Genomic DNA, 72,089 nt, shown 5'->3' with positions numbered 1-72,089 from the left:
TACACTGGATAAAGAAAGTAAACCAAACTAGGAGTTAATCACCTAAATTGTAATTTCACTGAAGGAATGCTCTCTTTTAAAAATGGACTTTGATTTTAAAATCCATGTAATTATGAGCACAGCTGGTCTTTCCTGGTGGCTCAGATGGTAAAGAATCTGCCTGCAATATGGGGCACCTGGGTTCGATCCCTGGGTTGGGAAGATTCCTTGGAGGAGGGCAAGGCAGCCCACTCCAGTATTCTTACCTGGAGAATCCCAGGGACAGAGGAGCCTGGTGGGCTGCAGTCCATGGTAGTGCAAAGAGTCGGACATGAAGAGCAACTAAGTACACGAGAACAGCTACAGTAATATTTACAATCATAGGGTTTCATAGGGGTAAACACAGTTTGCATCTTGTAAAACTACATTTTAAACATTACACCTTTTGTATGTCAATTACATCTCAGTAAGTCTGCAAAAAGTATCCATGTAAGTGTTTATGTAGTTATACTAATGCAGGAGACTGCATAGTGGACACATAGTATTATTTGAAATAATGTTTCAGAGAGGTTAGTATCAGTGTTTTAATCAAGCCTTTGATTCCATTTGTTCACATATCCTGTCTTTCAGAAGTAGAACTTATTGAAGCAGCTTCATGAAGAATGGACAATAATGTTAAATGATTAGCCAAATTAGGGACAATAGTAATGATAAAAATAAATAATGAATGAATGAAAATAAACTTATAATAAAATATATGAACAATGAAAATAAAATTATAGCTGCAATTTCTGTAAATCTGTAAATACTGCCAAACTTCCTGGCTAAACTTGGGAGAAAATGCTAGGCAGAAATCAAAGACTGTAGACTATAGGAGATAATCTTTCTGCTAAAAGTCGATATATCTAATAGCAAGCATGGCCTTTTATTTAAGTTTTACTCTACATAATCCTGGTCTCCAAATATATTGACTTTTTTACAGTTGTAGGAAGAAAAGCTTCTCTTAAGTTAAGGAAATTTAATTTGTTACCTTCAACGATTTCTGTTGAAGAGAATATGTAAATTCTTAGACTGCCTCTCTGGTGAATTAATTTCTGCAATTTCTTTTATATAAACTCAGGAAGAACAGACCAGAAAAAAGTATGTCTGACTTAAGTGTCATTCTAACAGGAAAGGATATTAGGTTCAAAAGAACCCTCTTTGCCAGTGCTCCCCACCCTTGTGAATTTTTAAATATCCTAAGCCAAACACCGGATAGCCTGGTATAACTAAGTGAGGACATATGTGTAAACAGTTAATAAGTCTGTTTGAAGTTTGGGATTCAACAGGATATAAAAAGGAAGCAGGAGAAAGAATGAGCGCACCAGGTTAAGAAAAAAAAATTTTGTTTTGATTTTATGCATATAAAAAATAATATACAGATAAAAATAATAACACACATAAAAGTAAAAATAATACATAGTTCATGATTTCAGGTTTTTTTCAAGCACGGAAGTGTGTATTTTGTTCTAAACAGTTTGCAAAGGCCTTCAGGCCACACTTTGCCTAACTGGGGTGAAATCGCAGTGAGACCTCACCTGCTGGGGGAGGCTAGTGCATGCTGAGTCACAGAGAGCATCGGCAATGCCAAGGCTTAATGGCCTTCATGCCTCACGTGCCCTGGCGTTCTGGCAGATTTATGGCCCTGCTGATGCAAAGGGAGGGTCTTTCAGGAGGCAATAAATATAGATTGGCCCCTCCTTAAATCATCCAAGAGGATTAACATCAAATTAAACTTTTAACAGCAAATTCTTTTAGTCTATAAAAATGGTTGATTGTGCAAATGGTCTTATTTAAAAAAATTATCACACTATTTAATCTTTGCATATGTAAAGACAAAAGAATCAGGGTTGACTATAATTTTATGTGACTCAAACACTAGCTTAAAAGCATTACAGTTTTCTGTTCTCATGAAATGGGCTCCTCTCCCCACCAAATAGCACTTTTCCTTGAATCACATGTAATGGGCAAGGTAGACATGGAGATGGCACACATCTAATAAATTTTAAAATAATTTTGGATGGTGACTACTCTAAGGAGAATAATATACCCCAATTATACTCCCCAAAGAATTAGTTTTTAACTTGGCTTCCTGTTGGTAGCTATCAATAATAAAAATAAAATAATCCATCTCTGCAACACTTGAGGTGGTGGGTTACCCCAGCTTTTGTTGCCTCTTGTCATACTCTTGGCAACTTGATTCCACCACGGATGAAATGTGAGAGAAAATTTAAGTCAAGTAATTTTTCAATCAGAATGAAACTTGGAAAAAAAAAATAAATAAAATAAAATAAAATAAAAAAAAGAATGAAACTTGGTGGACAAGTAATCCTGTAATTAATGTGTCATGTATTTGTTGTTAGCAAAAGAATCCGTAAGCTGGGGTGAAGGAAGCACTGACTCTGGACTGCCCTACCCTACCTTGTTCAGCTACCCTTTCTTGCCTAGTAATTGCACAACGTGGGGAAATTTGCTCAGCTTTTCTGAATATCTGTTTCTTTTTAAAATCTGTATAATATGGAGAATAACATTTATTACAAAAGTGTTGCAAGAATCAAGGTAGATAATGTTTTTAAAGCACAACCCCTGGTACATAAGAGAAAGATCTCCTTACTGTTCAAGGGACTCTCAAGAGTCTTCTCCAGCACCACAATTCAAAAGCATCAGTTCTTTGACGCTCAGCTTTCTTTATGGTCCAACTGCCACATCCTGGGTTTCCTGGGTGGCTCAGATGGTAAAGCATCTGCCTGCAATACGGGAGACCTGGGTTCGATCCCTGGGTTGGGAAGATCCCCTGGAGAAGGGAAAGGCTACCCACTCCAGTATTCTTGCCTGGGAAATTCCATGGACAGAGGAGCCTGGTAGGCTACAGTCCATGGGATCACAAAGAGTCGGACACGACTGAGTGACTTCACCCATTCACATCCGTACATGACTACAGGAAAAATCACGTGCTTAGTCATTCAGTTGTGTCCAGTTCTTTTCAATTCCGTGGACCATTGCCTGTCAGGCTCCTCCATCCATGGGTTTCTCCAGGCAAAGACACTGGAGTGGATTGCCATTTCCTTCTCCAAGAAGAACCATAGCTTTGACTCTATGGATCTTTGTCTGCAAAGTGGTACCTCTGCTTTTTAACATGCTGTCTAGTTTTGTGACAGCTTTTCTTGCAAGGAGCAAGCATCTTTTAATTTCATGGCTGCAGTCACCATCTGCACTGATTTTGGAGCCCAAGAAAATAAAACTTGTCACTGCTTCCATTGTTTCCCTATCTATTTGCCATGAAATGATGGGAGTGGATTCCATGATCTTAGTTTTCTGAATGTTGAGTTTTAAGCCAGCTTTTTCACTCTGCTCTTTCACTTTCATCAAGAGACTCTTTAGTTCTTCTTCATTTTCTGCCATGAGAGTAGTGTCATCTGCATATCTGAGGTTGTTGAAGGAGAAGGCCTACCCAGAATCTTTCCCCAGCTGCTGCGATGTGCTTGAAATTCCATTCCAATTCATTACCCCTTTATTGTGGTTCTTAACTTTTGTTATGCCAAAAGTCCCTTTGAAGCATTAATGGATTCTGTGAGCTAACATCCTAGAAAAAAAAAATGCACCAGTGTACATTCTTACAAAATGTTGTCTATGGTTTCAGGGCATTTAGAGGAAAGAATTTCCTTTATTTTAAAGATTTCGTAGCTATCAAACATAAGACTAAGATTCTCTGTTTAATCACATCAAAACTAAAGTAATAAAGGTAACCTAAGGCTGTGCAGAGCTATGCATTCAATGTTTTGGGGTGGTCACCAAAAGGATTTATATCGCTCAGCAGGTATTTATCTCTGCTCTTTTTTACGGACCACTAGACACCACAGTACCAACGATCCTCTGTTCTCTAGCAGAAAAGGTTGTCTTTTTCTTCTTCTTCTCCTTCATTTCCGTTCGTGCTTCAGTCGTGTCCTACTCTTTGTGACCCCATGGGCTGCAGCCAGTCAGACTCCTCTGTCCATGGGATTCTCCAGGCAAGAATACTGGACTGGGGTGCCATTTCCTCCTCCAATGGATCTTCCTGACCCAGGGATGGAACCCACGTCTCCTGCATTGCTGGTGGATTTTTTACCTCTCAGTCACCAGGGAAATCCCTAACTTTTGTACCTGATTTTATGTGTATTTTAAGAGGGAGTATTCTTGTTTTATTTAATGTGAAAATCAGAATTGAATATTAGATTTCTAAAATTTTCAGACTAAATTTTTATACTACTTTTCTCTCATATTTTTTCTTATTAAAAAAGGAACAAACAATAGAAGCAACTTCTATTAGCAACTGAGAGAGTAATATGTTTCTTACATCATTTTCAATAGGTGATTTATCACATGTAGCCTATATACATGATACTACTTAAATGTTTTGCTGCTATATTGACTATTTAGCTACAGTTTAGATCATTGCCTGAATGCTCCTTACAACTATGGTCCAGAAGTATAATTTAGAGATACTAATACATTAATGTGATATTACTGGTATATGTATTTATATGTGTGTACATATAGACCTTTAGTATATAAAGCTACTAGGGCTTCCCTAGTAACTCGGTTGGTTAAAAATCTGCCTGCAATGTAGGAGATCTGGGTTCGATCCTGGGGTCTGGAAGTTCCTCTGGAGAAAGAAATGGCAACCCACTCCAGTACTCTTGCCTGGAGAATTCCAAGGAAAGAGGAGCCTGGTGGGCTACAGTCCATGGAATCGAAAAAGTCAGACACAACTAACTTTCACTTTCACTTTAGTATATATAATATAAGGGTGAGCTTACTCAACCATTTGCACACATAAATTATCTTGGAAAGTGATGTATGTGTCTACATGGAAAATCACTCCTCAGATTAAAACATTATTTTCTATGTCTCAAAATATTTCATTTTATGCCTAGATGATAACTCATTTTCTCTCTTCCCTTCAGCAAAAATGCTACAACATTATTTATCAAAGGAACAAATATGAAAGAGAAGACATTGCTCTGAAAACAGGATGGATAGATCCCCTAGCTAACTACAACTTGAGGTACAGTTTCCTAAAGTTCAAACTCCTGAAAAAGGAAATGAAAGACTCAACTCTTGAGAAAGTTTCAATGAGAGCTTTGATCTCAATTATAGGATCCTAATGGAAAGTGCATGTTCACATTCATGACTCATAAGGGGGCATGAAGTGTTCAATAAAATGCTGAGAAAAGAGTCATGGATGGCTTTGTATGATTAGTTTGAAAGAATTATCTATTTTTTTAAACAACTGAGAAGATTGTCAAGATTGATATGCCACAGGAGATTAAAACAAATGTTACTAGCCATGTGTGTATTACGGAGGAACAATATGGTGGGGTCCTTACCTGGAACGCTGGGGTCAGTCTAGGTCCCTCTCTACCTCTGGGCAGTGACTAGTGGTGTAACCCTGCAAATCCATTTCATCTCTCTGGACCTCAGCTTGCCTACTCATAAAATGAATTGGATAAATCGGATCATCTCGGAAATAATTTTTGTCTACCCTGTCTTGTTCCTTAGTTCCTCTTAACTAAGAAATACTCACACTCCAGTAAGCATACGCAAAATCTTCACCTTGACAGAGATAATTTTTAAATGAATACTAAGAATTAGATAATAATCATAGGCGTGTTCATTCAATGATGGGACATAGTTAAAAAAGGCACACACAAAAATCAAATTCCAATTAACTTTTAGTATATTAGTACTACAAAATTGTAGACATCTAGGAGTAATCTTATAAGACTAAAATTTTCTAATTAACATTTTCATGTTCTTTGCCTGTTGAATGTTTTATTAAACTTAGTGAAGAAATGGTTTCATATTCTCAGGGCAAATATTCTTGAGGTAATGTAAAACTGTCTCCTGAGAATCTAGAGGAGTAAACAGATTAGAAAGGGAGAGGGAGAAAGAAAGAGCAAGATAAGGCCCAGTGTGGCAAATGTTACCTCCTATTCATGCTGGAGGGCGGCCTGCTTAAATCAGGCAGGGGGAAATGCCAGCTAGCCCATGAGTAAGCCAATAGCTCCAGCTGCTGAGATATTTTCATTGCTGGGTTCAAATGCTGTGAGAGGTGTTCAGACTACAGCTGTCTCTTTTTTTTCACCAGAGAATCTCCCCCCGCCCCACCCCCTTAGGAAACATATGCCATGGCCAGACCATCTGAGAATGAATATTCTTCTTATTCCTACTCCAGTCTGCTTTTTTTTCTCCTAGCTCCTTTCCTGTTCCTTGCAGCCCATGAGGAAAAGGCAGGCTGAGTGGGAGGTGAGGGAAACACTCCTTCCAGCGTGGCCCCTTGAGTCATCACCCCGCTGATCAGCTCCTCCCAGCTGCAGAGGGCTGAGTCAGTTCTCACTTCATCATTCAGAGCCCCTGCAGTCTGATGCAAGGAAGGTGCCCCGCCACCTCCTCTGGACGTTTCCCTATTTGGGGCTATTCGATAACCACAGTAATACTTTTTTCACGTATGGATATCAATTGGGATGTTACTTAGTAAATACTTGTCTTTAAATGGCTCATTATTTATTTGAATGATTTTTAAATGACATTTTAGTAACCACTTTAATTTAGCAAAAACAAGAGTTAAACATAAAAATACACACAATAAAAGCAATACAGTATTATTTAATTCCCACTCAGTACTGTTGCCTCCTGTAATTACAGTCTGATCTGCCCTCTCTGTTAACAAAGACGATTGCTAAGGTGATAAGGTCTTCTTTACTTGAATTGAGACATCTTCCCTTGACATAATCAGAAGGAATGGAAGATAGTTAAGAAAGAATTGTCTCATTTTATGATTCAGGGTTATTTAATGCCTTGTGGATAATTCATCAGTAATCTTTCCATACAAAGCAGAACTAAAAGTAAAACGGAAATAGGGTATTTTTTGATGATATCCAAATAAAAATAAAGACCATTTATTCTATAAAGACTCACGAATTTCAGACAGACATACTTGAAAGCAATCTAGTCCTCCACTTTCCACAGCATTTACTTTTGCTTCTTCATTAAAAATCTCCAGAAGATTTTTTTAAATAAAGGCAGAAAGAAAAATCTCTGTTAATAAATATACTATGATTTGGTTTGAGAGAGAGAGAAATCACCTGAACAACAGGGAATGAAGCAGCTGTTTGTTTGCAGGTCAGATAGCATAGGAATAGCTGTCCTTTGGGGCTTCCCAGGTGGCTGTCCAAGCAGGAGATATGGGTTCACCCCCTGGGTTGGGAAAATCCTATGGAGAAGGAAATGGCAACCCACTCCAGTATTCTTGCCTGGAAAACTCCACGGACAGAGGAGCCTGGCAGGTTACAGTCCATGAGGTCGCAAAGAGTCAGACATGACTGAGTGACTGAACAGCAACTGACCGTTGTCCTTCTTTTAATAATCATAAATTGAGCATTTACAGTGGGATAGGCAAGATGTTTAGTGTTTTACAAACCTTTGTGAATCCAATGCGTTTACAATGGGATAGGCAAGGTGTTTAGTGTTTTACAAACCTTTGTGAATCCAATGAGTTTACAATGGGATAGGCAAGGTGTTTAGTGTTTTACAAACCTTTGTGAATCCAATGCGTTTACAATGGGATAGGCAAGGTGTTTAGTGTTTTACAAACCTTTGTGAATCCAATGCGTTTACAATGGGATAGGCAAGATGTTTAGTGTTTTACAAACCTTTGTGAATCCAATGAGGTAGGAACAGTGTTATTCACACTTTCGGATGAGGAAAACTGAGGTCAAAGAGGAAAATAAACAAGCCCAGGTAAAACAAAGAGTCAGACACGACTCAGCACACACAACCCACCAAAGGGAGCCCAGTTGACAATGAAGTAGGGTTCACACCGGCCTGCCTTGGTTTTCTCCATTAGCTATTGGATGAGGAATAAACGAGTCTAAAAGAATAAGCCAAGAGAATTAAAGTACTTGCTTTTCTCTTTATTTTTAGTTCTTACCTACTATATGTTGCTGCTGTTTAACCACTAAGTCATGTCAGACTATTTTGTGACCCCAAGGACTGTAGCCTGCCAGGCTCCTCTGTCCATGGGATTTCCCAGGCAAGAATACTGGAGTGGGTTGCCAATTCCTCCTCCAAGCAATCTTTCCAACCCAGAGATTAAACCTCCTATATTGGCAGGATTCTTTACCACCAAGGCATCAGAGAAGCCCCATTTTACTCCTTACTTAGCTCTTAATTTGTTCTGGAATCAAGTTAGGTATAGGGCGCTCTTTATTAGCTTCCACCAGGCACCTTGATATTGTGTCCACTGACCAGTGGCTTTGAGAAGTCAAATAATAGAAAGTGAGGCTCTGAAGGGCAGGGCCTGTGATTTGAGGCTTTGAACTTAACTGTGAAGGCAGGACATGTTGACCTCGGTGGTTTGTAGAGGCTTCTAAAGGATAAAAGACTGGGTTTTATACTGTGGACTTTTAATTATAACAACCTATATAGACAGCTCTAGGCCTTTAGATGCAGACCGTGGGACTTTGACCATGATGATTCATTGCTATAAACTTTATAGCAGCCTTGTCCAGCAGTGAGTGATTCTTTTTATAGAGGCAGGTCTGTACCGAGTCTTAATAAAATGGGGGGATAAACCTCAGAAAACCCTCAGGCCTTGGGAAACCTCAGTCAAGTGCCAACAAAGGAGCTTGCTTAGCAGACATTGGCTGCATGGGGCTGCCTGTGGTGAACTGAGAATGCATGTGCCTGTCCTTAGCCTTGAACCCTGTCAGTGAGATTAGACCTTCTATGCACTGGGGGATAGAATTCCGTGCACTGCTTCATGCTGTAAAAGGATGAATTTCTTGTGTCCTAGAGCACCAGGGGCTTTTCACAAGAACTCAGCCCCGCTGTCTTACTGCAAAAGAGTCATAGCCAACACACAAATGAAGGAACGTGTTTATGAAAACAACTGTGGACAATCAGTTCTTGGCCTCTGTTCTAATCAGGGCTTCCCTGGTGGCCCAGATGGTAAAGAAACTGCCTGCCATATAGGAAACTCAGGTTCGACCCCTGGGTAAGGAAGATCCCCTGGAGAAGGGAATGGCAACCTATTCCAGTGTTCTTGCCTGGAGAACTCCAAAGACAGAGGAGCCTGGAGGGCTATATAGTCCATAGAGTCTCAAAGAGTCAGACACAATTGCGCGACTAACACTTAATTTAGGTAAGCACTGGGTTAGCTGTCCCAAACTTCATTTCACTTTTACATCTGAAAGAGGCAATTCTGGAGTTAATGAGGCTTGCCCACACTCAAGAGTTAACTCCAGAAGCACATGCAGTTTCAAGTTGGCTCTGAATTGGTTGGTTACATATGAATTTGTTACTTGAGAATCTGGTTAAACATGCTTGAGGCAGAGTTTTAAGGCTGAAGCAATTCCAAAAGAGGCAATAGAAACAGCCACTGTGGCTCAGACCCGAACACACCCGCTTACTAGGGAAGTGATTCCAAGTCACGAAACAGACCCTCCATTTAGTTCAGGAGTTGAGCAATAGAACTATGGGTTCAATGGAAATCAAGAGCTTTTCGAGAGACTGGAGCACACCTCAATAACACCTAGTGGCTGATGTTACCACAATTGCTAATTTCAAAAGTTTGCAAGAATGCAGCAATGTCTAAATGTGTTAGCCTCCAGAAGAAAATTAAGCATGAATACAGTTGAATTTACATCCAAGGGACAATAAATATATGACGTCAAAATAAATTTACTGAGTACTATTTCCCAGATGAGTTTAAATTCAATCATAGATTTTGAGTCACTGGCTTTGGAGTAACTAGCATCCTGGCAAAGCAGAAATCACATTTTTTTGTCATCTGTCGTCTCTCACACCAATGTCATGAATACCAGTTAGGATCTTTGGCAACACTGAATACAGTGGGTTTTCCCTAGGTTCCAGGGAATAAATCTTTGCTTGAAATAACTGGCCCAAGGTCCTGAAGACTGGTTTGTTTTCTAAATTTGGTCAGGTGGTAAGGCCAGTTCTCAGATAATCTTTTGGGACTCTCAAGTGAAACATGAGGAACTTGGCTTGAGACAGAGTTGCCTGTAGTTACTGAAGCAATCACAGCAATTCCTAGGCATCAAGAACCATCTGGCTGAGACTGAGCAGAACTGGAAGTTGGGATGGTTAATGAATTTTGTACTTTAGTTCCTGTGAACTTAATCCACAGGACAAGAAGATTTGATTGTGGACTTGATGCTTTGTACTTTGAATTTTGGGGGATTTAATCTTTGGATTTTAATTCCCTTTGGCAATCTGAAAATGAGATTTTTTTTTCTTTTTTAATTTACTTTGGCCACCTGATGTGAAGAACTGACTCATTGGAAAAGACCCTGATGCTGGGAAAGATTGAAGACAGGAGGAGAAGGGGGACACATAGGTTGAGATGGTTGGAGCATATCATCAACTCAATGGACACGAGTTTGAGCAAACTGGGAGACAGTGGAGAACAGGGAAGCCTGGCATGCTGCAGTCCATGGGGCTGTGAGGAGTCAGACATGACTGAGTGGGTCATGTCAGTCAGACATGAGCAACAACATATTGAAGAATAGTTGCTTGACAATATTGTTCTGGTTTCTGACGTACATCAACATGAATCAGCCATAGGTTCATATGTCACCTCTGGCTCTCTGTTTTGCATATGGTAGCATATATGTTTCCATGTTACTCTCTTCATTTGTCCCACCATCTCCTTCCCCACTGTGTCCACAAGCCTGTTCTCTATGTCTGTGTCTCCATTGCTGCCTGCAAACAGGTTCATCGGTACCGTCTTTCTAGATTCCATATATACACATTGATCATTGACTTACGATATTTGTTTTTCTCTTTCTGTCTTACTTCACTCTGTATAATAGGCTCTAGTTTCACCCATTTCATTAGAACTGACTCAAATGTGTTTCTTTTCATGGATGAGTAATATTCCATTGCATATGTGAACCACAGCTTCTTTATCCATTCACCTGTCAATGGACATCTAGGTTGCTACCATGCTGTAGCTATTGTAAACAGTGCTTCAGTGAACAATGTGGTACTTGTGTCTTTTTCAATTATGGCTTTCTCGGGGCATATGTCCAGTAGTTGGATTGTTGGCTCATATAGTAGTTTTATTCCTATGTGTAAAAGAATGACAGTAGAATGCTTCTTAACACCAAACACAAAAATAAACTCAAAAAGGGTTAAAAACATAAATGTAAGATGAGAAACTATAAATCTCTTAGAGGAAGACATAGGCAGGACACTCTATGACATACATCACAGAAATATCCTCTATGGCCCACCTCCTAGAGTAATGGGAATAAAAACAAAAATAAACAAATGGGACCTGATTAAACTTAAAATCTTTTTCACAGCAAAGGAAACTATAAACAAGGTGAAAAGACAATCTTCAGAATAGGAGAAAATAATAGCAAAAAACTGACAAGGATTAATTTCCAAAATATGCAAGCAACTCATGAAACTCAATACCAGAAAAGCAAGCAACTCAATCAAAAAAATGGGCAGAAGATCCAAATAGACATTTCCCCAAAGCTGTCCAAAGATGCAGATGGCTAAGAAACACAGGAAAAGATGCTCAACATCGCTCATTTTTAGAGAAATGCAAATTGAAACTGCAATGAGGTATCACCTCACACGGATCAGAATACCCATCATCAAAATCTACAAACAATAAGCACTGGGAGAGGGTGTGTAGAAAAGGCAACCCTCTATCACTGTTGGTGGGAATGTAAGCTGACACAGCCACTATGGAGGACGGTTTGAGGGTGGGTTTTATATTCAAGTGTGGGATACTTCATCACTCTCACTTTGCTGTCGGGTTATGTGATAGATTCGATGACTCCACCCCACTACTAGTTGCCTAGTTAGTTTTAAAGAATGGGACTACTGAGGGGGAGGGGGGAGCAGACTACTTTCCACCCATGTTTTTTCTTTTCATGCTAGGGAAGTATCATTTCCATTACACTCCTGGCTTCTTTGATTTAATTTGGTGAGTTTTGGAAGAAAAACTGGACAAGTGGAGTCTGACCCTCCCCCTTCTCTCCTTTTTCTCTTGGGGATAAGCTGGCCGTGGGAGTCACGCATTCTGCTCAGCAACTCCATACTGGAAGCTTTATAGTCAATCTTTGCCCCCAAGTAGGGAGGCTGCCCAAGTTTTGCACTGCGCATGCCTTGGGCTTGGTTATATGAATTAACTGCACTGCTGAGATTCCTGAGGCAGAATTATAAAATGAAAAATTGCCGATGACTATTGCTGTCAAGCATTGGGAAAGCAGTGTGGGTGTGTGAAAGCTGTGCTGTTCTGTAACAAAGTATCCATCAGTCAACCTTTTTATGGAATTGTGCAAGAAAGTCAGACGTGGGGACTGATCATGAGAAGGAAGTGATGAGTTTTGCTTGAAATAAGCAGAAATTGAGATACAGTGAGAAATCCAGCAACTGAGAGAGAGATGAAAAAAGTTAGTGTAAGATTTGGGGTCCTGGGCATGATTGATATTGAACTTTAGGGTCGGATGAAAATAACTTAGAAAAGAAAGGGCATAAGAATGTGCAGAGAATTACCCTTAAGCAATACAGACAACTCTGGGGAAGGAGGAGAAAAAAGCGTCAGTGAAGCACTTCTAGACCATTTACACAGGAGGAAAGTGTAATGTTTCCAACAGAAAAAGATGATGGGGGTCAGGCGTGTTTCCACAAAGAGAGATCGCTGAATACTGTGAGACTGGCAAACAGAATGGATTGAAAATCTATCATTAGGTTCAATGCCACGTGGTAAAATTTTAAGAAAATGTTGTCAGGGTCATGCTGACATTTTCTTCTTTGTGTTTTGAGATACCAGAAGATATCTGAAGACAAAGGAAATGCAACCTAAGGAGAGTTTCCTAGAAGTTAATGGAAGTGTTAAAACACAATTCATGTCTCAAATTTTTTATTATTCTTAACAAACCTTCAGAGAAACTGTTCTGAGTAATCATTTTTAAGGAACTGTGCAAGAAAGGCAGATGTGCAGATGCATACAGTCCACATTAGATGTATACAATCTTTTTGTGTTCCCTCTTTGCGACCCCATGGACTATACACTCCAGGGAATTCTCCAGGCCAGAACACTGCAGTGGGTTGCCATTTCCTTCAGTCTCCTTTTCTGCGCACTCCTGCCCCTCATTTCAGCAGCCTGGGCCCCTTTTCCATATTCATCACCCTCCCTTGGCTGCATGGCCCGTGAGACAGCAACAAGGTTTCCTAGCCTCTCTTTGCCTCTTCAGCTTAAGGTTTCTGCTCCAAGTAACAGCGTGCTGCTCCCCTGACTGTGAAACACCTGCAGGATTCCAAATCTGGCTGGTCATCTGGGAGAAAGGGAAAGTGTTCAAAATAAACTTTCCCCAGCACCATCCTAGCCTTCGAGGGTCAATTCGTTGGGAAAGGAGTCCAGAAATCTGTGCTTTCTAGGTCAGCCTTGTGTACAGGATTTAAACCACACACGGGGCACTTGAGCTCTGCTACACCATTATTTCTTTTTCATTTGTGCTTCCCAAGGTCACCGTGTTGCTAAATGCAGGTATCAATTCTGGGTCCTCATCTCTCCTTGACCTTTAATTTGCATTTGACACAGTTTGCACTTTGATATCTCTCCCTCTCTGTCAGAGCAATTTCTACATTTTGTTTTATTCCTATTTTGATTTTCCTGCTACCTCACAGATTATTCTTTCTCATTCACTTTTGCTGCCTTCTCCAATTTTCTGCACCTTTAAACTTGAAAGAGATCCCAGGCTCACCCATTGGATCCTTCCTCTTTTATAAAAAAAAAATTTATTCCTTAGATGATTTCATCCAGTTTTATTGCTTTAAATGCCATCTCTATGCTGACAAGTTCCAAATTTATATCTCCAGCTTAGACTTCTTCCCTCAACTCCCAGCTCCTGTGTCCATGACCACCTGGCGGTCTAACAGGCAGCCCGAACCCAACATCACTGAGATGCCAGTGTCTCGGTCTACTGCATCTCATGATTTGCTCAGCCGGAAAGTTCCAGAGGAGTCTTTGGCATTTCTCTTTTCCACAATTAATCCACCAAAGACCTTCTGGATGCACTTTCGAAATGTACCCAGACATTGATCACTTCTTACCCATCCTCACTCTATTCCAAGACACATCGTCTCTCATCTGGATTATTTGTGCAGCCTCCTAAATGGTTTGCCTGCTTCCACCTTCTCCCCTCTCTCTCGTCACTACACAGCAGCCAAAGGAATACTGTTAAAATGGAAGCCGAGGAATCCCCTGGGGGTCCCGTGGTTAGGACTCTGAACTTTCACTGCCAAGGGCCCAGGTTCCATTTCCGGTCAGGGAACTGAGACCTGCTAAGCTATGCAGTGGAGCCAAAAGAATAAAAATAAAAACGAAAGCAAACAAACACGGAGCCCTTAATGACTTTCTGTCTCAGAATGAGAGGCTGAGCTGGTCTAAGAGCAACAAGGGCCCTCATGACCTGGTTCTCCATTCCTCCTGCGATCACACCTCCTGGGCCTCCTCCACCCTGTTCAGCCATCCGCCTCCAACTCTCCCTCCAACATGCCAGGCACACTTTTCACTTAGACTCCCAGCACTAGCTGATTCCTCTGTCTGGATGCTCTTTTCCCCAGTTCCCGCAGGACTCACTTTGTCACTTCCTGGAGTCTTTACACAAAGCCCACTTTCTCAGTGAGAACTTCCCTCGCCTCCTTATTTGCAGTTTCAGCTCCCTTCATTTCTCAACATTACATCTTATCCTTAGCATGTATCCCTCATCCTTCTCTAATCTGTCTGCAATTTACTTATGCTGATCATGTCCCTACCCCACTCCACCACCTCCCGCCCTGCTGCTAGCCAACTAGAATATAATCTTAAAGTCTGGAATGTGGCAGGCCCTCGGTGTCTATTGAATGAATTAATCTGTGTATGCTGTATTTCGGGGCTTCCCAGGTGGTGCTAGTGGTAAAGAATCCACCTGCCAATGCAGGAGATGCAAGAGACATGGGTTCGATCCCTGGGTAGGGAAGATCCCCTGGAGGAGGGCGTGGCAACCCACTTGGGTATTTTTGCCTGGAGAATCCCATGGACAGAGGAACCTGAAGGGTTACAGTCCATGGGGTCGCAAAGAGTCAAACACGACGGAAGCAAGTTGGCATGCATGCACGCAGGCCTTATTTCTCCAGTTCAATACTTTAGCCCACCATAATGTCTGATATATAGAGGAATCTGAATAAATATCTGTGTGTTCTTGTTTGTTTTTTCTTTAAGCAATTGAATAAAGCAGAGTTGTTTTTGTCTTCTCAACTTTTTTAGGAACCAATACTTCATATCTTCAAGACTGTCTTTCCTGGCAGTGGTGGTCCACTGCAATGAAGGATTTTTCAGGGAAGAAAATCTGTGTGACAAATATATCCGTGTAATCTTACAGGAATTTCTTGAGATAATTCTCATTTAATGGCATGTTGGTTGTGACATAATTCACATCCATATACTTTCAAAACTCACCAATTCTAAGAGTATGTGAAGCATCAGACAAGCACTCTTGTGATGTGTTATCTAAAGGAGTGCCAGGGGACTGCCCCGGTGGTCCAGGGCTTAGGACTCCACACTCTGGCTACTGCCGAGCTTGCTCCCTGGTCAGAAAACTGCGATCCCACAAACTGCACATCACGGCCAAAAAAGACATCAGAAACCAAAAATGCTAGGTGATGCCCACATCAAGCGTAAGGATGGGTGTATGCTTCATCGTTTGCTTCAGATTCCATCTTCTGAAAATGCAACTGTCATTCCAAACCCATGTTTCTGCTTTAGCTCACATCACCAAATTCCATTCAGATATAGGACTCAATTCATTTCTTTAAAAAAAAACAAAATGCAGTTTATTTTTTTACACATACATGTATTCTCTTTCAAATTCTTTTCTCATTTAGGTTGTTACAGAATATTGAGCAGAGTTCCCTGTGCTGTACAGTAGGTTCTTGTATGGAGCAGTGTGTACATGTCAATCCCAAATAGGACCTGATTCATTTCAGGGGCAGTTGCCAGCATTATTTCTTCTCGTTTTTTTCTTTCCCCTTCATGATGTCTCTTACTTTATAGGCCTGCTAGAGTTGCTTTTACTGTAATTTTATGGTACATTTCCATGCATCTGTGTATTTATATAGCACGTTTGTATTTTATTTTATTTATAAATGATATGAACTTCAGAGGCACAAGAGTAATAAAGAACGAATATTACAGTCAGGTTATCACAGTCAATATTAATAGGAGAAGCAGCAAGATAAAACACGATGAAGAGAAGTCGTTTCTTCCCCGATGCCTTCAGAACTGTCTGTGTGCCGATAATTCTCATGCGCTGAGAAAAGCTGACTCACTTCTTCTTTACCTTTGCTTCTACTCATGAACTCATGCCCGTGTTCCTCAGGGAGGCTACCTGCTTTGATCCAAAAGAAAAAAAGACTCGGTGAACCTGTAATTACCGGCAAATAAGGAGGAAGTTGATTTGGTTGACATTTCTAGAACCATTGACTAACACGTTATAGAGAACATTATGCACTGAGACTTTGATATTTCTAATAACATTCCTGGGGAATTTCTATTTCGAGAGTCTTCCAGCCCCCCAAAGTGTGCCAACCCCTCCCAATATCGCCATGAGGTGTATATTCACAACTCTGGCCTTTATAAAATGAGGGATCAGAGCTGCAGGGAAGTGAGGTCCTCTGCCCACGAACGCACAGGCAGGTTGTCGAGCCGGATTCAGACTGAAGCCTTTCCGCGCGGGGCCCACCTCCCGGACCACGTCCTTTTGCCGCCCGCCACGGTTCGGGGACGCCCCCGCAGGGCTCGGATTTGGCCAGCGCTTAAATTGCTGCAGATCTGCCGCCTGATTCTTATTCGTATTTCTAGTCCGGCATTTCTGAAGCTGTGAATCCCCCAAATAAAATCAGCATTCCTGGGACAATGATGCGGCGACACAACGTCAGAGTCCACTTCAGACAACTCCGAAGAGGTTCTAGGATGCTTAGACACGTTATGAATCACCAAGAGCACCCGCTTCTCAAACTCACCCACACTCACTTGCCACGAAACTCTAAGTGTATGTGTAGGTGGGTGTGGCTGCGTGCGTGTGGATGCGCGCATGCACGCATACACACACGCCTGTGTGCGAGGTGGAGAAAGGGGAATAGCAATTGAAGAGACTGAAAAATATTTTTTACAATCTCAAGGGACATTGAGGCCCTACAACATTTTAGAAGTACTGAACTAGGAGATGAAATGTCACGTTTATATTTTAACTGGGGACATATTTTCTGGGATTTAGGACTTCTGTTTACTTCACCTCTTCAGCCTCATACATTTTCACTTGAATACAGTTTGATCTTAAATGAAGCGCTAAGAAAAGCAGATGTTGCTATCAAGAAGTTCTGCCATTTTGCAATTAAACTCTTTCTCTGATTTTGTTGTCCACGTGGTGGTAGTACTGGAGGGGAGATTGGGGGAGATGGGTGACGTAAGAAAGGAAAAAAATAGGCTCAAACATAAGTGTATAAATTCAAGAAATTATGCCCAAAGAAGAGCCAGTGACTTCTCTCAGGCAGACTTCATGTCTCTGGGGCTAACGAGATGGTAAAATTTTAACATAATTTTCTCGTTTTATTTACCATGCTCTATGTTATATTTGATTATTTTTACTTGTTAAAACATCTGTGACTCCAGTGATATCAAAAAGTTTGAAAGGAAATAATAATGACCATCTAAACAGCTTCCTGCTGGCAGGAAAGGCTGCTTCTAGAAATCCATCTGACTTTCGGAAATAGAAGGTTCCGACAGAGAAGACACAGATATTGGACGTTGACCCCCTTGCCAACAATGCTCAGATTCTTCCCTCAGGAAAATTCAGCTCCCTAAACTACAAATATCAAAGAAGAGTCTAAATACCACTCATGGAAGGAATCTTAAAGAATTTAACACTTTTTTAAGAAGGATGTGTCTTTTATTTATTTTTTATTGAAGTATAGTTGATTTGCAGTGTTCTGTTAAGTTTACTGTACAGAAAGTGATATATATATATATATACATATATATATATATATTCTTTATGGTTTTTCCGGTAGTCATGTATGGATGTGAAAGTTGGACTATAAAGAAAGCTGAGCACTAAAGAACTGATGCTTTTGAACTGTGGTGTTGGAGAAAACTCTTGAGAGTCCCCTGGACTGCAAGGAGATCCAACCAGTCCATCCTAAAGGAATCAGTCCTGAGTGTTCATTGGAAGGACTGATGTTGAGCTGAAACTCCAATACTTTGGCCACCTGATTTGAAGAGCTGACTCATTTGAAAAGACCCTGATGCTGGGAAAGATTGAGGGCAGGAGGAGAAGGGGACAACAGAGGATGAAATGGTTGGATGGCATCATCAACTCAACGGATATGAGTTTGAGCAAGCTCCGGGAGTTGGTGATGGACAGGGAGACCTGGTGTGCTGCAGTCCATGGGGTCACAAGAGTCGGACACAACTGAGCGATGAACTGAACTGAACTGATATTCTTTTTTAGCTTCTTTTTCCATTTTGGTTTGTTACAGGATCCTGACTATCATTCCCTGTGCTATCCAGTAAGACCTTGTTGCTTATCCATTCTTTATGTGATAGTTCGCACCTGTTAACCCCAAACTCCCAATCTGTTCCTTCCCTCACCCCCTCCTTCTTGGCAACCACAAGTCTGTTCTCTGAGGACACTGACACTTTTGATTGATTTAGCTTCAAAAACAAAGTCAGGGTTATAATTAGTCTTAACCTCTGACAAGCATTGTGTAAGGAAAGGTTTTCACATAGAGAGAGGAATCAGGAACTCAAGACATTCCATAAAGAAACTTCAAAGTACAGAATAAGTACAGGGCAGGGCTTTTCACTTATTTGTATTACAGTAAAAAAAAAAAAAAAAATACTGTTATCACATCTGGAGCAAGGCACTGCCAGCTTGCTGAGGAATTTTACTGACCAAATATTAATATGCTTAAGATTGGGTATAGCAGGAGTCGACTGATCCTTGTTTTACTGCTGCTTCTGGGGCAATCTTGTGTTCACATTGAATTTAAATTTGAATTGTAGTGGAGAGGTTAATAGTGCCAATTTAGCAGGTTGTCAGTATTATTATTTAAGGGTAAAGTCTGAAAGTGTCCTCTTAATGCGTTTTTAAAATTGGAATTTGGAAGTACAAAGGTGGAAGGGTTACAGTGAAGGACCCAGTGAAAAACAGCTGTCAGGCCATGGGCTGAAAGATCAGACTGTACAGAAGGTGACAAGTTGTAGGTGATCAAAACCCTGGTGCTCATTGGAGGGTGTTCCAGAGGAAGCCTTTAGAATAACTGAAAGTCATGTCAGATGGGGTGCCTGTGGCTTTTGCAGTGATGTTTCAGGCATATTTGGAAATCCATTCTGCACTTTGCCTTTAAGAGCTCCAAGGAGAGTCATTTCCCAGTTCAGGGCTATTGGGTCACCAGCCTGCACACAGCCAACACTGAATGAGTAGGATGAGATACAGTCCAACTAAGCTGGCAGAAATTATCAGTCCTCTGAGCCAACTGTGTTCAAGACTCAGCCCATCCTAAAAGAATCAACTTCACAGAGTTTTGCTCAAGATCTCTCCTAATAGAAAAAGCATGGAGTTTTAAGACAGGACAGAATTTGAATTCTTCCTCTGCCATCTACAAGCTAGATGATCTTGAGCATATTATATATATTCCCTGGCCCTTAATTTTTTTTCTATAAAGAAGGGGGCAATAGTGCTATAAATGGAAAAGATTTTGAGGAGGAATAATTTAAAAGCATATGTAAAGTGAACCTAATAGAACGCCTAATTCATAATAAATATTCCCTAAATATGTGTTCAGCTTTGAAACTTTATAAATAGTTTTATTAGGTGAGTAGGAAACTGTCTTGCAGTTAAATATTTCTCATCTGTAATTATCGATTAGAAAATGGAACTCTTAGAGCTATAGCCCAGAACATTATTTTTCCTGGGGCACATTGATGAAATCTTAGAAGGTAGAGTTTGGGGAGTTTAGTAGAAGGTCACTCTGGTTAATAGTTAAACTGGGAAGTAAATCTGTTTAACGTCATATTCTCATTCTAATAATGCTTAACTGGGTAATCTTGTTATTTAATCTATCGGGGTCTCAGTTGCCTCATCTATAAAATAGGAATAATATTAATAACTCTCTTACAGGGTAGTTTTAAGTGTCTGACACATGGTATACAGCAGATCCATATCAGCTTGTATTAGAGATATTGTTGTTTAATTAGAATTATTGTTAATTGTTCTCTCTGTGTTAGTTAGAATAGCTTAGGTTATATTGTGCTAACTAACTCTCCCAAAATCTCAGTGGTTAAAACAATAAAGCTTATGCCATTCACCAGAGTGTGTTAGCTGGGTCTCGGCTCATGGCTCTGTTCACCTTAGTGTCCCTAGGATCCAAAGCAGTGGCAGAGCCATCTTTACACATGCTGTCGCTGCTGTGGTGGCAGAAGCCTCCTCTGAACTGTCTGGCAATGAAACACTCAGCGAAGTAACTGACCCTCCACCCACCGGCTGGAGTCAGTCACGTGGCCTCACTCAAATGCAAGGGGATTGAGAAGTGTAATCCTCCCACGGGCCTAGATGTGTAGGGCATTGGATGCTGGTGAATAGTGGGAGAATCTACTACATGTTAACTGCTTTTTTCTCAAGAGCTACTCCTGCTTATATTGACATGAGCAGAAATAGAGAATTATTTGGGGAAAGGGAAAGAGGATTTTAAGTTCTCAGAATGGAAGAATGAGAATTCTTTAACAAGGAAGTCAGGATTGGGCAAAGAAAGAGCATTTATTCACTTATTTATTTTCACATTACTTAAAGGAAGCATAGCTGTAATTGAGCTCTAGATTCTTGAGATAGATATAAAAAATTTTAAAGAAAATCATTTAAAAATCACTTTGAATAAGGTGGGAATAACTACACAAAATTTATTCAATAATTAGCTTTTACCTAGTTATCACAGAAAATATAAGTGAAGTGAAGTGAAAGTCACACAGTCATGTCCGACTCTGCAACCCCATGGACTATAGCCCGCCAGGCTCCTCTGTCCATGAAATTCTCCAGGCCAGAATACTGGAGTGGGTTGCCATTTCCTTCTCCAGTGAATCTTCACAACCCAGGGACTGAACCCAGATCTCCCAGATTGCAGGTGGATTGTTTACCATTTGAACCACCAGGGAAGAATTCTTCTTTTATGTTGCAAAAAAAAAAAAAAATTGTTCCCTTCAAGATTAAACTTTGTCAAGGATGAAGCAGATTCTTTTCCATTATCTGAAATTTTTCAGGAAGTTAATTCTTTGATGAGCATTGCTATCCTGGTAGCCTGTGATATTTGCTTAGTTTCACAAGAGTAGGTAATCTACCACTGGAGTCTGACTAGAATCTCATGAATACAACGTGGTGTTTTTGCAACAGTTTGCAAAATGAGAAAACCTAAATATGTAATATTGACATATGCATATTATATATCCTCCATGGGCTTAATCCTCATTCAGTTCAGTTCAGTTCAGTCACTCAGTTGCGTCTGACTCTTTGCGACCCCATGAATCGCAGCACGCCAGGCCTCCCTGTCCATCACCAACTCCCGGAGTCTACTCAAACTCATGTCCATTGAGTCAGTGATGCCATCCAGCCATCTCATCCTCTGTCGTCCCCTTCTCCTCCCAGCCCCAATCCCTCCCAGGATCAGGGTCTTTTCCAATGAGTCAGCTGTTCGCATCAGGTGGCCAAAGTTTTGGAGTTTGAGCTTCAGCATCAGTCCTTCCAATGAACACCCAGGACTGATCTCCTTTAGGATGGACTGGTTGGATCTCCTTGCAGTTCAAGGGACTCTCAAGAGTCTTCTCCAACACCACAGTTCAAAAGCATCAATTTTTTGGCACTCAGCTTTCTTTATAGTCCAACTCTCACATCCATACATGACAACTGGAAAAACAATAGCTTTGACTAGACAGACCTTTGTTGGCAAAATGATGTCTCTGCTTTTTAATATGCTGTCTAGATTGGTCATAGCTTTTCTTCCAAGAAGCAAGCGTCTTTTAATTTCATGGCTGCAATCACCATCTGCATTGATTCTGGAGCCCCCAAAAATAAAGTCTGTCACTGTTTCCACTGTTTCCCCATCTATTTGCCATGAAGTGATGGGACCAGGTGCCATGATCTTAGTTTTCTGAATGTTGAGCTTTAAGACAACTTTTTCACTCTCCTCTTTCACTTTCATCAAGAGGCTCTTCAGTTCCTATTCACTTTCTGCCATAAGGGTGGTGTCATCTGCATATCTGAGGTTATTGATATTTCTCCCGGCAATCTTGATTCCAGCTTGTGCTTCTTCTAGCCGAGCGTTTCTCATGATGGACTCTGCATATAAGTTAAATAAGCAGGGTGACAATATTACCAATGTATATAATATTGAAAAGCTTTCACCCAATTCACCTCAGAATTATCTAACTGAGGCTGATTAACCTCTGTGTGAAAAAGAATGATTCAGAAAACTTCAGTTTAAACCTCCACAAGATTCTTCTTTTTTCCTTTTAACAGCCATGAAATCCAGACATTCTTGTTAATTTTGCTTTTCTTTTCATCTCAATCTTCCAAATCACTTGCAATATGGCTGTTTTAAAAAGGTCTGAAATACTCTCTGTTTAAGATCATTACATTCCCTCTTTTTCATTCCCCATTATTTATACATCTTTAAAAGTTTAGATCGTGGGATTTTCAGTTTGCCCACGCCTCTGTTGGCACTGAAATCATTAAGTGGAAGGTGGCAATTGTCCCCTGCTGACAGATAGAATATATTCCTTGTTCAGTAATCACAACATTGCGGGCTATTCTAGAAATAACTTTGGAGACTATGATTTTTGAAAGTAACTTTTATGCTCATTTTCAAAAGCACATGTAAAAGGAGTCTGGCCCTGCTGAATGACTGCCACCCTGAGATAGCAGTCACCCATGGCAACTGAGGTCTCCAGTCCCTTTCCTGGTGAGTAGCAAGAACAACTGAGATGACAGTTGGTGTTCACCGTAGTGATGGCTGTGGTGGTGGATTCGTCGCTCCGTTGTGTCCGACTCTTGCAACCCCATGGACGGTAGCCCCCCAGGCTCCTCAGTCCGTGGGATTTCCCAGGCACAAATACTGGCCTGGGTTGCCATTTCCTTCTCCAGGGCATCTTTCCAACCCAGGGATCAAATCCAGGTCTCCTGCACTTCAGGCAGATTCTTAACCAATTGAGCTAGGAGGGAAATCCCCAATGATGGCTGTAATGTCTGCCTGCTTCTCAACCACCCCAGATCTGCAGGTCACTAGATATTCAGTTCAAAAGTCCATTTACCTCTTATAGTAGATACAAATGTTTATGTATATTTGCATCCCTTTTTTCCTACAGAGAGCTTACAGTTCTAATTAGCTGCTCAAAAGGGATTTATAGACATCCAAGTTTTTAAGAGTCAGTGAGTTTGCTAGGTTTCCATTATAGAACATGTATCAATCTAGAGCTCAAGATATGTCTATGTGGGCAGTGGAAGGACAGTCCCAGGTATGAGAGGAGATCCAGTCTGGCAGGTGCATCTAGCCTGCAGGTTACAGGTCCACAACTACAGATAACATCCGGGAAGTTCAACATGAGCTGTAGGGAGCGTGGTGAAGAAGCAGCCAGGAGCTGGATGCTCAGAAAGGCAGAGAGGCTTAGGGAGCCTGCTCACTGTGACCACAGAGCCCCGGTCCGGGACACAGAGCCTCGTGAAGAAGCGACAAGAAGCATGCTGGGACTCGTGGCTAGTTAGAGAAGGACAGTGGACTTTACCCAGAAAGAAAGTCTGAAGCACAGAAATCAAAATGAGCTTCTAGCCATCAGAACTAAAACACAAGATGGAAATTATAACTGCAAACCAGAAGTAGCGAAGATGGCTAGTTGATCACTAAAAACCATGTCTCTTCCTCCAGAGCAGTATTTTTGTGTTGTATACTCGGTAAGTTGGATATGTGTATATATGTGTGTGTGATATGTGTGTGTGGTGTGTACCTATGTGTGTGCCTATATATATACATACATGTGTGCATGTGTATCCACATATATACATTTGTTTGCATATATGTATGTGGGCATATATATAGATATATGTATACATATTATATGGGCTTTCCTGGTAGCTCAGCTGGAAGAATCCACCAGCAATGCAGGAGACTCCAGTTCGATTCCTGGGTTGGGTATCCCTTGGAGAAGGGATAGGCTATACACTCCAGTAGTCTTGGGCTTCCCTGGAGGCTTAGAGTTCCTTGAGAGCCTTCCCATCACTCAGCTAGCTGCCTTCAGGGTAGTGTAGTGTGTAAGTCACTCAGTCGTGTCCACCTCTTTGTGGCCCCATGGACTGTAGCTCACCAGGCCTCTCTGTCCATGGAATTCTTAAGGCAAGAACACTGGAGTGGCTAGCCATTCCCTTCTCTAGGGGATCTTCCCGACCCAGGGATCAAACTCCTTGCAGATCAGATTCATAACCATCTGAGCCACTCAGACATCAGAGTGATAAAACAAAAGATAGAGCAAGGTTTATGCCCATTGCCTCTTACCACCTAACTTTGGAAATAATATCCCAATACTTCTGCCACATTCTAAGGGCCACACAGAGAGCCCCTGAACCAGTCCAAGAGGGAAGTTCATAAAGGGTGAATACTAGGTGGGAATACTAAGGGCCACAAGGACAACAAGGAAACAAAAATTCTGTACAACAGCAGCAACTAAATACCCCCAAACAAACAAAACAACCAACAAGGATTTCTCTTTAGTCTGTCCCTGACCCCTTTTATTTGACTACTCTACCAAAGTACCATATCCAATCCACAACATTAGCAAACTGAGAGCAATGGCACTTACTGTTCCATCCATAAGACGATTTCCAATAGACTCCAGACCATTGACACTCCATTTTCTTGCTCTTAGTTCTATTTTCTTTGTTCATACATCCCAGGCTATCTCAATGACCGTCTTGAATAGAGCCCCCCCTGGTGGTTCAGACGGTAAAGTGTCTGCCCGCAGTGTGGGAGACCCGGGTTTGATACCTGGGTCAGGAAGATCCCCTGGAGAAGGAAATGGCAACCCACTCCAATACTCTTGCCTGGAAAATTCCATGGACTGAGGAGCCTGGTAGGCCACAGTCCATGGGGTCCCAAAGAGTCAGACACGACTGAGTGACTTCACTTTCACTTTCTTTTCACTTTTTCTTGGATAGAAAACTACTGGCTCCATTTCCAGGTCCAGAGAAATCACCATTTTTAAAAAAATTGAAAATTTCTCCAGGAAGTTATAGGGAAAATAGAGGAAAAAAAGTCACTGAAGGTCAGGGAACCCTTGTCTTCTTGTAGAATCATTCGTATACCTCATTATACTTACCTATGTGGAATTCAGTATATGGTGCTGTGGTGGACATCTTCTCCCAGCACTTTCAGATGGTTCCCAGAGGCTATCAGCTTTCTTACAATTTTATTTAGGCAACCTGGATGTCCATTGACAGATGAATGGATAAAGAAGATGTGGTACACATATGCAATAGAATATTACTTTGCCATGAAAAGCGGGGGGGGGGGGGGGGGACTGGGTCATTTGTAGAGATGTGGACAGACCCAGAATCTGTAATACAGAGAGAAGTAAGTCTGAAAGAGAAAAAAAAATACTGTATATTAATGCATATATGTGGAATCTAGAAAGATGGTATAGATGAACCTATTTGCAGGGAAGGAATAGAGGTGTGGACGTAGAAATCAGATGAGTGGACACAGGGTGGGGAGGGGCAAGGGGATGTGAAGACCTGGGAGACTAGCACTGACGTATACACATTACCCTGCGTAAAACAGGGAGCTCGCGGGCCTCGCAGCGGAGCAGCGCCCGGAGCTCAGCTCGGCGCGCTCTGCGACCTGATGGGCGGAATGGGGAGGGAGGGCGCTCCCCAGGGGAGCGGAGGTGTGTTTACATGCAGCCGACTCACTCCGCTGCATAGCGGAAGTTAACACGACATTGTAAAGCGACTATACTCCAATCAAAAGATAGTTGAAAAGAATTCTGTGTGTCTCAGAAAAGGTGCCCGCTGCAACGTTTGCACTCATATTCAGTGCATCAGTAACAGTGGCAAAGGCAGTCTTCTTGATTGGTGCATTATATTTAAGTGTTTATATAATCTAGTCAAGAAGTGATCATTTAGCTGAACTTCTCTGTACTATTCTCCCATTCTTCCTCCCTCTCACATTTTTCTTTCTGAATTGAGAATAAGAAAGAACTTAGAAATCGATACTTCCCTAAAAGTAAAATTAGGAACCCAGGACACAGAGAGATGATGGAAAAAGCCACAGCTTCTTTTGATCTTTCAGACTGCACTCCCTTCCTCTTTGCCATGCACATTCTCCCTCCTTGACTGAATCCCTAAATGTGTATCTCTCCATTTAATCTGGAGTCAGGCCTGGGGATGTGAAGGATGTGGGAAAGCCATACGAGAAGAAAGCTTGAACTTGAGTAAATGTCTTTCTGTTCTTCAGAAACAGAGGCTTAGATGCCACCGCGTGTCCCTCCCAGCACCTCGAGCAGATTCTGCAGGTTGTCTCGCCTCCTCATTCTTTCCCTGAGTCTGTTGTTTGTTTTCCTCCTCCGTTTAACCTCTCCCGGTTGCTGTTTGTCCCGCTTGGTCCTGGGCTGTGAAGTCTTCCTTCTACTGATGCAATTCTCCTCCTAAGTTATCTCACTCTTTCCTGTGCCTCTGAGTTTCTTCTACCCACCGATGATGCCCAATTTTACATTTCCAGGCTAACTTCCTGTCTGAGTTTCAGTCTCATAAATGCAACCTCCCACTGGTATCATCATCTGCAGGGTCTACAGGTCTCTCCAACTTAACATGTCTGTGATACAAATGAACCCATTAATAAAACAGAAATAGGCCCGGAGAGATAGAAAACAAACCTATGATTACCAAAGTGAAGGCGGGGGGGGGGGGGGGGGGGGAGGAATAAATGAGGAGTTTGAGATTAATAGATACACACTACTATATACAAAAGAGGTAGGGACCTACTGTATACTACATGGAATTCCACTCAATATTTTGTAATAACCTATAATGGAAAAGAAACTGAAATAGAATATATACATTCAAAATATATATATGAAAGAATATATATATTCTGAATCACTGTTATATACTTTGTGTATCAACTATACCTCAATTAAAAAAAATAAATATTTCAAACTTCAAAATAAATTAATTAAATAAAAATAAAACAAAACCCATTCTTAATCTTGTGCCCCCTTCCCAACATTTGCTTGTCTCTCAGTTCCATAAGGCATTTAGCTGCATAAACCAAACAATCCTAAAAGTTATCCTTGAATCTTTTCTTTCTCTCACGTTCCTTATATCCAATGTACATCCCACTCCTTACATCCTCAGGTCTGGTCACTTCTGTCTGTAAAACAGATGGCAACTCTACTCTCCATTCCGTGGCTCGTGGCCCCAGTCCAAATGCCATCATTTCTCACTTGACTTCCTCTAATAGCCTCCTCATTGCTCTTTAACATCTTCTTTTGTCCTTATAAATAGTTTTACTACACGGCAGCCAGACTAGTCAGTTTAACATTTTAGTCAACTGTACTTGATGATTTCCCACCTCACATAGAAACGAGTCTAAGTTTCTAACCGGGTCCTGCGATGCCTGCTGGGCTGATTCACAGCTGCAGAGTTACACCTTTTTATTCCTCCCCCTCCTGGCTCTCCAGTCTCAATGGCCTCTTTTCCCTTCCAGAAACTCAGCACCACCAGAGGCTCTCTCTCCCCCTCAGAGCCTTCAGATGTGCCTCCTCTGCCTTGATCACCCACCTGTAAGCTCAGAGGAAAGAGGCGGGTGGCAGCCAAGCCCTTGCGATCATCCAGGGTAGGATTTAGAAGTGACCACGTGGGGGAACTGGGGTGGGGGAGAACCCCTTCCACTCCCGCGAGAACACTATAGATGTGATTATAACTTTATACTCTTGCTAGGCAATTTGTCATGAATGCGAGGATGCGATCACGTCATTAGATGTTCCTGGGTCACATACGCCTCTGTCCTTGTTCACAGCTTCCTGGGGGCAGCACCCGGGCAGTAGCTCTGAGCCTGGGTGGAGGTGTGGATGCAACGGAGGCTGCAAGAATTCAGTTAACAAGAGAGACACAGGCTGTGAAGGGTGAGCCCAGTGCTGGCTGAGATGGCGTGCTCTGGAAGTTAACCTGGGTAAGTGAGGCGTGAGCGGGTGAAGGATGCTGGATCCTGGTGAGTCAATGGGTGGTTGGATGAGGGACACGAAATGAGGCAGCCTAAGAGAAAGGAGGGGGGGCAGAGAGCAGGATGGTTACAGCTGAGATTGTACAGTGAGTATCTAAGGAGAAGACACTTGAGAGTCCCTTGGACTGCAAGGAGATCCAACCAGTCCATCCTAAAGGAGATCAGTCCTGGGTGTTCATTGGAAGGACTGATGCTAAAGCTGAAGCTCCAATACTTTGGCCACCTGATGCAAAGAGCTGACTCATTGGAAAAGACCCTGATGCTGGGAAAGATTGAGGGCAGGAGGAGAAGGGGATGACAGAGGATGAGGTGGTTGGATGGCATCACGGACTCAATGGACATGAGTTTGAGTAAACTCTGAGAGTTGGGGATGGATAGGGAAGCCTGGCATGCTGCAGTCCATGAGGAGTCGGACACGACTGAGTGACTGAACTGAACTGATCTAAGGAAGGGCGGAGGCAAGGTAACAGAGGGAAGGAACCAAGAGGCGAAGGTGCTAGGAGCATCATCAATGTGGCCATTGAGACCGCAATGATGACTGTGACAAGACAGGTAGGACAGAGCGACCTTCAGCCTTGAGGACCGAGAAGAGGCCTGAAAAGGTTGGAGCTGACTGCTGTGAGGAGAGGCCGTGGGCCAGCTTTCAACCACAGAATCACACTGAGAGTAAGTCATATATATAACTCTTCACTCTTCAGAACACAGTTGAACGCACATCACATCTTTTAATATTTTCATAAGCTCTGTGAGTAGGACTTTGTGGGGAGAGACAACTAACATTTTGTTCCGTCTTTTCTGTGGGCCAGGAACTGTACTCAATTTTCACACCTTCCATCTTTTATTCCCAACCTACCCATCTGTTTGGCCGCTTTCTTTCAGGAACATTCTTGGAATGACTAGCCTCCCTTATGGACTAACCACACTAATGAGAAGAGCTGTCCTTCCTTGAAGACTTTCTGACTGGCTTTCTCAGCTTTCCAGTTTAGTAGAGCAGTAATCATAGCCATATTAATTCTTTCGGGGAGACTGGGAAACTGAACAGAAGAGGTCAGGCAGGCTGGAACAAGGAGAAAGGATAAGATGAGAGTATTAAGTTTTGTTGCCTTGGCTACATGAGAATAATTTAAGAGAGGAGGTGAGACTTTAAATGAGACTTAAAAGCGAAGCTCCCTACTTGAGAACTGGACAAGAAAGAGTGGATAATCCATGCATTTGGACAATCCTGCCTGAGTCCTAAATCCCTCTAAACCTTCCCTCCCCCAAGGGAACAGAACCGTCTGACGCTCAGGAGAGTTTTCACGGATTATCTGGCGTTTATTTTGCACAGACTGAGCCAGACACTTGCTCGGTGTCTCTGCCGGACAGCTGTGCTGATAAACGGCTACCAGGTGTGTTTTTTTAGAAGTATGTCCTCTCATTCTTTCCCTTAGCCCTCCTCTAAAGCCTGAAAACCCCTACCTGTATGGCTATCAGTCATCAGTTTCCTTCCTGAGAGAAGACAGAGGCCAGATACTGTTGAGTTTGGCAGATTTTTGTGAGCTTTCACACACCTCTTTGTCCCTAAAGGAAAAGCGAGACAGCCTGCCTGTGAACTCGCCGAGGTCGAGCGGCATTCACCCTGGGGTCAGGGTTCATGCTTGGCATTCTTGGAGCAAGTATGGGGCCTCTTGAGGGGATTAAGACCCCTCCCTCCTTTGAGGCTGTGGAATGTCTGAGTGGAAAGAAAAAAAAAAAAACTTTGGGCTAAAGTCCTAGTGTTGACACTTGCTGGCTGTTTGACCTTAGGCAACTTACTCCATCTTCTTGTACATTAATCCTCCTGCCCCTAAAATGAAGATGTTAATAACATCTGCCTTACTGAGTTGCTCTTGGAGCTGCCTCTTGAGAAACCTGTATGCAGGTCAGGAGGCAACAGTTAGAACTGGACATGGAACAACAGACTGGTTCCAAATAGGAAAAGGAGTACGTCAAGGCTGTATATTGTCACCCTGCTTATTTAACTTATATGCAGAGTACATCATGAGAAACGCTGGGCTGGAAGAAGCACAAGCTGGAATCAAGATTGCCGGGAGAAATATCAATAACCTCAGATATGCAGATGACTCCACCCTTATGGCAGAGAGTAAAGAGGAACTGAAAACCTCTTGATGAAAGTGAAAGAGGAGAGTGAAAAAGTTGGCTTAAAGCTTAACATTCAGAAAACTAAGATCATGGCATCTGGTCCCATCACCTCTATTTCCCATGGGAAATAGATGGGGAGACAGTGGAAACAGTGTCAGGCTTTATTTTTGGGGGGCTCCAAAATCACTGTGGATGGTGACTGCAGCCATAAAATTAAAAGACGCTTACTCCTTAGAAAGAAAGTTATGACCAACCTAGATAGCATATTAAAAAGCAGAGACATTACTTTGCCAACAAAGGTCCGTCTGGTCAAGGCTATGGTTTTTCCAGTGGTCATGTATGGATGTGAGAGTTGGACTGTGAAGAAAGCTGAGCGCTAAAAAATTGATGCTTTTGAGCTGCAGTGTTGGAGAAGACTCTTGAGAGTCCCTTGGACTGCAAGGAGATCCAACCAGTCCATCCTAAAGGAGATCAGTCCTGGGTGTTCATTGGAAGGACTGATGCTGAAGCTGAAACTCCAATCCTTTGGCCACCTGATGCAAAGAGTTGACTCATTAGAAAAGACCCTGATGCTAGGAGGGATTGGGGGCAGGAGGAGAAGGGGACGACAGAGAATGAGATGGTTGGATGGCATCACCGACTCGATGGGCATGAGTTTGAGTAAACTCCAGGAGTTGGTGATGGACAAATAGACCTGGCGTGCTGCGATTCATGGGGTCGCAAAGAGTCGGACACGACTGAGTGACTGAACTGAATTGACTGAACTTGGGCTGACACATAGTGATACTCTTAAGATCAAAAGCACTAGTGAATGAACATATCATCTGAATCACTTATGCTTGTGGATAATTGAGGATTCATTAGCCTGTTAAGGGCTTCCCTTGTGGCTCAGCTGGTGAAAAAAAACCATCTGCAATGCAGGAGACCTGGGTTTGGCTCCTGGATTGGGAAGATCCCCTGGAGAAGAGAACGGCTGCCCACTCCAGTATTTTGGCCTCGAGAATTCCATGGAATGTATTAATCCATGGGATTGCAAACAGTTGGACACGACTGAGTGACTTTCACTCACTTCACTCACTCATTTCCCTTCACTAGCCTATTAAATCCTCCAAGTTTTGCTTAACCTCTGGTATCCAAGAAATCTTTTGATGCCTACAAACAGCTCATCCTCAAAGCTAAGCAAGAATTGGGGGAAAGGGCAGCAGCTGTCTTCCCTCTGCTTCACTCAGGGAAGCCTGCACTGGACCAAAAAAAAAAAAAGGAAAAGAAACCCAGGGGTTAGAAGCCTGGGTTACTGGGCCACCCCACAACCAGGCCAGAACAGTCAAGAGAAGAGCAAACTGTATGCTCCACATCCACAGTCTGTCCCAAAATGGGAAGGACAGCATGCAGGTGAAGCTTTTCCTTTCTCTGAATGCAAATATCCTCTAGTTTAAAGTCAAGTTTCTGAAATGAACGGGAGAGAATAAAATGGAAGTCAGGAAAGCTTAGGTAGATAGTTGTTTTCTAAAAACATTTTTTTCTATTCCGAGGGCCCTTGTTTATTTGGCTGTCCCTTTTAAGACCAAGAGTGGTCCAGAATGCACAGTGCTCTCTGGGGGCCCTATAGTGATGATGTTCCTGCAAAAATCGCCTGATTCAGCCACTTCAAAGTTGGGGAAATGAGACCTCCCACTCCTGCAGTGTTATTTTGGATTCAGGTATTGTGTCTAGAATCCAAAAGATAGGACTGGAGCTATGGCACTTTTTTTTTTCTTTTCTGATTTATGTGTCTAAAATTTGAAGTTGTTTCTCTACCAGAATGACTAGGCACCCTAAGTGTTTTCTGAATCACTGGAACAAGAACAAATTCTTCTCACCTTGCATTCCAGCAGCCCTTCTGCTTCTGAACTGTCAGTCTCTTTCGAATAAGAGCACTTTGAGTCCATCTTCTGCAGACCTTTAAGAGATCCTCACGCTGGGGAGACTGCCACCCACAGGGAAAGCAACAGACCCTGCTTGCAGACCACAATTCTGTTGGAAAATTCATGCAAGCAGTCAGCTTGTTGGCTTGACTTGCAGAAAGTGAAAGTCTCTCCGTCGCCTCTGACTCTTTGCGACCCCATGGAATATAGTCCATGGAATTCTCCAGGCAAGAATACTGGAGTGGGTTGCCATTTCCTTCTCCAAGGGATCTTCCCAACCCAGGGATCAAACCCAGGTCTCCCACATTGCAGGCGGGTTCTTTCCCAGCTGAGTCACCAGGAAAGTCCTGGTGGACTTGAAGAAACCAGAGTAGAAATTCAGCTGGAGCCTCGGGGAGTTCACCTCTTTGCACAGAGCTAATTTGGATGTAGGCAGTGTAGATGGCACATCAGTACAGAATTGCTGTCCTGGGCTGGTGATGGCGTGCATTATAGATACACAGACACACTCAGCATGTATTATTAAAACTTTTAGCTTTGGGTACATGCCATATATATTCAAATGTTTTGCAAACTGATGACTTCATCGATAGAATCAAGTACTTGAGAAATCTGTCTTGGCCATTTTACAATTGACTTTGACCCACTTGAGATGACACTAGAGATCTACTGCCTCCTGACCTTCCCACTCCTTAATGTCTTGTATTCACTCAGCTTCACCTATTGGCATTCCTTTTCTGATTCTGGAAACAACTCCTTTGTTAATAAAAATCCATAGAAATGGTTTATTTTTGCCCTTAGCATTACAATTTCTTTTTTTTTTTTTTAGCCAGAAGAAATTTGACTTACTATGTTAGATGTTATTCCCTGATAACTCAGCTGGTAAAGAATCTGCCTGCAATGCGGGAGACCTGGGTTTGATCCCTGGGTTGGGAAGATCCCCTGGAGAAGGGAAAAGCTACCCACTCCAGTATTCTGGTGAATTCCATGGACTGTTTAGTCCATGGGGTTGCAAAGAGTCAGACACGACTGAGCGACTTTCAGTTTCACTCGCTTTCACGGCTCTGGTAGCACAAAAGCTGGGAGTTTGTCAAAGCTGTCAAATAAGTGAAGCAGGCATCTCGGAGGAAAGCCGGATGCCTTGCTCTGTCCTTCCCAAAGAAGGTCTATCATATTGCTGCCGGGCCTTCGTTTGCTGCTCCACAGATTAAAATCGGTAAGTTCAGCAGCACAGAGAGTGAACGCGAAGGCAGCGGGGTTGGATGCAGGGAAGGCACAAAAGGAGACTGGGCGTGAGTAGGCAGCAAGTTCAATGCAAGAATAATTTGTTCCTTCCAGGGAGAAGCAAAAAAGAAAAAAAAAAAAATCCTTTAGTAGTAATGAACTTCGTTTTATTGAGGAGCATCTATGACTGTGAGGAGACAGAGTGTGTGGGCTGTAACCGAGGTAACGAGTGGGCAGTAGTTCAGCAGTTTGGAGATTTATAGTGAGATTTGGAAAGGGCTCATCTTCTCACTTGAGTCTCCTCCACCCGCATCCGTCACACCTGATGCTGTCATCGCGAGCTCAGCCTTGGGTCAGGCAGAGGATGCCTGGCTGGCAATTGAAGAAACTAGCCTTATTCATCATCAGTTCACCAGGAAAGGGGAAATGAAGCGAGAAAAGAAAGAAAATATGAAAAAAGTAAAGTAGGACATGCTAAAAAAAAAAGAAAAAAAACTTAAACCTATTTTCAGGCACACACAAATTATTTACATAATAAGAATCTGCATTATGAAGACCAGACATCCTTGAGCCTGTCTGAGACAATACATATTCAGTCCTTTGTAACCCTAACCTGTGTTCCAGTAGGGAACCTTCTCTGGATCTGATGCCTCAACTGCCCTTTTCATTAGATGATCGAAACTTAAAGAAAAAGGCCTCTTACTAAATGTGCCCAGTAAAAAATAATTTCTAGTTGAGAAAAAAAAAAAAATTAATTAAGCATATAAGATTAGCACAGCACATGAAGTTTACTTATTTGTAACATCCTGAATAAGAAGTGACCAAGCTCTTATCTACTCTACTAGGAATTTCTGTGAAAAGAATTAAATCCCAATATGATTAAGAAAAGGAAAGTGAAGTCGCTCAGTCGTGTCCGACTCTTTTCCACCCCATGGACTGTAGCCTACCAGGCTCCTCTGTCCATGGGATTTTCCAGGCAAGGGTACTGGAGTGGGTTTCATTTCCTTCTCCAGAGAAATCTTCCTGACCCAGGGATCGAACCTGGGTCTCCCACATTGTAGACAGACGCTTTACACCAGCTGAGCCACCAGGGAAGCCAGGTATATGATTAAGAATTAAGGCCCAATCTTAGTTAATTGATATGATTAATTACTAAATTTTCATTGACCTATAGAAGGCCCCTGCATTAGCAGTCTGCTCAAATTAGGCAGTTCCTTGGGTTCGTCAGTCTTCTAGAGAGCCATAAACGGACTCCATGTCTATAAACCACTCCACGATGTCCCATTTATTTTTATTTTGTACTGAGTTAATATTTTAAAGCTAGAACTTTAACATATGACAAGGGCTCTTCTAAATTATCTCTGAAAGATTAATTTGGTGAACACTAATAAGGGCTGATGTTCGAAAGATACAGTTTCTACCAATCTGTAGGCCTCATGCCACGAAATTTCATATTGACTTTTATGTCTTAGTAGAGCTACAAATACCAGCAAACGTATCTGAAATACAGGAAGTGTTTTATTGACATTCTTGTATTTTTTTTTAACATGTTAATATCAGAAGCGGCAGGAAGATCTTAAAAAGCAGGTCATTTGAAATTGATGACTTCCATGTTTATTGTCTCTCTCCTCACCAAAAACAGTGGTTTAAATGTTCTTATCCAGGAAACAGAGGCTAAGCTTTATTAATAAGGCATTTGTAAGCTTTAGTGCCTTGTCTCATTTTTCCATTCATTATAAACTGACATTCTCTCACAGGAGTCCCCATTACAATGCAAATTTGAACCTTTTTTTTTTCTTTTTAATTTCACATTCATTATGAAAAATTGAAAGCTTTATTTCTGGTAATGTTTATTTCACCCATATTTCAAGTAAGAAATTGTTTGTTTGTTTGTTTTCCGTCTACCAGTAGTTGACAAACCACAGTAAAATTTTTCCACTACTATTTCATGCTACTTAATCAGATTAGCATGGAATGATAGTGAAAAACCAACTCTCTTGTTTCTCTGTAGCTTATCTTTTAGTATCTATTAGCTATTAATTATTCCTATGGTCTGTTGCAAACTTACCATGTCCCAGGAATAATGTATTTAATAATAAATTTCAAAATAAACCACAAAATCAAAATCTCTCTTTTTTATCCTAAAATTCCATATGTTTCAACTAGTCTCGAGTAGGAGAGAAAATTATAGATAAAACAGGATGGAGTGGAGTATTTCCTATTCAAGATTTGACCCTCCATTGTATAACTGACCATCATAGGCACCCATGGGTTTCTTACTGCTATAGACGACATTTTTGTGTTCCCCCAAAATTTACTTGTTAAATCCTAATGTGGTGGTATTAGGAGGTGGGTCTTTGAAAGGTAATCAGACCACGAGGGTGAGGCTTTCCTGAATGGGATTAGTGTCCTTCTAACAGAGTCTTCAGACAGCTCTCTTCTCCCTCCTGCCGTGTGAGGTCACAGGAGTAGACAGCTGTCCATGAACGGAGGCATGCTCTCACCAAACATCAAGTCTACAGGTGCTTTAATCTTGGACTTACAGCCTCCTGAACTCTAAGGGATAATTTTCTATTGCTCATAAGTCACCCAGTCTGTGGTATTCTGTCATAACAGCCCAAGCGGACTAAGACATACTTGCTTTAGGGTTAGAGTCTACTGAGGATGAACTGATAGTGAAAGTCACTCAGTTGTGTCCAACTCTTTGCAAACCCATGGACTATAGTCCACCAGGCTCCTCTGTCCATGGAATTCTCCAGGCAAGAATACAGAAGTGGATCACCATTTCCTTTTCCAGGGGATCTTCCTGACTCAGGGATTGAACCTGGGTCTCCTCAATTGCAGGCAGATTCTTTATGTCTGAGCCAACAGAGCTGAAGAGTTTGACAATTTTACTGGGTGACAGAGTCTAGCCAGTTTTGAGGCTGCAAAATCGTATCTTGAAAAAGGAAATAAGTGCATCACATCCCAAGCCAAACTTGTGTTTCTTATGCTTTGCAAAACATTGTGGTACTTTTCCATACTGTACTATTCATCCATGTTCGACGTGTTCTAATTATTTCCATTAGCTAACATTCAGTTTACAATTCCTATCATAGGATTAAAAACCAAAGATTTCTGTTTCCAGTAAATAGCAGAATAAATTTACACCAAACTCTTGCTGGAGGTTCAGTGGTAAAGAATCCGCCTGCCAACACAGGAGATGTGGGTTAGATTCTTGGGTCAGGAGGACTCCTTGGAGAAGGAAATGGCAACCCACTCCAGTTTTCTTGCCTGAGAAATCCCACGAATGGAGGGGTTTGGCAAGCTACACAGTCTGAGGTCACAAAAGAGTTGATCACAAAAGTTAATGACTTAGCAGTTAAACAGCAACTTGCTAGAAATAACTAAAATACTGTGTAAGTATTTTGTTTTGCACTATTCTTGAAAGAATAAAATATTTAACAAATAGAGATTGTTAAGCTGAAACCTAAAGGAAAATGGGAACCAAAGATAAGCTTCTTGTGCCTTGAGAGCATTTGCTGAACTCGGTAAATTTGGACTCGGGAGATGAGACAGTCAGAAGTATTTGTGTCAATTATAGTAAGGTGGACGAACCTAGAGCCTATTATACAGAGTGAAGCAAGCCAGAAAGAGAAAAACAAATGATGTATATTAACACGTATATAATGGAATCTACAAAAATAATACTAGTGAACCTATGTACAGAGAAGTGGAGATGCAGACATAGAGAATGGACTTGTGGACACAGTGGGGAAAGGAGAGGCTGGGAGAAATTGAGAAAGTGTTATTGACATATATACACTATCATGTGTGAAATAGAGCTAGTGGAGAACCAGCCTGATGCTCTGTGACAATCTGGAGGGGAGGCATGGAGGGGAAAGGCTCAGGAGAGAGGTCTCTCTCTCTCTTTCTCTCTCTCACACACACACACAGACACAGACACAGACACACACACACATATAATTATGACTGAATCACTTTGACTTGTAAAAGCTAGGGCCAAGAGTCCACTAACGGTGGTAAGTTTGCAAGGAGACCCACCTCTCATTACCTGGGTGCCGTGGGGCTCATCCCAGGGTAAAAACTAATCAAAAATAAGTCCCCTACCCACCCCACATGCATCACTCAGGAGACTGCAGGGAAGGCTGCAGCCACAACACTGTGTAAATAGAAAGATCAGAGGGCAGAGAAAGTCCCTGAGAAGCTGTGGTCACCAAAACCATATCCTGGGATGGCTCAAAGTTTGAATTACATTATTTGGGCAGCCTGTCAGTGTCAAGTCACAAACTTGGTTGGTGGCCTTACCAAACAGGTAGTGCCCATGAAGTCTGCAGAAGAAATGCAGATTGTCTCTGCAAGAAGGCACCTTAATCTTAGGCCTCAAAGAATCATTAAAAAGTAACTTTTCAAGAAACATTGAGAAGTCCACAGTAAAACTAATAAGATAAAAATACAACAAAGGTCTGTCTAGTCAAGGCTATGGTTTTTCCAGTGGTCATGTATGGATGTGAGAGTTGGACTGTGAAGAAAGCTGAGCGCCGAAGAATTGATGCTTTTGAACTGTGGTGTTGGAGAAGACTCTTGAGAGTCCCTTGGACTGCAAGGAGATCCAACCAGTCCATCCTAAAGGAGATCAGTCCTGGGTGTTCATTGAAAGGACTGATGTTGAAGCTGAAACTCCAATATTTTGGCCACCTGATGCAGAGTTGACTCATTTGAAAAGACCCTCATGCTGGGAAAGATTAAGGGCAGGAGGAGAAGGGGATGACAGAGGATGAGATGGTTGGATGGCATCACCGCCTCAATGGACATGAGTTTGAGTAAACTCCGGGAGTTGGTGATGGACAGGGAGGCCTGGCGTGCTGTAGGTTCATGGGGTCGCAAAGAGTCGGACATGACTGAGTGACTGAACTGAACTGAACTGAACCCAAGAATAAGGCACCATGAAAAATAATCTGCAGAAAGATAAAATTACAGAACAGACCTCAAAATATTTGAGATATTGAGATGATCAAATCCAGAAATAAAACAAATATGCTTACTCTGTTCAAAGATATTAATATTAAAGACAATTTGAAAACATCTGCAAGAAAGAAAAACTATAAAAATAAACCAAGAAAACTTGAAAAAGAAAGAAAGGAATAGTATAAAAGAAACATAAGAGACAAATATAATAACTTAGTTGAGGGGCGAAGAGAAAATCAGACACAACTGAAAAAGATTTAGTTAATTGGAAAATACACCAGAAAGTTCGCCAGCGTGCAGAGACAAAAAGTTGGAAAACATGGTAGAGATGGATGACAGAGAGAAGAGCTAACGTACTTTTAATCACAGTTTCAAAAGGGGACTGATTCAGAAAAGTAAAGAGGACAGCGGTAATAATTAGAGGTGATAATTAAAGGTAATAATTAAGGTAATAGCGATCATTTTCCAGAACTCAGCAAAACAGACTCAATAAATGAGAACACATTTAGAAATGTCATCATGAAACCACAAAACACCAAAGAAAATGCAGCTCTCTTAAAACAGCCACAGGGAAAAAAGCAGATTATCAAAAGAACGGTACAGAAATAGGCTTGTTTTTTTTTTTTTAAGATTTCACTTACTTTTTTAATAAAGGCTACCAGAAAAATTTAAATTCCATATGCAGCTCACCTCATCTTTCTTTTGGACAGAGCTGCCACATGTAACCCATCCTAAGATCAGTTCAGTTCAGTTCAGTTCAGTCACTCAGTTGTGTCCGACTCTTTGCGACTCCATGAACCGCAGCACACCAGGCCTCACTGTCCATCATCAACTCCCAGAGTCCACCCAAACCCATGTCCATTGAGTCGGTGATGCCATCCAACCATCTCATCCTCTGTTGTCCCCTTCTCCTCCTGCCCCCAACCCCTCCCAGCATCAGGGTCTTTTCCAATGAGTCAATTCTTCGCATGAGGTGGCCAAAGTATTGGAGTTTCAGCTTCAGCATCAGTCCTTCCAATGAACATCTTAAGATCCCAGCAGTGTTTGAGAGTAACATCAGGCAAGCTTGCAGCAGGCGTGCCCTCCAGCAAATTCCTTAACCTATCTGAGTCTCAGTTTCTATGTCTTTAAGAGGTGACAGGTACAAATATTACCCCCACCAGGATTTATTATGAAGGTCAAGTCTGACATGTGAGCACAGGCTAAGAGAGATGTAATGTGTGACACATTCTGTCTTATGGGCTCCCCTAAAAGAAACCCCACACCACAACTCACCTACCACCACCTTCCTTAATCCAACGTCCCTGAGCTGAAGCAGAGTTTAAGTTAAGGCGAAAATGGAACTTTCTGGACAACCAGAGGTAAGCTTGCCTAACAGGATTCATTGTACTGAGCAGGATGCCAGAATCACTGCTGAGTTAGGAGGACAAGTTAAGTTGCCTTCACAAATACCCATCTTCAGCTGTAAGACAGGCAATGCCTGATTTGTTCTTGCTGCAGTGTGATGGTATCAAGTACAAAAAATCCTACAAAAAAATGCAAGGTTTTAAGAGCAACAGTAGATGAGTGGATAAAGAAGATGTGGTGTGTATAGACCCTGGAATGCTACTCAGTCATAAAAAAAAAAAAAAAGAAAGAAAGAAATTTTGCCATTTGCAGCAACATGGATGGACCTGGAGGGTATTATGCTAAGAGAATAAGTCAGAGAAAAAATATATATTATGATATCATTTACATGTGCAATCTAAAAATTTGAAACAGAAAAGAAGCAGACTTGCAGGTGTAGAGAGCAAACTGGTGGTTTTTCAGAGGAGGGGAGAGTTGGAGGGCAACATAGGGATGGGAGAGCAGGAGGCACCAGCTATGGGGTGCAAACCAGGCTTAAGGATGTATTGCACAATACGGCAAATACAACCAATATTTTGTAATAACTGTAAATGGAAAGTAACCTCTAAAAATTGCATTAAAAATAGAAAAATTTTTTAAAAATTTAAAAGAACATAAAGAGATATACTTATGACCAACCTAGACATCATACTAAAAAGCAGAGACATTACTTTGCCAACAAAGGTCCATCTAGTCAAGGCTCTGGTTTTTCCAGTAGTCAGGTATGGATGTGAGAGTTGGACTATAAAGAAAGCTGAGCACTGAAGAATTGATGCTTCTGAACTGCGGTGTTGGAAAAGACTCTTGAGAGTCCCTTGGACTGCAAGGAAATCCAACCAGTCCATCCTAAAGGAGACCAGTCCTGGGTGTTCATTGGAAGGACTGACGTTGAAGCTGAAACTCCAATACTTTGACCACCTGATGCGAAGAACTGACTCATTGGAAAAGACCCTGATACTGGGAAAGATTGAAGGCAGGAGGAGAAGGGGACGACAGAGGATGAGATGGTTGGATGGCATCACCAACTCAGTGAACATGAGATTGTGTAACCTCCAGGAGTTGGTGATGGACAGGGAGGCCTGGCGTGCTGCAGTTCATGGGGTCACAAAGAGGTGGACACGACTGAGCTACTGAACTGAACTAAACTGAAAGAGATACACGGTGCAATTCTAGCAAAACACATGGTAGATATAGCTATATTAATATTAGACAAAATTTGCTCTTAAAGAAAAAATAATTACCAAGAATAAAGTAAATTCACATTGATAAATGACTCAGTTTTTCACAAAGATGCCACCATGTTTACATTTGTAAGCAAATAATAAAACAGTTTCAAAGTATATAAACCAAAACTTGACAGAAAACACAAGGAAAACTAGACACATATACAACCATAGCCTGAGATTATTGTTGTTGTCATTAGAGGGCTTTCCCCTCCAATATTTTGCAGGTATAATTCTCTCCGTGTTAATGCTGGTCAAGGTTTACAGTCTTTACTGAATTTGGTGCAGTCTGGCTTCTGTGCTATGCTCAGTCTTTCAGGGGTCGAACCCTCATGCCCTGCATTAAAAGGCAAAGTCTTAACGGCTGGACTGCCAGGGAAACCCCACAGGCGTAATTCTAACACAGTAAATTGCATCCTTCTTAGTGTACCCTTCAATGAGTTTTTACAGATGGATACAGGATATTTGCATCTCCCCAAAACTTTTCTGGTGCCCCTTCATAGTTTATCCCTCCACTGCTTCCATTCTCGGGCAACCTCTAATCTGCTTTTAGTCACTATAGATTAATTTACATTTCTAGGGTTTGTATTACTGGATCGTATAGTATGTACCATTTTGTGTCTTGCTTTTTTCATTCAGGATAACTATTTTAGGAGCCATTTCTGTTGTCATGTGTATCCGTGGGCAGTTTTTATACTGTTAAGAGGTACATTCCTTTGTTTGGATGTACCCCAATTTGTTTACTCATTCACCCATGGCTAGACATCGCAGTTATTTTCATTTTTTGTCCCCTCAAAACTTCCCTTTCCGGAAACAGATGAGACTGTGATTGGAAAGTGGCATAACAGACTTCCAGTGTGTTTGCAATGTTCTGCTCATGGTAAAAACAGGTACTTGCCTAATAATTATCTACTAGAATGTGCATACAAGTTATATTTAATTTTTTGTCAATGTTATACTTTATCAAAGTGAGTGAGTGAAGTTGCTCAGTCATGTCCGACCCTTTGCAACTCCATGGACTGTAGCCCACCAGGCTTCTCCGTCCATGGGATTTTCCAGGCAAGAGTACTGGAGTGGGTTGCCATTTCCTGCTCCAGGGGATCTTCCTGAACCAGGGATCAAACCCAGGTCTCCCACACTGCAGGCAGACGCTTTACCATCTGAGCCACAAGGGAAGTGCAAGAAGTATCTGAGATTACATATGCCAAGCAAGTGAAGCAGTTGTCGTCTGGTGAAGAAAGCCTTAGCTCTGATAAAGGATGAACTTGGGCAGTGTTATCTCACCTCTCGCAGCCCCATTCATCTGTGAAATCAGGATAATGAAACCAGATAACTACATTACAGCCCTTTGTAATTTGTACCACTCTATACCCAAGGGGCTTCCCAGGTGGCTTCCCAGGTGGCTCAGAGGTTAAAGCATCTGCCTGCAATGCAGGAGACCCGGGTTCAATCCCTGAGTCCGGAAGATCCCCTAGAGAAGGAAATGGCAACCCACTCCAGTATTCTTGCCTGGAGAATCCCATGGAGGAACCTGGTAGGCTACAGTCTATGGGGTGGCAAAGAGTTGGACAGACTGAGCGACTTCACTTTAACTTTCATACCCAAGGGAGTTACTATTATCGTCATTATTATTATTATTGCGACTACCACACGGGAGTAGACAAAACGACTTGGACCAGAAGGTTCCAGTTAATCCGCTCCTTGTCCAGCCCGTGGGCTCTTCTCTCTCACTGGCAGCCACGCGGGCCTTGCCGTTCAGATCGTCCTTCAAGACAGAACCTTCTAGAAAGAGCACATCGGTGGACATCCCCCAGTGGCCACTTCCTCGGGATCTGCTGCAGCATCCAGACTGAGACGGCACTGTCCCCCCATGTCTGAGCACGTAGGAGGGCTGGACTGGGCCCTTCCTGCCCAGCAGGCCATCTTTGTCCCAGGCACCGTCCCTGGCCTCGCCGGGACCCTCTCTGAGCTGGGCTGCGCTCAAAGGCGCTTCCTGCCCACGCCTCCACCTCCCCTCTTCTTCTGAAGTCAGACCTGCATGCTGTTTGGAGGCTCCCTCTGACTACCCTGGGCTTCCCTGGTGGCTCAGATGGTAAAGCGTCTGCCTGCAATGCAGGAGACCCGGGTTCGATCCCTGGGTTGGGAAAATCCCTTGGAGAAGAAAATGGCAACCACTCCAGTAATCTTGCCTGGAAAATTCCATGGATGGAGGCATCTGGTAGGCTACAGGCTTCCATAGTGAAAGAAGTGAAGCCACTCAGTCATGTCTGACCCTTTGCGACCCCATGGACTGTAGTCCGCCAGGCTCCTCTGTCCATGCGATTCTCCAGGCAAGAATACTGGGGTAGGTTGCCATTTCCTACCCCAGGAGATCTTCCCGACCAGGGATCGAACCTGGGTCTCCCACATTGCGGGCAGACGCTTTACCGTCTCAGCCAACAGGGAAGCCACAGCTTACCTGGGGTTGCAAAAAGCCTGACGTGACTGAGCAACTTCACTTTACTTTTACTTTTTTTTCCCCTCTGACTACTCCTGTCGCTCTCTACTTCAACTTTCGCAAGACTTTACCCTAATAAATCTCTTGCTTTTCTAGTTCTGTGTCAGCACCCGCTTAGTGTCTTGGAGGACAAAACTGGCTAACGGTGTTTTTCATTAGCAAGAACAATGAAAATTTTTAAAGTCAAAAAACCAAGAAATTGAATGAGATGTTTGCAGACACTGAAATTCCTGCCTCATACAGACAATGCAAGCCAAATTTTTAATTTATATTTGATCCTGATGCCCCAGATCCATCACAGCCAGATTCGTGAGATTAATATTTTTTATCTAAAAAAAAAAGAATCCATGACTAGAACACTTTGTCTTCAAGATGATATTTATTTTGCAAGTAAACTATGTTTTCTATCTTTTACTCATTTCGGCATTCGATTCAAAAGTTTACTAATGGCCCAATAAATGGGGATTTGTTGAAGTCTCTCAAGATAAAGTCACCTAAATTGAGGTTCCGTGTCAACCTGGAACCATCACTAAGCTGCAGAAGTCAGATGATAGAGGGAATCCAAGGATTTAAGCAAGCTTGTGCATGTTCTCAGTTGTTAAGCCGTGTCAGACTCCTGGTGATGATGCCTTGGACTGTGACTTGACAGACTTCTCTGTCCACGGGATTTCCCAGGCAAGAACACTGGCTTGGGTTGCCATTTCCTTCTCCAGGGGATCTTCCTGACCCAGGGATCGAAACTTCAACTCCTGTACATCAGGCAGATTCTTTGCCACTGAGCCACCTGGAAAGCCCTTTAAGCAGAGTGTGTTAAAAAAAAACTTTGTATCCATACTTTAAATTTATGTTCTAAATATTTACCAAGTCAGCAGCCAAATGAAAATGATTTTTGCATAAACTGTGAATTAAAATTTTCAAGAAACTAGACATTTAAATTTATTTCGTTTAAAAATAGTCAGGGTTTTTTTTTTTTATATAGCATTTATCTTTTTCTTATAATTTTAAAGGAAGCAATATGAAATATAATAGGTGAATGGGGCCAGTTGCACAGTGGTGGATGGTAACTAGACTTGGAGTGATGATCACTTTGCATATGTTGAACTGTAACACTATATACCTAAAGTTTATATAATAGAGGTTTGAATAAATTAGAAAAAAATAAAATGATTGATTTTAAACAGTGTATTTTCCTAAAATTAAACAGAGTATCTTTGATTTGCCTCCAGCATAGTTGCTCTAGGACATATCCAATCCAAATCCATTAATTTCATTATTTGTGGGCCAAATACTCCCATTGAAAGTCAATATGTAAAATATATCATTTAGATCATATATAAAGAAAGTAAAGCTGATTATCTGCACTAATTTTTTTTTTTTTTGGCCACACCACTCGGCTTGTGGGATCTTAGTTCCCCAACCAGGGAATGAACCTGGACTGTGGCAGTGAAAATGCCACATCTTAACCCCTAGGCCACCAGGAAACTCTCTCTCTGCACCATTTTAAGTCATATTTGGAACCCTGGTGGGTAGGGTAAGTCAGACAAAGGAAAAGAAATATAATATAATATCACTTGTATGCAGTGAAGCTAAAAATAAATTACATAAATGAATTTACTTAGAAAACAGACTCACAGATTTAGAGAATGAATGCATGGTTACTAGGCAGGAAGGGTTGGGGGAAGGGTTAGTTAGGGAGTTCGGGATTCACATGTACACAACTGCTGTATTGACAACAGATAACCAACAAGGACTTGCCGTATAGCACAGAGAACTCTGCTCAATATTATGCAACAATCTAAATGGGAAAGGAATTTGAAAAAGGATAGATATACTGAATCACTTTGCGGTACTGTACCTGAAACTATTGCAACATTGTCAATCAACTATATTCCAATATAAAAAATAAAAATTTCTAAAAGGTGCACCATTAAGAACCAAACCAGGTAAGAGATAAGAATTTTAGCACTGGTTCAAGACAGCTAATGTCTTTGGAAGACCATCTCATTGACTTTGCTACCAAGTTTATCTCCTAAATCTCCTCTTATTATTTCCTTGATCAAAGCTCTGTTTTTTCCTATACATCTGTTCATTTTCTTCCCTAACTGCTTATTTATTTGCCTCCTTTTTGATCCATAGATCAAACAGAGACTTGAGGCCAATATCTATTTTTTAGTCTTTCCTTTTTTCTGTCTTTCCAGTTACAAATCAACCTAACTTCTTTTACCTTCATTGTATCCTTTCAGATCTCATCACTGAAGTTGAATCTTCCAACTTTTCAGACCTCCTTCTACACAAGCAGCCTGAAATTCATCCTTTATTCCACTGCCTCATCTTCCAAATTTTATCCATCATTCAAAGCAGTTGACAAATCAAGAACGTTGCATCCAAAAAAAATCTTACAATGGGTAAGTTTAGTACAGTTAATTGTATTTCAATGATTTTGAATAAAAATAGAAATAGACCCTTAATTTAATTTTTTCTAAGACCTCAAGCATTCAAATGCCTTTTGTGCTTATATTTAAATAGGTCTTAAGACAACTCATGGATTCCTGGACCAGGTTCCTTTGGAAGAGAAGGACAGAGTTACTATCATAATGAACTCTTCAGTTCAGTCTCGTTGCTCAGTCACGTCCAACACTGCAACCCCATGGACTACAGCACTCCAGGCCTACCTGTCCATCACCAACTGCTGGAGTTTACCCAAACCCATGTCCACTGAGTTGGTGATGCCATCCAACTATCTCATCCTCTGTCGTCCCCTTCTCCTCCTGCCCTCAATCTTTCCCAGCATCAGGGTCTTTTCAAATGAGTCAGCTCTTCAAATCAGGTGGCCAAAGTACTGGCGCCTCAGCTTCAGCATCAGTCCTTCCAGTGAACACCCAGGACTGATCTCCTTTAGGATGGACTGGTTGGATCTCCTTGCAGTCCAAGGGACTCTCAAGAGTCTTCTCCAACACCACAGTTCAAAAGCATCAATTTTTTGGCACTCAGCTTTCTTTATAGTCCAACTCTCACATCCATACATGATTACTGAAAAAACCATAGCTTTGACTAGATGGACCTTTGTTGACAAAGTAATGTCTCTGCTAATTTTAATATGCTGTCTAGGTTGGTCATAGCTTTTCTTCCAAGGAGCAAGCGTCTTTTAATTTCATGGCTGCAGTACCATCTGCAGGGATTTTGGAGCCCCCAAAAATAAAGTTTCTCACTGCTTGTATTGTTTCCCCAACTATTTGCCATGAAGTGATGGGACTGGATGCCATGACCTTAGTTTTCTGAATGTTGAGCTTTAAGCCAACTTTTTCACTTTCCTCTTTCACTTTCATCAAGAGGCTCTTTAGTTCTTCTTTGCTTTCTCCATAAGGATAGTGTCATCTGGGTACCTGAGGTTATTGATATTTCTCCCAGCAATCTTGATTCCAGCTTGTGCTTCATCCAGCCAAGCATTTTGCATGATGTACTATGCATATAAGTTAAATAAGCAGGGTGACAATATACAGCCTTGACACATTCCTTTCCCAATTTAAAGCCAGTCTGTTGTTCCATGTCTGGTTCTAACTGTTGCTTCTTGACCTGCATATAGGTTTCTCAGGAGCCAGGTAAGGTGGTCTGGTATTCCCATCTCTTTAAGGTGAACTCTTGGGTGTTTAAAAACACACAAAGCAAAAAAAAAACAAAACAACAAAAAAACCACACAAAGCTCTCCTGGGAGCACAGCTACACCTGGGAAACCTCCCTCTGGTCCTAGAAAGTGTTTCTTTTACAGCAGGAGCGGGATGGAAAAATGCAGGGAGGAGGAGTTCCCTAAATAGAATCAGTTCAGACCTCTGAATAATCTGCTCTCTTGTCCCCAGAGTCTGCAGAGGCTGTTTTATCTTCTGCCCTGAAATATCTCATGGACCCTCACAACCATATTTTGAATCTCGGAACCCTTCAGTTCGTCCATTCATTCATGTACTTATTAAAGGCTTGCTATGTAGCAACAGCTGTGCTTGCCCTTGGCACTAGTCTCAAGGAGTGACTCATAAAATACATTTACCCTGACTTCCTAAATTCTTCAGCATGGTATCTGTCCTCAGCCAGATGTTAGGATAAAATTGATTCCCAGGAGCATTAACTAACACAGATGGATCTCAAGCAGATAAAGTCTGAGAAAGTATGGAGGATTTAGCTTGGAGAGAGGGAACTCAAAGGTCTTCAAATCACACACTTCACCCTCTGTTCTTGTTAACTAGACTGGTCTAGTGTTGGCAAAGGATGGAGTTGAGGTCCCAAGCTTCCTCCTCTCCTCATTCAATTGCCCTCTTACTCGTCAACTTCCTCCTTGGAATCCAAGGCCCAGTTTGGCCCAGCCTGACACTCTTCTTTCAAGGAGGGAGAAAACCATTTAAGAGAGAAAGAAGTGCTATTAACCAAATTCAAATGAGGACTGAGAACACATCCTTATCACCTGGTACATGGGCACTCCTGTTAGATTAGGGTAGATGGAAAGTCAGACCCTACGTCCACGCCAGTTGCATACAAATAGAGGCCGGGTATTTAACATTATGCTGAAATTTATTTCAAGATGATATAAATCAGCGCATATATGCATATCATTGCTACTATCCCTTGCACTGATCCCTTCCATTTGTAAGATGCATCTTCTCACCAGTCAGAAATCTAGGCTAGATTTAGTTATCATCCTGTGGCTCTAGCAGACATCCATCCAAGTCACTGCGCGCTCACTGAGGAGGCTCCTGTTTTAATCATCCTCCTTACTTGATTCTTATCATTTCAACAAGTTTTCTTCTCCTCTAATGTCTTCAGCTAGTTGCTTTTCTTTGTTCACAGAGCCTTGGTTTCCCTTCAGCCAACTTACTAATTTTCTCTCGCGGTCTGAGGCTCACATCAACCTCTCGGTTAATGTTAATTAATGAGACAGACTGGGCAAAATACTTTCTTAAATATAAACAAACAACAAGATGTAAGCTCTCACATCTAGCAGAGACAGCTGACTCTGGAATAACATGAGAAAGGTGAAGACCATCTTCCTGTAGGCCTCTGACTCAATGTATCACTTTGCCTGCTCTGAGAGGTGATGCTAAAATGTCCTACCTAGGGCTAGCTCATCATATTTAGTTCTGCTGCTTTTTTTAAAAAAGAGCCAAGAATATACAAGGAATAAAAGACAGTCTCTTCAATAAATGGTGCTGGGAAAACTGGACAGCTCTGTGTAAAAGAATAAAATTAGAACATCCTATAACACCATACACAAAAACAAATTCAAATTGGATTAAAGACCTAAATGTAAAACCAGAAACCTCCTAGAGGAAAACATAGGCAGAACACTTTTTGACCTAAAATACAGCAGTATTTTTTTAATCTGTATCTTAAAGCAAAGGGAAATAAAGGCAAAAATAAATAAATGGGACCGAATGAAACTTAAAAGCTTTTGCACAGTGAAGGAAACCTTCAGCAACATTGACAAAATGAAAAGACAACCCACTGAATGGGAGAAAATATTCACAAATGATATGACTGAAATGGGGTTAATATCCAACATATAAAAGAGCTCACAGAACTCAACAACAACAAAAAACAGCTCTATTTAAAAATGTGCAGAAGAACAAATGGGCATTTTTCCAAAGAGGAAAGGCAGATGGCCAACAGTAATATGAAGATACTCAGCATCACTAATCATCAGAAAAATACAATCAAAACCACAGTGAGATACCACTTCACACTTGTCAGAATGACTGTCACCAAAAGGAACACAACACATGTTGGGGAGGATGTGGAGAAAAGGGAACCCTTGCACACTGTTGGTGGGAATGCAGATTGGTATAACACTGTAGAAAACAGCATGAAGGTTCCTCAAAAAACTAAAAATAGAGCTAACATATGACCTAAAAATTCCACCCCTGAGTATATATCCTCCAAAACAATTCCCATTAATTTGAAAAGATATGTACATGTCAATGTTCAAATCAGCATTATTTACAATTGCCAAGATATGAAAACAACCTGTGTCCATCAATAGATAGAATGGATAAAGATGCGGTATATATAGACAATAGAATACTTAGTCATTAAAAAAAAAAAAGAATGAAATCTCGCCATTTGCAGCAACGTGGACAGACTTAGAGGGCATTGTGTTAAGTGAAATAAGTCAGACAGAGAAAGATCAATAATGTATGGTATCAGTTCTAGATGAAATCTAGGGAAAAAATACAACGAACTAGTGAGTATAATAAAAAAGAAGCAGATTTCCCAGACATAGAGAACAAAGTAGTGATTACCAGTGGGGAGGGGGCAGAGAGCGGGCAATATTGGGGTAGGGAACTGAGAGGTACAGTCTATTACATATAAAATAAGCTACAAGGATATACTTCACAGCACAGGGATCATAACTAATATTTTATAATAATTATAAATGGAACATAATCTTTAAAACTTGTGAATTACTATGTTGTACACATGTAACTTATATAAGATTGTACATCAACTATACTTCATTAAAAAATGAAAATTAAAAAGTAAAACACACACACAAAAGTTAATTCACAAGCTGTACTTGGAAACATTTTAATTGTAAAAATACACATAAGCTCAGTTCTTGGCTTTCATTAATCTTCCTTCCTTTTCATTACACACTACAGGGAAACTACCACTGACAATGTGGCTTGTGTCATCCCAGACCACTTTCTAGGTAGACAGATGAGAAGATATAGGCATAGCTAAATATATATATAAAATGCAGTTTCATTTTGTGAAATTTTGTTCTGCTTACAAAAATGAAATTGTACTGTTCATTTAGTTTAGCAATGTGTTTTAAGTTAATATGTCTTGAAAATATTTTCCTATCTCTAAGCACAGATCTTCCGTATTCTTTCAGCTGCTTCATAATTATGAATATACCATAATTTAATCATCAGTTCCGAGGTGCTTAGCAATTCTCACTCTTCCCAGAAAAAAAATGCTAAAAGAAATACTCTTGAATACCACATTGCACATATGTGGGAATATTTTTCTAGTATAGATAATTATTTTAATAAAAAGCTGCCAGATTTCTCTAAAAACTACTTAACTAATTGTCATGCCCTTCATTTTTCCACATCTTCTTATAACAATCTCCAATTTTTGTTTGTTTTTAAATATTTGTTACAAATATTTCCTCTGTTTCTGTTCCTTGATCATTGTTATGGTCTAGGAACTTTGTACAGAGTTATATTGTGAATATTTTTCTTTATTGTGTTTGCATTTAGCATATTGACTCAGAGACTTTGCCCACCTCAGATTTATAAACATATCCCCTATTTCCTTCTAATTTTTAACAGCTTTAAAATTCGACCGCTTTATCTACCCTGAGTTCATTTTTGTGTATAATTTAAACAATTTACCTTTTCCCCCAAAAGAATTGCCATTGGCACAAAATCATTTACTGAATAGTTAATGCTTTCCTCTCTTGTATCAAATGCTACTGTTATAATTTGCAAAGTTCAGTGCATATATTGTAGTCATGTATGACTGTGAGAACTGGACCATAGAGAAGCCTGAGTGCAGAAGAACTGATGCTTTTGAACTGTGGTGTTGGAGAAGACTCTTGAGAGTCCCTTGGACTGCAAGATGAAACCAGTCAATCTTAAGGGAAATCAACTCTGAATATTTATTGGAAGGACTGATGCTAAAGTTGAAGCTCCAACACTTGGGCCACCTGATGTGAAGAGCCAACTCATTGGAAAAGACCCTGATGCTGGGAAAGATTGAAGGCAAAAGGAGAAGAGGATGGCTGAGAATGAGCTGGTTCGATAGCATCACGGACTCAATGGACAGGAATTTGAGCAAACTCGGGGAGATACTGAGGAACAGGGAAGCCTGGCGTGCTGCAGTCCGTGGGGTCACAAAGAGTCGCCACCACCAACAACATGCATATTGTTCTGTTTCTGAACTCTCTGCTGGGCGTAGCGGATCTGTTGCTCCATTTTTTCCATGAACACCAGACTGTTTCAATTACTATAAGTTGAGTACACTTTAATATAGAAAATAAAATTCCTTCTTACTTAAAAAGAAAAAAGTCTTAGTCATCCTTGTGTTTTATTTTCCAAGATGAACTTTATACTTAACCTGCCAAATTCTACAATATTTCTTGTAGGAATTTTTATTTAAATTACTTCAAGTTTATAGCTACTTATCACATTTTTATTAAATATAATTCTGTAACTAGATGTTAAAAACAACAAGATAGAATTGCCTTCAGGAAAACAGGAAAATTCCTTTGCGATGTTGATAACCACATACTACATTTTCTACTGAATGTATAAAGTGATGTGCAATTTAAAGACTGGAAGCAGAGACGAAAGATTTGCTTTTCCAAAGCTTTTCCTAATTGTTTACGAAGCTTTCTGGAAAAGAATCCACCTGCAATGTGGGAGACCTGGGTTGGGAAGATCTCCTAGAGAAGGGAAAGGCTACCCACTCCAGTATTTTGTGGCTTTCCTCGTGGCTCAGCTGGTAAAGAATCCGCCTGCAATGTGGGAGACCTGGGTTCAACCCCTGGGTTGGGAAGATCCCCTGGAGAAGGGAAAGGCTACCCACTCCAGTATTCTGGCCTGGAGAATTCCAGGGACTCTATAGTCCATGGGGTCACAAAGGATCGAGCATGACTGAGCGACTTTCACTTTCACTATCTCACACCACTAAAAGCAGAAGTTAAGTTGGGGTTTCTGGGTAATGAAACAAATCATCTCACAAAGGGTAAACAGTTAGCGGATCGCAGGAATCTGATCCCACAGTGACCAGGACCTGGGCTAAGGAGCGCTGAAGAGGATGAAGGGGAAGCAACACATGGGAACTGTGTCCAAGGAGGACACGGGCTGTCCTCACACCCTTGTTTGATGATTAAGGGTGTGAGGCATTACAGCTGAGTATTTGGCTTCTTTGTCCTTGGGTTTCCCCCTCAGGACAGAAAGTCTTCAAGACCAGAAGCGGTTAATCCTATTCTTCACTTCATTCGTGGATCTTTAATATGCCTGATTCATGTTCGGGCACCTTGCGGGATTATAGTCTGCTATTTTCTGATTGTGACCTTGAGAAATATTGCCTGGGGTTTTCACACATGGTTAATCTTTTGACTAACTTTAATCTAGTTACACAATAACCTAATTCATTTAAAAGGGAAAACAAGCTTGGATAAACCCTGTTATTGCTTTAAAGTCACAAAAACATCAAAGGAAAACCTATATATTTCATTACCCAGAATATTAGGAATCTTTCAGGATTCTGGGTCCTAGGATCCCAAGAACGTTAGTTCTTCAAAAGATGCTCATCATCGTCATTACTGTGCTGTGTTAGTCACTCACTCGGGTCCGACTCTGTGACCCCATGGACTGCAGCCCCCAGGCTCTTCTGCCCACGGGATTCTCCAGGCCAGAATACTGGAGTGGGTAGCCTTTCCCTTCTCCAGGGGATCTTCCCAACCCAGGGATCAAATCCAGGTCTCCCGCATTGCAGGCGGATTCTTTACCATCTGAGCCACAAGGGAAGTCCAAGAATACTGGAGTGGGTAGTCTATCCCTTCTCCAGGGGATCTTCCCGACCCAGGAATCGAACCAGGGTCTCCTGTGTTGCAGACGGATTCTTCACCAGCTGAGCTACCAGGAAAGCCCTCATCATCATTCCTCTCAGCATTTACTGACTAGTCACCTGGACCTTTGTTAAGTGCTATGTATCTATTACTTAATTAACCTACTCTTTCAAGGAGTAACTTTCCAGGAGATGGATACTCCTAGTATTTTCATTTTACACATGAAGAGACTGAAGTGAACAAAAGCTAAGTAAGCTGTCCAAAAACAGGCTACCTCTAAGGGACAGGCTCTGTGTTGACCACACAGTCTGATCCCTGAGGCTAGACTGAACAGTTACTCTCAATGACTGAATTAACAGGATCTTTACCTAGACATAGAGATCTTTAAGAAGCTGCTAATTACCACTCACCTTTTTGTTACTTTGAGAACCTGTTTTCTTTCCCCAGTGCCATATTTAGATGTATTGAGGCCACATATTTGAGCTCAGAGCTTTGATTCAAATGAAAGAGAAAGTGAGTCATCAGATTTTAGATGCTTCTTTGACCCAAGTGTTCTAATTTTGCTTGTTCTCCTTGGAAATGCACAAACATCCTGAATGCTTTTGTGACCGAAGCTTCCGAAGTCAGACAGAAACATCCCTTGCCTCACTTCCCATTATTCACCCTCACGTCTGTCCCTTACCTCTTCTGCAAACTCCGTTCACTGCCTTTCTACGTTAGCACCCACCAGCTGGGCCCCGAAGATAAAACTTGCCATTCTTCAGCTCTTTTCAAGCTGCCTAATTTTTTTGTGTGTATTTGAAGTTTGTGTAAGTTACTGAAAGCCAGAATCTTTCCTGGAGACATGAAGATGAAGGTCTTTGTAAGAAGTGGACCCCCTGCAAGTAATTTCTGGTTTTGGGAATTGTGGGCGGAACTTGATGCGATATGATCTTTCAGTTCAACTTAAAGACAGTTGTGACATGTCAATCTAACCCAGAATAATCTAATAACTTGATAATGACAGAAGAGTTGTATAAGCTGCGTTTATCTAACTACTTTGTGACGAACGAACAAGCTGTTTTCCAGTCTGCCTTGACACCCTAACTGTCACTGAAGGCGCATCTGAAAAAAATTGTCTGGGCCGCACACAATTTAGCTTAAATAAGGTACAATGAAGAAATGCCTGCTGGTGACGCTCCCACTTTCTTTTTGAGAAAATGTCTGAGTATATTGGCATTGGGAAAAAAAAATCCCACAAACCATCTGTGCTAAGAGCTGTCTGAGTCAAGCTCTCCGAGTGGAATTCCAGGCAGCCCCTTTCAAAGGCAGCACCGCTGCAGAACAAGCTGCCCATGTGTTCTGTTTACAAAAGGCTGGGGGGATGGAAGTGTTCTGCTCTCAGACACACCGCCTCAGTGTGATGGGCTCTGGTGTCTGCAGGGGTAATCTGCTGCAGGGGCATGGGCTCTGAACACCATCACACCACTCGAGGCAGAGTCTTCATTCCAAGGTGTTTATCACAAGGAAGGACCAACTTCCTTCCTTCATTTGGGGTGCATCCTTTCTTGAGCCCTGCTCCAAATCTCTTTCTACAGATGCAGAGCAGAATTGCTGAAAGTACTGCAAGGAGAATGAGAAATGAGGGGCAACTGTTTCTACAAGTTTTCACACCCATTGGAGATATTCTCCTCCATTCAAATAACACACACACACACACACACACACACACACAACACAGATTTTAAAGCCATATTGGAAAGATGGTTTGAAAAGATGAAAGTAAATACTGTGCTAACTTTGGAAATACATTGGGGCCTGAGATGAATCCAAAGGTATCATTATTTGTGGGCAAGTATGCTTTCTCCTGGGAACCCCTGAATGAGAGCCCATGTTCAAAATCATAACGGAATGAAAGAGACAACAAATACCAATTCCTCACAAGTCAAGGTCAAGAGTAGATTAGTCGTCATCCATTAATAAGTCTGAAACCACAGCATCGTGTGTGCCAAGTCATCTTGAATACAATTATGAATAGGGCTAAAATGTTTACATAGAATGAAAAATAAATGAATAATTCTGAATCATAATTCTGTTCTCAGCTGGCAGAATCCCACATCTGAAAACTAGCTCATATTAATTTATAGTTCAGGAACATGTGGCTTCCATTATACTTCCAGTCAGCCCCACTAGAACCAAATCAATTTTAAAATAACAAAGTCAGAAGTATAAACCAGGAATTCAAGCCCCAGTTTCAGCACTGCATAATACATGCAGCTTTCTCACATTCCTCCTGTGACTGTGAGATAAGATGTCTGAGTTTTTTCTTCTTCTTTCGGGCAGAGGATAAAACTTAACAAAATCAACTTTTTTTTTTTTTTTTCTTTTTAGGTCTACTGTCAGATTTCAAAGAGTGAAGTTATTCTTGAGATCTGGGATCATGTTTCATCACAGAATAAAACATGGCAGTTCTAAAAGAAAAAAAAAAAATCACTTTTCTATTTTGTTAAAAATAGCTGTGGTATTTTTATCCCCATGTGAAAAAAAGCAGTAGAGGGTTTACCTTTCCCCCTTTAACGTTTCGTTGACCTGGTGTCTGGGCCCTCTTGACTGCTTATTTCTAGTTTCCCACTATAAACGCTGGCGGCCACGGTTTCTTTCCGTCAGAAGTTGCCTGTCTCCTAAAATAGGTCTGCTTCTGCAGCCTGCTATCAGTAGGCAGTGGCAGATTATTCTGACCCATCCCAAACGCTCCCCGAGGGGCCTGCAACTCCCCTTTCGGTCTTGATCGTGAGCAGGGCTGTGTCACACGGAGGCCCCGGAATGAAGCAGCAGTGACGCTGGGTGATTTCTGAGGCTGAGTTCACTCTCCCTTGTGAGCTGGAACGCTCGTGCCGGAGTCCTGAACCCCCCTGCAGGAGGCCCACTGCCCCAGAGCAGCCACGCTGTGAGGAAGCCCAACCTCTCCCACCACAAGAAGCTCTGAAGAAGACTTGGGGGAGCGTGACCAGAACCCCAGCTGCTCCTGCCCCCGCTTCTCCAATTCAGACACTGTCCGTAACCACATGAGCACCCTGAGCCAGAACCTTCCTGCAGAGCCCCTTTCCCAGACAGCTGTCCCCCAGAAACAGGAGAGATAAGGAAATAGTTGTGTGCCTTAAGCGACTACATTTTGGAGTGTTTTGTTACATGGCAATAATAACTAGAACACAGGGACCGAAAAGAAAGTAAATTCCAAATTGGAGTAGTACCCCCGCTTCAGAAATTGATTGGCAGAAGAATTTCTGGAGAAAGTCTATTTAAACACAGACATTCTGCTTGGCAAGTTCCACTATTTCTCATTAGGATGTTGCAAACTCTAGATCATAGTTGGCGTAGAGATTGAGACATTTAAATCATAAAGGTTAATCTTATTTTCTTCAATCTATAACTAACTACCCAAGTGAAATTGCAAAAGAGTCAAACCCAGAAAGAAAGTGGAGTTATATGGCAAGTAGGTTGGAGTTACTTTGAATCAATCAAATTTCTTTTCCTCAGCACAACTCCCCTCTCTTGTGGACAGGGTCTTTCCCCTGTTTTCAAAGCGGTAAATACCAGGATGGACTCCTTACATGCAACAAAGAGATGGGAGCTCTGTCTTCTCCAGGGCCCCACTGCTCCCCACAGCACTTGGAGAAGAGGAAGTCTGAGTCAGTAAGACCTTTACAGGTGTCTATGAGGTAGTAATAAATAGCCATAACATCAGACTCATATCAGCTAGACTTCATGGCAATTGTGTGGCTGGAAGTGAAAAATGGGATAAAACAAAGGAAAATGTTACCTCCTAGTAGCTGCCTTTCCTAGTGAAGGTGTCAGTCGCTCAGTCGTGTCCAACTTTTGGAAACCCCATGGACTGTACCCTCCAGGCGCTTCTGTCCATGGACTTCTCCAGGTAAGAATACTGGAGTGGGTAGCCATTTCCTTTTCCAGGGGATCTTCCCGACCCAGAGGTTGAACCTGGGTCTCCTGCACTGCAGGCAGATTCTTTAGCATCTGAACCACCAGGGAAGCCCTGTAACCTTCATATCAGAGAGCTCTTCTTCCTTCAGTCTCAGGGCCTCTGCCTTCTGCTCCTCCAAAAGTCTTACTCCCCCAGGCACGCGATGTATTAATAGCTGCTCTTTGGTCTTGCAGAGCGAGATCGCAGACTCCTGAAATGAGGGACACTGGGGAAACCTGCTGTGACCCCAGGGCCTGGATCAGAACCTGGCACAGAGTAAGTGTTCATTGAATATTTGTTGAATAATTTCAATTCTGATTTCAAGCAAAATTAAAAATAGGTAGTTGGATGAGAGAAAGACTTAGGTGCAAAAAAAGAGAAAAATCCCTGCTTTAGGGACTGAAAACAGATAGGCTCTCACTGGAACACATTAGAAAGCCTTGCTGATTCCCACCCTGTGTCCCAGGCTTCATTTTTTAGGCTAGAGTTAACAAGATGCAGCAGAGCAGCAGACACATGATTCAGGAACAGGCCGCTTCTAACACACAAGGAACCTTCTTTGCAAAATACCTTTGGCCAGAGAGGAAACAGCAGTCTTGGATTCATTTTCCTTTCTCATGGTTCTGGCATTGACAGACATTCCCTTTTCATTTTTATTGACTGCATTTTATATATGTGAGTGAAAAATCTATCTACAGCATCCTTATCACTTTGGTACCATAATCCAGAAAGTAGGACCCTGTCTATCACTCTTTAAATCACTTACCTAATGCCTCTATAAAGTAGAGCCCGATTTTATATTTGGGTCCACTGAGTCCTTCCTCCATGCATTTAGCAAACACCTACTGTATGCACACGCACGGTGGGCATTGTCGGGGAAGCCGGGGGACTCAGTCTCGGCGACAGGGGCCCCTGCAGGCGGCATCATTCTCAGTGAACACCTGTGCAATGCTTCTTTGCTGGAAAAAGTAAGTGACAGTTTGTATTAAATCACTGAGTTTATTTTCACTCCTCGCACCAGCTGTACGGCAGCTTACATGATATTCTTTAATGTCATGGAAAATTTCCTCTGAATTGTGTTGTCCTGTCTGCAAAAAGCCGGAAGCGGAGGGGAAACGCATCAGGACAGCTGGTGTGTGCGCCTGTGACGAGCGAGACCCGAGGGGGTGAGTTTCTATTCTTCCCCTGCCGCCGTTGTCACACAGCACGGAGAATCAGTCATTTCAGCAAATCTCCAGATCACAGGGGTTTTCTTTTTTTTTTTTTTTTAATTGTCTGACTTCATGAAGACATTTTTACAGTTGAATATATCAAATTCATTTACCCATCCGTTCATTTATTCAACAAATATGTCTCGAGTTTCTGCTACCTGCCGAATAGCACTCTACCTCAAGGAGCTTGTGGCTTTGAAAAAAGATAGGCATGAAAACACAATTTCAATATAAGAACTTTGATTTCATAAAGATAAGTGTCGGCCTGGGCCAGGCAGGGGGAGGAGGCGGGTGGGGTGGGGAGGAGCAGAGGGCAGGAGCCCGCTTCTGCGGAGAGCAGTGAAGGGAGGTCCGTAGACGGATGAGAACTGGGCCTCGAGGCAGAGAATCGGGAAGAGACGCTAAGCGGGGAGGCCAGCGGGCCAGGGCCGGAGGTTGGGGAGGGAGGACCCTTACGGGCAGGGGGAAGTCGGGAGGGAGGAGGACGTGGCACAGGGCTCGTATGATAGAATGAAAGTCAAAGAAAGGGGAAAGGGGGCCGAGAAGCTGGAGGAAGAGGAGTCTCCTCGCGGAAAGACCTTGCATCTCCTGCAAAAGGGGTACACATCCACCCCAGGGGGCATGAGAAAGCAGCAAAAGAATAATAGAATCAGATACTGTTTTATAGACATTTGCTGATAGCATCCCGAGGGCTAAACTAATGATAACGGAGGAGAGGGTGGGGAAAGCAGAAGACAGACAGTAAGGGAAGCTGCCGAAATAACACAGGGGAGAGATGATATTATCCTGATCTGAACAGATTCAGGTTTGACTCTTTGATTAGCTGATGATCAATATGAAGTAATGAACAGAGAAAAATTAGACCTAAGGCTTGACTTTAACAGATACTGATTTAGTATCTATTGTCCTCCAGATGATGTGGCAATTGCCAGGGAGGAATTCGTACTTGTCCTAAGAAAGCTCCAAGCTTGAGGAGTGGGACAAATCAAGGCAGCAGCAGCAGCATCCAACAAGGGCTACAGCGAAGCATGGAAGGCTCTAGAAACAGTGAGGGAGGGTCCACGTTCTCTGAGTATCACAAACACCAACTTCACAAGAGCTAGCACGTTTTGAACACTTGTGTGTGTGTCCACTTATATTTGTAGTATGTGTGTTTAGTCGCTCAGTCATGTCCGACTCTTTTGCAAACCCATGGACTGCAGCCCTCCAGGCTCCTCTGTCCATGCGATTTTCCAGGCAGGAATGCTGGAGCGAGTTGCCATTTCCTTCTCCAGAGGATCTTCCCCGACCCAGGGACCGAACCCGAGTCTCCTGGGTCTCCTGCATTGGCAGGCAGGTCCTTGACCACTAGCGCCACCTGGGAAGTCCAGCTACCCCACAAGTATTCTGTGATTACCTGGTGGCTCATTTGGACTACATTCAATTCTTTTTCTTCTTTTTTTTTTAGCTACATTAAACACTTTATTTCATTTAAAAAAAATACCAATTTGAAGAAAGTGTGGTAATATGTGTTAAATCTAGCTTGTTAGATACATGAATGTCTTATCCAGTATTCATTTCCTTTCTCAGGCACATGGCATGGGCAGACATTACCTTGTCACCTCTGTTTGGCTAAGCAACAGTACTTTTGAAGTTTCTAATTTTTCCCTGTGACTATGATTATCCAAAACACACAGTTACATTAATTTTTTTTAAAAGGCATTAAAGGTAACCTTTTGCAAAGGTACATACACATTGGGACTGCTAATGACAGCACCTAATTTATATTGCTCCCATTAATAATGGATTTAGCTTTTACTTAACAAGGATTTAAGGAAACATTAACAGATTGCAAATCTTGTCCCACTTTTGTGCTCTAGTTAACAGCCCAGCCGAGTATTAACCGCTAATTGGTTTCACAGAGGACAGGGCCTGAGGTCCCTTAGAGCAGTGTGTTCAACCAACGTGACTGACATGCCTCCTGCTGCTGCTCCCGCCACAGGCCTGGGGTGAAAACTGGGTTTCTGAAGGACACAACGGGCTTCTCTTGTGTGGCTATCCTGGGTGCTGCATGGCTGTTGGGAAGACATGGCTATGTGGTTGGCAAGCGTTTGAAACAAAGTGAAAATGAAAGTTGCTCAGTCGTGTCCGACTCTTTGCGACGCTATAGACGATACAGTCCATGGAATTCTCCAGGCCAGAATACTGGAGTCAGTAGCCTTTCCTTTCTCCAGGGGGTCTTCCCAACCCAGGGATCGAACCCAGGTCGTTTACATGCAGGTAAATCCAGCCTTGATTATCTCAAATTATCTCTGAGATCCTTAGACAACAAGTGCCTGTGATAGCACCTTTATCAGCTGAAAGCTTTGCTGCCTTATCCTTTACACATGACTTAATTCAACTCAGAGAAGCACATTCTCAGGAGCTGCAAGGGCTCTCTGGCCCCAGGACTGTGCTTCATCTGCCATCTGTGCAAGCTGTTTTCAGGGCATCAATCTTTTTCCAATCTTTTAAGTTTCTGAAAATCAGAAACCACGTCTTATATTTATTCTGCAAACGCCAATGCGCTGCACAGGGGATGTAGACAAGATTCTTCTGCGTTGGCTCTGCTGCCTGCCATCTGTGTGTGTGTGTGTGTGTGTGTGTCTTCGTCGCTCAGTCCTGACCGACTCTTTGTGACCCCATGGACTATAGCCTGTCAGGCTCCTCTGTCCATGGGACTCTCCAGGCAAGAATACTGGAGCGGGTTGCCATTTCCTCCTCCAGGGGATCTTCCCAACCCAGGGATTGAACCCAGGTGCCATCTGTACATCTTAAGCAAATTTCCTTCACTTCCCCAAGCTTCAGTGTACTTATATGAAAAATGAGGGAATAATATCTTTTGAGGACCAAATTAGATAATGAAAGTTTTAAATGCTCTGGAGACCTAAGTAAAATTGCCAAATATAATCTAAAACAATTAATAATGCATATATTACCAAGCATTATACTTATATGAATGTAATCTTCTTGCTATCGATGATTAAGGGCAATCAGTGAAAATAACCCTACCCTTTCCCCCATGGATTGCAAACTTCTTAGAAAAACAATTTCTGAAAGGAGAAAAAAATTTTGTTTTACGTGGCTTGTATGGTACTGTGTTATGTGGCAATAAGCTTACTTTTTTATGATAATAGAAATGCTATCAATTATCTCCAGAAATTATAGTGCTGAGGATACCTAAGATATTTACCAAGAAAACATGTTTTAAGTCAAAATACAATCCATTTAAAGTGTGTTTACTCTAATTAGAAAAAAAAGTTCAGGAAATATTTATATTCACTGCCCAAAATTGAGAGGAAAAGATTCAAAGAATGAAAAATATGAAATCAATATATTCAAGGTGTTGGTCATCTTACAAAATAAATTCCTGTGTTTAAAAATCACACCAGTGCAGGGGGGGAGGGGGTGGAATCACACCAATGAAGTGAAAATAGGAATTGTAAATGTTGCATTCCTTCTGGAATATTCGTTTGGTTTCTATGCATTTCATTGCTACACTGTTTTGCTTTTTTTTAACTTGAAGGATCAAAATTCTATTAAAGATAAGTAATGCTGTTTTTGAAAGGCCTAAAATTTCTAGTTGGGGATGCTAAGTCCAAAACCCCTCATCAGCTTAGGTTGTGTGAAGTATCTCCTTTATGGGTCTTATCGACTGACAAAAATGCACAATCTAAAAGTTGGGGATAATGTTTTATTTGGCAGACATACTGAGGACTTCAGCCTGGGATTCAGCCTCTCAGGGGTTTCCCTGGTGGTACAGTGGTAAAGAATGCACCTTCCAGGGCAGGAGTGCAAGAGTCAGAAGGATTCCCTGAAAGAGGGAGTGCAATGCACCCCAGGATTCTTGCCTGGGGAAACCACACGGACAGAAGAGCCTGTTGGGCTACCGTCCATGTTGTCGCAGAAGAGTCAGACATGACTGAGCCAGCAGGGACTAGGGACGGCCTCTCAGATGGCTCCGAGGGGTTGCTCCAAAGAGATAAGGAAGCAGCCAGGATATATAGGAGCTTTCACACACACACACACACACACACGCACACGCACATACACACACAAAACAAGCTGTTGAAACTTCAAAAGATTACTGTTAATTAAAGAAAACCAGACATCTCAAGTTTAGGGATTTAGTACTTTTCTCTATCAGGGAAGATGCAGAAGACTGGAGTCATTGAAATCATTTCTTTGATATGCCCCTTAACTCTCTGGGGCCAGTATCCTCTTTCCTACGTCCTGAATCCCCTCAGGGCTACACCACCGGGCCTGGGGGCTTCAGTGGCTGAGGCTCAGTGGCCCCAGCATGCTTGGTTTAGTGCTGAGGCAGGCAGCATAATTTGTCTACAGTCTCAACCCACGCTTTTTACCTGGGGAGTCAATGAAATATGAAGTAGAAATTTAAAAGGTATTATCCAGACCTTAAAAGTAAGGTAGCCAATGAGCTTATTCCACCAATATACCATCTCTATGCTCAAAGACTCCACAGCTGCGCTTCTTGCCTTTAACCCAGTAAGCAAGAGAGTCAGCTGTCTCACCTAAGCTGGCGTCCAGCTGGGAGCTGACCACTTCCCCCCAAATAAGAATATGCCATAATGGCGAATGAGATAGGTGGGAGGAAGCGATCTGATATTAGCACTCCCTAAGGAGCAGTTTACAAAACGCTCCTAGGAATGCCCTTAGTTCTTTAGAGATTACCTTCCCACACTCGGTAACTGGAGGCTTTTCTTAAGGATTTGTTTGCTGGGTGTTTCCTTGATTAGCCACTGCTTTTTTTTTTTTTTTTTTTTTTTGCTATCTTACGTGTTAGTCGCTCAGTCGTGCCCAACTCTTTGTGACCCCATGGACTACAGCCCACCAGACTCCTCTGTCCATGAGATTTTCCAGGCAATGATACTGAAGTGGGTTGCCATTTCCTTCTCCGGGGGATCTTCCCAACCCAGGGATCAAACTCAGGTCTCCTGCACTGCAGGCAGATTCTTTATGCACCGAGCTACAAGGGAAGCCCATTTTCCTTTTTTAAATAATTTTGAATTGTCATGGTTTTTATTAACTGTAATCAATTCACAGCCTATCACCTGGCTGGTGACCAGCAGGGCAGAGCCCAGCCCTCTGCACTTTGGAGGCCCTGAGTGGCCACTTGGTGAATGGCCACTGAAGTTACCGCGTGTGGTTCCAAAAGAGACTGGAAGCAGCAACGTCCCAGATGGCTCAATGGTAAAGAACCCGCCTGCTGATGCCGGAGATGCGGGTTCGATCCCTGAGTTGGGAAGACTTCCTGGAACAGGAAATGCCAAGAAGACTATAAGTCAAAGAAAATCCTGCCATTTCCCTCAGGTTGTGGAATCCAGCACACATTTTTCCATGAAAAAGAGGACATTTTCAACACAAGCAGATTACGCTGGATGACAGGCTCTTGAAACACTAGTTTTCATTTTAAGGTTAATCTTAGTCCTTTGAAGATTTGAGATACCTGGGTGGCTCCGTATGGCATTTGGAATCTCTTTTTTTCTGATCTTCCATCTGCAACACAGGGATCTGATGCCAAACTACTCCCAACTCTGAAACCATACATTAACTTTTTTTTTCCTTCCTCTAAGAGAAGAGCTGACTCATTTAAAAAGACCCTGATGCTGGGAAAGATTGAGGGCAGGAGAAGGGGACGACAGAGGATGAGATGGTTGGATGGCATCACCGACTCAATGGACGTGGTTTTGGGTGAACTCCGGGAGCTGGTGATGGACAGGGAGGCCTGGCGTGCTGCAGTTCTTGGGGTCGCAAAGAGTCAGACACGACTGAGCGACTGAACTGAAGTGAACTGAAGATTAATTATATCCAAGTTTTACAGAGACACACAGAACCTTATTATTTTCACTTTTGTTGAAAATGAAGCATCGTATTCTGATATAAAGTGACTGATGATACTGTAATCAAATGTTCTTTATATTTCCAATTAAGGATTGGTTCTAGGAGTAAAAGTCTTTTTGGGCAACAAATAACCATTTATGCATTCAGTAGTACATCCTGAAAACGTGTACTGAATCCTTTCTACGCTCTGTACCAAACAGATCACCCAGCATCGCCTGGGCCTGGAGCACGTCCTGACCCATTCACAAGCGGGCTGAGGTGAGACTGATGACTAACCGTAGGGGTGGCCCTAGCAGATCTTCAGAGACACTAAATACAGAATGAAGATGACGGAGACGTCAGAAGTCTTCAGAGAGAAGAAACACAGATGCCTTTTGATCTCCTATCCCTTTTCTCCCCATCCACCACGTTTCATGTTTCTCTCCTAGTGTGTGTTCTTAGAAAGCTGATTTTTTTAGGCACCCCACGAGCCTGCTAATACTTTGGCAGCTGCCTGATAATCATAAGGACAAATGACCAACATTCAATAAAGTGATGAATGCTTTAAAATTTAAAAGTAGTTTAAAACAATTGCTGCTAAAATTCAGCACAGTGAATGCAATTAACATGAAGCCAAATTTGCTTTCACAGATTACCGGTGGGGTGGGGGTGGGTGGCAGGGAGATTGATTCCTCTCCTCTTTAGAGAGGAATTTACACTTCAATACCCCAATAGAGGAAGAAAGGGCTTCCCCTGGTGGCTCAGAGGTAAAGAATCCAACTGCAGCGCAGGTTGGGAAGATCCCCTGGAGGAGGGACGGCCACCACTCCAGTATTCTTGCCCGGAGACTCCCGTGGACAGAGGAGCAGAGGGCTATGGTCCAGAGGGTTGCAGAGAGTCAGACCTGAATGAAGCCACTGAGCATGCACACCTGGAAAGAGAAGCCCCTTCTCACAGCGAGCCTGCTGTTTTTCACTCACACATCACTGGCGCCCCCTCCCAACTCAGGACCGAGAGTGGCAGCCCGAGCGGAGACGTGAGCAAACCACGTGCTCTGGCTCTGTCACAACTCGGAACGCCACCAAAGGCGGAGGTGCTGGGGCAACAGTTTCCATCTGAGTGTGCAAATAGGCATCGTGATTGCAAGAATGATTGTGTGGACAGTATTTCATCCATGTGCTTGTGACCGGGTCATTTCCAATTATGTTTTTAATTCCCAAAGCCTGGACCTTGTCCACAGTAAAAATAACAACAGGGTAGTTTTAAAATTTACCTACTAAGAGATGGCCAAATATATTTACCTGAGGGAAAAACTTAGAGGAAAGATCTCCGCCTAAAGTGTACGTTAATACCTCTTATCCCATCTCCATCATTTCCCTCACGAGTCTGCAGGCCTTGTGAAAAACTGAAGGAATCACGGCATGAACCGGGGAGCCTGGTGGGCACAGGCTACAGTCCATGGGGCCACAAAGAGGCGGACATGACTGAGCAGCTAACACACACTCGGAACAATACCTCATTCCAACCACCACCACACCCGATGTGGTGAAGAGTGAGGCTTTGTTCTCCTTATTCCTTCAGCAAATATAATGTACCCTTAAATATGGAAACACAACAGAACTCTAGGTTAAAACCAGACAGCAGTGGGGATCTGTATATGTGTGTGTCGGTGGGTATACGCACCCATGCCGTTCTCTGCTTTAATGTCATAGAGCTGTCTGCCAAGGGAATAAGTGATCCACGCTTTCACCTGGTAGAAGAATATTTAAAAAAAAAAAAAAAAGTGACTTCTTGTGAGTTTTAAAAATCCTTCTCATGAGATTTCCAAGAATTTTCCAGTCTTACTCATTAAACTACCCTAAATTGTAGATTATCAGAATTTTTGTTGATCAGATGATTGCTAAAAAGTGGTAACTGGCTATTCATGACCATTTTTATTATAGACTAATTGAAGAAATTTAGGAGGAAATAACTATTTGCAGATTTTACGGTTCCGGAAAACACAAAATTAGAGGAAGCCTTGTTTGGTGTCTTGGAATTTGTTCCTCTTTTTCAAAATGTCAACCCTAGCTGCAATTATGGGCATTCAGTTTTCTGAGAAAAAGTCTCCCACAGCATCTAACTGTTATTCAAATCTTCTTTATCTCAGGTGAAACAGATGCTAATATCTATTCTGAAAAGAAAAAGGATGGAACTAGAGACCCAGAGATCCAACTGTAGAAAGCCATTAGGTCGGGTATTGCTGTCTTCAACTTAATCCAAATTCGACATCTAACTGCTGAATTTTATTTTTGTTAAGGGCTAATTTTTCCTAAGAGATTTGAGATGTTTGCATAACCCATGCACCATCTAGTGGTAACATGTGGGAAAAGTCCACACAGAAAAATAAAACAGGAGAGCCTTTCAGAGAGAACAATTGACAAAATAGTCCTTCATCACTGAAATAATACTTAATGAGATATACCATTTCTTATTATAAATAATTAAACTGTTTGAAATTATTTTAATAAACTTTGAGTTGTGTTTATCTAGAGGATTATCTGCAGTAAAAGGAATGTTGTGTCTCTGAATTTTATATGTAAATTCACTGGAGACAATCGCTATTGTGTTTTAGATCAGCATGTAATCACTGCTCATTCACATTCTTGCCAGAACAAGAGTAGGTCAGGGATTAAGTGTTCTGAGTAAGGATCAGATTAGCTGGGATCAGATTTCTGGCTCTGCTTTCTGTTACCTGAATGACCTTTGGCAAAATTACCTAAGATCTCTGGCCTTCAGGAGATAAAATAAGAAAGCACACATTAAGCAGTTATAAAAATCCTTGATGCAAATCAGCTACTTATTAAATGGCAGGTTAATTATTATGAAACTAAAAAAAATTGCAAAAATTCCCTATTTACCTAGTTTTTCAATCAAGTCAATATAAAACACCAAAGTTTTTTACCACTAACATCATAGGCTTGCCATTTGCTGTGGCTGCCTACTCCCAGAATAGATAGAATTTACAAATTTCCATGGGAATTTCAAAGGCTCGGCCGGGGCCACTTAGGCCCACTTAGTCAACAAGAGTGCATCATTTGGACAATGGATGGGGAGGGGTGGTGGCAAAATGGAATTTCTGCCTCAATGGACATGGGCCCAAAACACACCCCTCTTTCAGCCTTTTGATGGATAGTGGCCCATTCTTGAACTGTTTACTAAACTATCTTTCTGCTTTCTGCTGATGGTGCTTGAGCCAGGCCACCATTCACTACTGAACAATGAACAAAGGAGAGCGCCATTAAAATACATTCTAATTTATTTTATTAATTTGGTTGCAGGAGAAGTCAAAGAGGAGGAAAGCTGTTGAAAGCACTGTCTGTTGAACAAGGCTCTTTGTGAAAGAGCATACGGTGGATGAGATCTGATTGTTGGAAGCTTAGAGCAGCAGAAAGTTTCAAAGAACGGCATTCAGGTACTGCTAAAAGAAATTGAGTCCCACGGCAGGAAGGTGCCTGGACGGTGTTGGAGCAAAATGTGAGGAGAGACTGCTTGGGCGTGAAAGATCGTGACATCCTCTATTCACTGTATCTTGCCTCATCCTGGGGCCAACAATTGATACTTTACTTTTGAAACACATTCTCGGTGACTATAATTCCATCATCAACTACAAACTAAATTGACTCCCTGCTTTTTGATTTATTCAACAAATATTTACTGAGTATCTGCTCCACCACCATCATTAAGCAGTTTCTCTATACACAGGGAGCAGTGAATTACTAGCAATAAGTCAATGACTGACTTTCAATTGTTGATGAAAGATTAATTAATAATCAACCTAAGAAAGAAATAGATTTTATTCATGCCTAACTGAGGATTATAACCCAGGAAATAGTCTTTCAGAAAACTCTGAGGACTCTTCCACCTGTTAGAGGTGAAGCACAATTACATATGTTTCTGAGACAGAGTCATACATGAAATGATATTCTGACAGCTAACACAATCCAGACCTGCATGTACGGTGAGTAGTGGGTCATCCTGACCCCTCACCAGACTAAGAAGAAATGCTGTCTCTTCAGGACGTCTGATCAATGCAGATATACAGTGCGCACTACAAGGGGAGGGATGAGCCCCAAGAAGATGGAAAAGTTTTGTTTAGATTTTCTTGTCTTCCATAAAACATGAACTTTATTTCATCACTATTTTTTTCATTCTTAGTATTGAAATATGGTCTGCTTATTTAAACATTCATTCAACAAGTATTTTTTATAGCCTGCAGTGTACTAAATGCACGTGGATTCAGTGACCCACTGGCTTCAGGGACCTAGATGGACAAAGTGCCATTGTGCATTGCTGGGGAGGGTGGTAAATTGACATGTGAAACAAACAAGACCTAGACCATGATAAGGTGTGCTTTGAGTTGATTGGTCAGGAACTCTTTTTGAGAAATTTAAATTTAATCTAAGATCTGAACAAGAACAGCTAGTCATGCAAACATCATTCCTATAAACATCCTTTCAGGAGAAGGAACAGCCAGAGAAAAAGGAACAAGACTGGCATGTTCAAGAGACAGTATTCCTCCAATGAAAATTTTCTCAGTTTCTCTTTTTGGATTCCCTACCTGCTTTCCCTGAGAAGGGATTATTTGCCGATAGTAGTCTCTGGCAATTCAAGTAATTTCCTGCCTAATTACAAAAAAAGTCACTAAAAAGAGTTGGGTGAAGTATACCTTTTCTCAATATTGTTTTATACCCATTAAAAACAGGCTAGAAAAAAAGCATAGTTTCTTTAATTAATTGTTGGGAGTTCATTCTCCTCGTATGGGTCTCTATTCCTGCCCTGGAAATAGGTTCGTTTGCACCATCTTTCTAGATTCCATATGTGTGTGTTAATATACAATATTTTTTTCTCTCTCTGACTTTCTTCATGTGAATACAGTGGAGGAAAGGGAGGGCGGGATGAATCGGGAGATTGGAGTTGGCATATATACACTACTGTGTAAAACAGATAGCTAGGGGGAACCTGCTATAAAGCAGAGGAAGCTCAGCCCGTGCGCTGTGAAGACCGAGATGTGTGGGCTGGGGGTGGGTTACGGGACGGAGGAACAGAGGGAGGGGATGTGTGTATATATACAGTCGGTTCCCGTCACCGTACAGCTGAAACTAACACTGTAAAGCAACCATGTTCCAATGAAAAATGAACTGTTGAGGGTTTATTAACATTCCAGCTGCTGTTCTAGACGCTGCCTGCATGAGCTTGTTTAGTCCTTATGTCACTTTTATGGTGAAAGAAAATATATCTCTGTTTTATATGTAAGTAAATAACACACAGTTATTAAGTGGCAATGTTGAGATTCAAACTCAGATTTCTCTGAGGCCTCTTTAAAAACTTTAGAAACACCCATGGGCAATATCGATCTACTCAGAAGCAAGATCCCATATCTGCGTACCACGTGAAAGTGAAAGTTGCTCAGTTGTGTCCGACTCTTTACAACCCCATAGACTATACAGTCTCTGGAATTCTCCAGGCCAGAATACTGGAGTGGGTAGCCTATCCCTTCTCCAGGGGATCTTCCAGACCCAGGAATAGAACTTGGGTCTCCTGCATCACAGGTGGATTCTTTACCAGCTGAACTAAGTCACTGAATCCCATGCAAGTGAGTTAAGAGATAAGCAGAGCTCTCCAACCATGCACTCATTACCAGCATACACACATGCACAGACACACACAGAAAGAGACAGAGAGCAAGAACTCCAGCTGTCTAAACTCTTCTTATTTCTGATTGTTGCTATTCCAACATTATGGTGAGGAATACTGGTACTGCAATAAAGGAAGCAGTTCTTCTTCATAGAGAATAGGGACTCAGAAAGCTAAGGACAATGTGTAAAAAGAAGAGGAACAAGTCTTTGGAGTGTGCAAAAGGGGCAAAGAAAATTGCCAATTAAGTTTAGTGTTTAGTAGGAAATAGAAATTTCATTTTTTTTTTTAAAAAAGTCAAGTCTGATGTCTTCAGAAGTTTCTCACCTAAATGGAGAAAAAGTTAGGATAAAAAACAGCTTTTGCTCAGGTAAAAAATTATCTGAGGATCAAGGTTTACCTGTTGGAAGAGGAAGCTGAGAAAATCCAGAGTATCAAGAAGGCTGTTGAACAATGGCCGTTCCGAGTGACTTTCACTTTATTGATATACCAATAGAATGATTCATTTAACTAAATTTTGTGGAAGTGTTTAATCGGCCACGTTTAACACAGCTAGACTTGGAATATAAGTATACTGTGAACCTAAGAGTGGTTCTTTGAGTAAATGAAGCTTCCAGATTTCCGAGGAGACAAAAGGCGAATTTTTAAATTATTTATCTTATTTACTTGGCTGTGTTGGGCCTTCATTGTGACGTGTGAGATCCTTGCGGTGTCACGTGGCATCTTCCATGTGGCCCACAGACTCTCTATTTGTGTCAAGCAAGCCCCACAGCACATGGGCTCGGTAGTTGCTTCTCACTGGCTTAGTTGCTCCAAGTCACGTGGGGTCTTAATTCTGAGAACAGAGATGGAATCCAAGTCCCCTGCATTCATTGCAAGGCAGATTCTTAACTACTGGACCACCAGGGAAGTCCCAAAAGCCAGAGAGTTTAAAAAAAAAAAAAAGAAATCATAGAATGGCACAGGGTATATTCTATTATTGATATTTGTGAAATATAAACTAATAGACACTTTTTAATGATCATAGCCACAACTTCCCCTTTGATGTGAGTCCGTGGGTAAATTTACAGAGAGCTAGCAGGCACAAGTCTCCAGATTAAAGCCTGTCGGTCACAATACACACTGCTTCCCTGTAGGGTTTCACGGTCCTGGGTAAGCAGGCAAGGCACCCATGGATCACAGCCCTGCGTTCTACTTCAACCACATCCCCTTCAAAGGGGAATATGTGATGGGTGTTGACATTGCATTTTTATAATTGCTCTTGTGAACCACAACTTACTAAAACAAGAAGTCTTCTTTTATGGATAGCAAAGTCTTTCTTGTATGATCTACCCAATTCTGTTAGCTTTGGAAGAGTTCTGTTTCTCCAACTCAAAAACACTTGATAATATTTTTTAAACAATTGTTAATACTAGAATTGGCTTGTACTTTATTCAGCAGACATATACCCTTGGCAGCTGCTGCTGCTAAATCGCCTCAGTCGTGTCCGACTCTGTGCGACCCCAGAGATGGCACCAGGCTCCGCCGTCCCTGGGACTCTCTAGGCAAGAACACTGGAGTGGGTTGCCATTTCCTTCTCCAATGCGTGAAAGTGAAGTCGCTCAGCCATGTCCGACTCTTCGCGACCCCATGGACTACAGCCCACCAGGCTCCTCCATTCATGGGGTTTCCCAGGCAAGAGGACTGGAGTGGGGTGCCATTGCCTTCTCCATACACCCTTGGATGTATATACAAAACCATGTAAAGGACATACTCTTCTTATCTTTAGAGAGATATTGGGTTTTGAATCAAGGAAAAACAGGTTTTTATTTTATTTTTCAATAAAGGAACACAACAAGTAGAAGGTTTTGGAAAATAAAATGCAATAAAATATTATAGAGAAAAAATATTCATCAAAGGGGTTAAAGATAAAGAAATTTGATCAACAGGGCAAATACCTAATAATTGAAGTTCCCAAAAGATGAAAGAAGGCAGATGAGAAGAAATTATAAAAGCCATAAATCTAGACTATTTTACAAAACCAAAGGACTTGAAATCTAGATTAAAAGAACCACTGAGTACCCCATACAATGAACAACAAGACAATGATGCACCTAGAGGTCATC

General features: G+C 41.9%; 1 non-coding gene across 1 annotated transcript; it reads left to right on the top strand.

Moving 5' to 3' along the window:
- Positions 1-43,292: 43,292 nt before the first annotated feature.
- On the top strand, positions 43,293-43,364 carry TRNAC-GCA (transfer RNA cysteine (anticodon GCA)). Its single transcript has one exon. It is a non-coding gene; the product is annotated as a tRNA-Cys (tRNA).
- Positions 43,365-72,089: the final 28,725 nt, after the last annotated feature.

The sequence above is a fragment of the Dama dama genome, chromosome 21 (assembly GCF_033118175.1).
Source record: "Dama dama isolate Ldn47 chromosome 21, ASM3311817v1, whole genome shotgun sequence".
NCBI lineage: Eukaryota > Metazoa > Chordata > Mammalia > Artiodactyla > Cervidae > Dama > Dama dama.
Note: the sequence above shows the minus strand (reverse complement) of the source record. Positions and strands in the feature narration are given on the sequence as shown.